This window comes from Humulus lupulus, chromosome 4 (assembly GCF_963169125.1).
Source record: "Humulus lupulus chromosome 4, drHumLupu1.1, whole genome shotgun sequence".
Lineage (NCBI taxonomy): Eukaryota > Viridiplantae > Streptophyta > Magnoliopsida > Rosales > Cannabaceae > Humulus > Humulus lupulus.
The window spans coordinates 37,595,431-37,667,519 of record NC_084796.1 but is presented as its reverse complement, the minus strand read 5'-3'; the positions used below and the strand labels follow the sequence as shown (position 1 = coordinate 37,667,519).

The window sequence follows — 72,089 nt, the reverse complement described above, 5'->3', positions numbered from 1 at the left end:
GTAGCATGCGTGAAAGGGGAGCAGAAGGAAGCGAGGGAATGCTATAACATGTCCCTCCGCGCAGCCACCAAACCATCTATGCCAATGACAATGGCTGTGTATGGAGAAGCGACCCACGCAAGTTAGATCCGCACAAGATTGAACCCGCGGGTCACAGAGCCTCTCGAGAAGTGCTACCAGCAAGGCTTCGGCTCTCAGTGCCAAAAGAACATATGTTTAGTTTGTCCTTCATTATTTTAAGCTTAAGCAAGTAAGAATCAAAGAGGTTACCTAGGTAACCTCCGTGTTAGATGTAACCCCCCTTTTTTATTTACAAAGTCGGCTGTAAACCGCGTGTTATAAATGAAACTGTTTGCAACTTCATGTGTTATGTTTCTTCGCTACGGGGACATCGGCCAAAGTGCCTGCTGAAATAAATTTCACCAAACACTTGAGGAGCAGGACAGGAGGCCATAACATGCGGCTAGCAAGGGGAACTTAAAAGGGCCCTCTAACGGAGGATCCTAAAAAGGACCCCTCGCCCTCCTAAAAAGGAGGCCCCTAAAAGGGATCCTCTACCAAAGAGGACCCCTTGCCCTCCTAAAGAGGAGGCCCCTAAAAGGAACCCTCTACCAAGAGGACCCTAAAAACGACCCTCCCTCAGGAGGACACAAAAGGGACCATGACCCTAAAAAGGACCCTTTAACGGGGATCCCAGAGGGACCCCCTATATGGCCTTAAGCGAATCCTTGCAAGGCATCTCCTGGGATCACAAGGACTAGCTACCCTTGTGAGCAGCAAGGAGGCCATAGGGACTTACGAAAAATATATGGTAACGACAGTAATAAGTCTAGAGCGGCCACCAAGCCGCCTAGCCAATAATAAGTCTAGCCAATATATGGTAACGAAAATAATAAGTCTAGAGCGGCCACCAAACCGTCTAGCCAAAAAGGGCCCCAAAAGAAACCCTTGCAAAAATAGTACTATGAATAACGACGAGAAGGACGCTTCTCGCAAAAAAACAATAAGCGCGCGCAAGAATATATAAAAGGATATCTAGGACCCCAGGGGGTCAAAATATCCTTATAAAAGCAATCAAGAGGCACCGAAAGAGGTCCCAGTGAACCCTTTCACATGGGCTCCAAAGGACCTCCAGCCTGGTAAATAAAAGAGGGGAACCAACCAAACCCCATCGTACAGGTTTAAAAGGGCCTCAAATGCAGTCGAATAAGAGATAAATAGCAACGCATGTATATATACATTGAAAAAGAAGGTCTTGAAGACAGTGCAAGAGTTACCAAAGGAAAATAGGTCAGTCATATTACAAAGGCCCGAAGTACAAAAAAAAAAAAAAAAGAAAGAGCATACACCCATGGTAGGCTAGCTAACAAAAGTTAGGACACGACTGCCTCAAGGCCTCCTACCATGAGCGCTCCACAGGGTTGTTCGAGCAACGGCATGTTCACCAAAAGAAGAGAAGTCGAAGTTAGGATCCTGCCTCCACACGTTGTAGAGGGCACAGTCTATGGGCCTACGCTCGGTGGTAACCCTCTCTGCCTCCAAGGAGGCACTCCTCTCCTGCGCTGACTGAAGTTCGGCCCTGAGGGCCTCGACTTCGGCCTCCAACAGGGTAACTCTCTGCTGCGAGGCGGCCGCGACGGCCTTGGCTTCCTGGAGTTCACGCTCCAAGCGAGTAACCTTGCCCTCTAGCCTCTTGGTTTTGGCCCTTACTTCCTTCCTCTTCGATGACAAATTGGAAAATTTGGTCTAGACCTCTAACAACTTAGCATTGGTTTCGTTAAGCTCTTCCTCAAGCTCCTACACTCGGGCTGTAAGACAGTTCCTCTCAGCAGCAGACGCGGAGAGGTTGTTAGACGAGTCGACAAACCGCATAGCCAACGTATAGGCCTGCACAAAAAAAAAAAGTTAGCAACAGCAGCAATAAGTGACAAAGAAAAAAAAAAGGAATATATGCATAAACACCTATACATAATAGGGCCGACGCGAGGAGCAAGGACTCACCCAAGCCATGGAGCGCCTTAGGTTCTCCCCAAGATCCGTCTGAGCCACGTTCCCAATGCCATTCCAGTCGAATACAGGGAGGCCCGAGGCAAGCTAGATGTATCGCTAGCCAAACGACGTTGCCATCCAAGTCACCCAGGGCTCCCCATCCGTACCAGGGACACCTGGCTGGATGGGGACAGACGACCCGCTCGCTGATACGGGAGGGGGCGCGGTGAAAGTGGAAGGGCGAGGCTCTGATAGACCAAAGGGGGGGTCCGCAAGGCCGACGTAATCAACCCCCGGCGATCCAGGGTTAAGAGGAGCCTGAGTGAAGGCGTCATGGCCCTCAGGGATAGGATAAATACTACACCCTGGAATGTCCTGCTGGTCTTGTGAGTGAGGGGCTATGTCCGGATCATAGGGAGCACGTGGAGGGCACCCCCCAGGAGATGGAGGTGGCTGGTGGAATCCCCCGCGGTCAAGGGGGGCTTCCTCCGGCCCCTCCTCATCCTCATTGTCATCCAGGCAAGGCTCAGCCAAGGTCTCCTTCACCTTTGTGGACCCAGAGATGGTCCACAACAACTTGGGGTCAAAGACGGGAGATAGCTTGTGGCGGTTCAGATTCTTTACAGTGAAAAGGTGCACCGCCTCTTTCCTGGCAGGTTCAGCATTGAGGAATCGTCTCATGTCTTTCGCTTCCAACACGACGATGGAGGGTTCGGCGAATTTCTCTGCACAATATGAGCCATAGTCAGTGTGAGCGTGAGGCACGAAACCATAAGTTGCAAAAAAAAAAAAAAAAGAGGAAGTGATGCTCAGAGTACTTACTGGGAGTGGTCCGGAAATCCTCACGGACAGAGAGTTGACCTTCCACGAAGAAAAAGTCCCGCTTCCAAGCCCCCGGGTTAGACACCGAACCCTCAATCAAAGAGGCCCCGTTGTTGGCTTTTTGTAAGTAGTAGAAGCCTTTTGAATTGTGGAGGGGCATGAGGTTATAGAGGAAATGTACCTCGGTGGCCGTAGGGGCGCGTTTCAACAGTTTCATGTATGTGATGAAAAGGCAACTCAAAGTCAGCCAGCCATTGGGTGCCAGCTAAAGTGGGGCAAGGTCGAAGTAGTTGAGGACTACAACAAAGAACGGATGCAGCGGAATGGTACCACCCGCTTTTAGAATGTGCTCGCTGAGGGCCACGAAGCCGAGCCTAGGGCGGTCAGCCCGGCATGCCTCCAAAGGGGCGTATAGAGCATAGTCTGGAGGGACGCAATAATGATTCATGATGTCCATCAGTTTGTTGTCAGACACGCGCGACACCAGCTCGGACGCTAATAAAGGGGCGTCGTCCTGCTCTTGGGTGGATACCTGTCGGTGTGCCTTCGGCATATCTGCAAAATCAAAAGAAAAATGTGAGGAAGAGACAGAACACTTGACCCTCCATTTCTTCTTCCTAACAAGAGTTTTCCATCGAGGGAGCGACCACGGAAGTGCTAAGCTAGGGAAAACTGAGACTAGGGGCTGAGGAGAAGCATAAGCAGCCCCCTGACAGTCATCAGACGAAGGTGGGCTGGAAGGCTCAGGCAGAAGGTGTCCCTCCATAAACTCTAACTCCCACTGCAATTCAAAAAGAGTCATCCTAAGGCTCGCTACATGGTCACTAAGGTCTGGGGGGAAGGTCCTCCGTCTCCTCTCGACACCGAGTCAATTTCGCTCTCCACCACCCAAATCTTATGCCTAAGTTCAGCCATGTACTCAAGGTGGCGGATGCGGGCCTGCCTTAAGGAGTCATAGTCCTGGTGAGGATTTCCCTCAGGGGACTCTGAGTCTGAGGACAGGTCAATAAACTTAGCCCCTGGGGGTATGTCGGACGGGCCGTCACTGGCCATGAGACCTCGTCCCAACAGCAAAAAGGGGTTCACGTATAAACGAGGGAAAGGCTACAAAACACAAAGGAATAGGCTTAATATCTCTAGATGCAAACGCCCTAAATGGCCCACTACAGGGTATATAAAAATAAAAATAAAAAAGGGAGGAGGGGCATGCATATGGTCAAACTCACTACAAGCTTAGGCCAAGGTACCCCATCCCGAGTAACGCTTATGTGAACCTAACAAAAACCAGGGAAAAAGATAACATACCTCGAGATGTAGAAATTGGAGGCTGTCGAAACCAAAAAAAGGAGGACGAGGGCCAAAAGCACCGAAGGGGCGAAAATGCACGTCTGCAAAAATGGGCAAAAAGGATGTGTTAGTCACTAAATAGACACACCGAAAAATTAGCCCATATGTAAAAAAAAAAAAAAATGAAGTGAAGTGAAGTGAAGTGAAGTGAAAAAATAAAACAAATGAAACTATGGCAAGAATGGGGTTGTGGGGGATTGAACCCCTACCTCTTGAAAAAGGAAGGGTTCTCCAAACCACTAAGCCAAGGAAGTAAGGTGGAAATATTAAGCCATGCATGAAGGCCTATTTATAAGAACTAAGGTGAATAGTCTACAAGAGCACCTAAAGGTACTCTCCTAGACTGGGGGGGAAGTGTTGATGCTCAAAATCTCACCAAGGGAAAATATGAGATCAATGCCATGAAGCCCCCATTTACACGACGTAGAAGCCATGGCCTCGCTAAGCCACGCTCGGCCACCCAGACGCGAGACGCCAACGGCCTCGCTAGGCCTCGCTCGGCCAGTCAGGTACGGACACCATTGGCCTCGCTCGGCCATGCGCGCACACCAGGTGGCCTCGCTCGGCCACACCCGCGCACACCAGGTGGCCTCGCTCGACCACGCCCATGCACCCCAGGTGGCCTCACTCGTCCACACCCACGCACACCAGGTGGCCTCGCTCGGCGACGCCCACACGCCTAGTGGCCTCGCGAATATGGGCAAGCGTAAGAGGAGCCTTAACACCAGGGGGCTCGCGTGGAATTCATCACACCGCGCGCCCATCTGTCAAGGACCCGAGAGCCTCACCTCGCGCCATCACCTTTACGCACGCCAAGCGCCCCGTTCCCTATGCCTTGGGGGCCCTGATGCTCAGCGGCCCGGGTGCAAGTTGAGTGGAATGTACCTGTACGATCTTATACTGGGTACGGCCCTTAAGACCTTGTACGTCGGAATATGGACGCCCGTACTAGTGGGGGAATGGGAGCACTGTAATAGGAGCGTGGCCCGTACGTCTACGGCCCGGGGTTAGAGTCGACACCACTACCACTTGCGCCACTATGCCTGCCACCACTCATCAGATATGGGTACGGACAAGTAGTGGAGACATCTTCCTGACACCTGCTCCTGTACTGGACGTGCGACCATAACCTCTGAAGCCACTCCCCTGACAAAGTACTTATGTACCACTTGGTCTCCTGGACCACCATGTTCCCAGGGCCATTAGAGCCTACTATAAAATGAACTCTAACACCACCTGAAAGGGGGTTGGAAGTTTGACTGTAGCAAAGGCTTGAGAGTGAATGAAAGATTGATTGATTTCTCCATTGCTATTCTGCCATTGTTCTTGAGTTATTACTTTGATTTCTATAGCTTTTTTATTGACGATCCTTACTTGATAATTTCTTCCAACTCAACTTAGTTGACGAGTTCTCACCGTCAACAATTGTTTCTTGACCAAACAAACGATGCTTTATTTTTAAAAGAGAAAATATGAGTTATTTTGAGTTTTAAATAATAAAGATAAGAGTGTCTTATAAACTGTCTGGAATTAACTTGACCAACCCTAAGGCGGCACTTTAATTGTCGAGTAGTTTTATCGTGGAATAGTAATTGTTAAGTTTATGTGTTTTAATTGTTGCATTCATGCATTGTGTTTAATTTTCGAATTTATTGATATTTATTTTTAAATCATAATATTTTTGTATTTAATTTCTTTCAGTAATGTCAAACGTGGGCAATCCTATTACTGCTTTACTATCACTTGAAAAACTTAATGGTGATAATTTTATAACATTGAAGTCAAATATAAATTTGATGTTGATCTATAAGATCCACAAATTTTTCCTAACTGAGGAATGTCTTGAAGAGCCCGCTGCCAGTGCCCCGAAAAATGTTCGAGCCAAATATGATGTCTGGATTCAATCCAACAACAAGGCTAAGTGTTACATGCTTGTGAGCATGAATGGTGTTTTGAGAACAAAGCATAAACCCATGGAGACTGCTTTTGAGATAATGGATTCTCTGAAGGCCATGTTTGGGTAGCTGATCAAAGTAGATATGAGGCTACTAGAACCTACATGAATACTAAGATGAAAAAGGTGTTTGTGTGCGTGAACATGTCTTGAGCATGATTAACGTGATGCATGAAGCATAAATACATGGGATTGTCATTGATGAGCGTACTCAAGTTAGCATCATACTTGAATTGCTCACTCTTGCTTTCTCTGCATTCACAACCAACTATATTATGAATAAGTTTGATTTCAACATGACCCAATTGTTAAATGAACTGTAGACATTTGAGTTTCTTAACAAAACAATAACTAAAGCGGCGAAGGCAAATGTCACAGAGGAGAAACCTTCATCCTCTAAGGATAAAACCAAGAAGAGGAAGAAAAACAACGACAAGGACAAGAGTAAGGTCAAGAAGGCACCAAAAGCCAAGGAGAACAAAAATGACAATAATTCCAAAAAGAAGGAACCAAAGAGAAAGTGTTTCCACTATGAAGTTGAAAGTTACTGGAAGAGAAACTGTAAAAAGTATCTGGATGATTTGAAAAAGAAAGGTAAATCTGATTTGCTTGTACTTGAAGCTTGTGTAGTGGAAGATGATATGGCATCCTGGGTTGTTGATTCAGAAGCCACTAACCATGTTTGTTCTTCTATGCAGATACTTGAGTCATCAAGGGATCTTGCTGATGGCGAGATGACTATGCGAGTTGGAAGTGGAGCACTTGTGTCAGCAAGAGCATTAGGAACATGCCGTTTATATTTTGGGAATAATTTTATTATTTTGAATAACGTTTATTTTATTCCTGGTTTTTCAAGAAACTTAGTTTCTTTATCTATGTTGCATAAGCAATCTTTTGACATTTCTTTTGATAATAATGTGATTGTTATTTCAAAGAATGGTTTCAAGATTTGTGAAGCGGAACAAACAAACAGATTGTATATGCTCAAGTCAAATGAACGATCGCTAAATAACTCTTAGTTATTCAAAGTAGCTAAACCAAAAGGGAACAAAAGACAAAAAGTTTCAAAAGAGGATGACACACATCTATGGCATCTAAGACTAGGTCATAGTAGTCTAGATTGAATAAATCGGTTAACAAAAAATGGACCATTGAGAGAACTAATTTTTGGAACTCTTCCAGTTTTTGAATCTTGTCTAGAAAGAAAAATGACCAAACTCCATTTCTCAGCGAAAGGAAATATAGCCAAAGAACCGTTAGAGCTTGTACACAGTGATGTGTGTGGTCCAATTAATGTACAGGCTAGAGGTGGTTATGAGTACTTCATCACTATTGTCAAACTTATCTAATGCTTGGGAAGTAAAAAACCTTTGGCATGTTTAAGGACTTCAAAGTTGAGGCTGAGAAACAGTTAGGTAAGACTTTTAAAACACGTCGATTAGATCGAGGTGGTGAATATTTGGATTTAGAATTCAAAGATTTCATGTTGGAGCACGGTATTCTATCCCAACTCACAACACCTAGAACACCACAATAAAATGGTGCTTCAAAGATAAGAAAACATGACATTGTTGGACATGGTCAGGTCTATGTTAAGCTACTCATCTCTTACTCTCTCATTCTGGGGATATGCATTTCAAACGACAAATTACATTTTGAATGTAGTCCCATCTAAGACCATAAGCAAGATGCCACTAGAGTTGTGGAATGGTAACAAACCTAGTTTGCACCATTTCTGCATTTGGGTTGTCCTGCTCATGTTCTTAGACCTAAGTCAGGGAAACTTGATTCTAGGTATGAAGTGTGCATTTTTCGTGGACTATGCTCCAGAGACATGAGATGGTTATTTCTGTAGTCACAAGGAGCAAAAGGTATTTATTTCCACAAATGCGACATTCATTGAGCATGACTATATGACTAACTATAAACCTTAGAGCAAGGAAGTTTTGGAGGAACTCATTGCAGATCAAATTCCTCACCATCATCATCATCATTAAATGATGAACAACAAACTGGAGAGATCACTGTACCTAAAAAGAAATCCCAAGTGTAACATTGTAGTGGGAGGAATGTGAGGCAACATGGTCGCTATGAGCATGAGGCACAAGTGCTTGTTTCTGACACAGACAAGGATGACCCATTGACCTTTAAGGAGGAAATGAAATATCCTAGAAAGAAAAAATGGCAAGAAGCCATGAACTAAGAAATGAAATCGATGTATTCCAATGTTGTCTAGGCACTTGTAGACCCACCTGAAGATGTCAGACCCATTGGGTGCAAATGGATCTTCAAGAATAAAAGAGGTGTATATGGGAAAGTAGAGACTTTCAAAGCAAGGCTTGTAGTTAAAGGTTACACTTAGAGAGAGTGTATTAGTTATGAAGAGACATTTTTTCCTGTTGTCATGCTAGATTCCATACGCATCCTCTTATCCATAGTTACCGCCTATGATTATGAGATATGGCAGATAGATGTCAAGACAGATTTTCTTAATGGCTATCTTGAATAGAGTATCTATATGGTACAACCAGAAGGGTTCGTGAAAAAAGGGGAAGATCATAAGAAGTGTAAGTTGCTAAAATCCATTTATGGATTGAAGCAAGCATCTAGATCTTGGAAGATTACCTTTGATGAGACAATTAAAACATATGGCTTTGAACAAAATGTCGACGAAACATGTCTATATAAATATGTCAAAGTTAAAATAGTGGTTCTTAGTTCTTTACATAGATAACATTCTTCTCATTAGAAATGATGTAGATGTTGGAAAACATTCAAAGTGTGCAGGGAAATTGCATGGTGGGCTCATTGATTAAAAACAAAAATTTGTCCACCGCTCATATAAACAGCTTATACATTCAAGAATACATGTAGGAACCATTAATATACAATATTATTAATCATGCAACATATATATATACATGCTCATACATGTATATATATACACGCAAACATAATACTTACTCACAACTACATATTACATGCACACGTATACAAATATTTAAGGACAGAAATATTTACCTCTTGAAGCCTATCAAGAGTCATTGGGTCTTTTCGTATAAATAATGATCTTCCTATCCAACGCTTTAAGTACTCAGGCCATGATCTTCTAGAGTGTTCTCTACACCTCAAGATGTGGGTAGGCACATAGAGAACAAATGTTTGTAATTTAGAAATCAAAAAGTTTTTCTCAACACATGATAACTTGGATTATGGCTTGAGAAAGGTTGGCATAATAAGAGAAGGAGATGAAGAATTTCTTGTCTAGCAAATTTCTGAATCACTCACTTTTCTCTTATTATCATATAATATATATGGGTTGTATATTACACCATTATTCATAATAATAATAATAATAATAATAATAATAATAATAATAATAATAATAATAATATAATGATGATAGGAATAGATTTAGGTAATATCTAACTTAACAAATTTGAAAATTATATTTTCAAATTATTAACTAAATAAATAAAAATATGAAAAAACCAATACTGATACTTTATCAGTACCACACGCACGAATGACACACTCATTCGACTGTGCTATGCGTGTAGCACTATTCTCATTCAGGGAATATTGCATTTTTTCTTTTTTTTATTTATTTATTTACTTAAATAAATCCATCCCATAATATATGGTATCATCTTTTTAAGGAAAAGATCACAACCATAATTCAAATTTAAATTTTAAATTCAAAATTCAAAATTCAAATTAATGATCATCCTTATCATCATCTTTTAAAAATTAATAAATCAAAACTATTTTGATTTACCATTTTTATTTTTTCTCACTCAAATAAAATAAATAATTTCAAATTTTAATTTATTTATTATTATATATATTTTGAATTTTTCATATTTAAATAAATAAATATATTTTAAAAAGTTAATAATTAATTCCAAATTAATTATTCAACATCAATTATCATATAATTGTATATTTTTTTCGAAGAATAAAATTCTTCTCAAATGTCCAAATTATAGTTATACCGTTGTATCAACTCTTACCTTGATATGTTGTTATTAGAGCCACCTTGGGGACCTATGGACCTAAGCTCCAATAAATATTGAATTATTAATCAAAGCTCTTTGATTAAATAATTATATTTATTAATCTAATGATTATTCAACTATAAATATGAGATTAAACTATTGATAATTATAGACATATATTTACAGAATACTTTATTAAAGAATAAAGTGTCTACTAATTTAATCATTACATACAATGGCAATCCTCTATTAATGGTTCATAATTAAAAAGGAATGAAATTACCATTTTACCATTTTAACTATATCTAGTTCCTAGTGTACCATTAACTTTACTAGCGAAGGTTGTGTCACAACAAGTTTCCGACGTGAGCGCTCATAACCTTTTCAGTTCCAAAAGTCAACCCAATAGGGAACCAATATTCAATCTATAAGAAGGTATATATTCCACATCTGTTAAATTATGTCCCCAGCCATATATATCATTGAGTCCCCAAAACAATTATTCTCAGCCTGATCATTCTGACAAACCTTAATGCATGAATCAAAGGATCAAATGACATATATAGGAGTTCATAATAACCTCAAGATTAAGAACATTGTGTATATGATCATCATTTGATGTGTTTGATTAAGACTACAAAACAGTGTTTAAATAAGTATTAAAAAATCACATCTAGGTCAGTTCTATATATCACTATATATAAAGTACCTTCACTAAAGTGTCCTACTACACTAGTGGCCCGGATCTAGGTCACTTGTATTCATAATACTAGAGAACCGTACTAGCAGTAATTAATCTAAGGATTCCATAACTTTATTTTACTGCGAACTATTTCAAGCTCATTGTCTCAATCTCGATCCTCTCATACCAATATGAGATTAAGACCACATAGATAAACTTTGGAATTTTTCTAATATTTACTTAATATTATCAACATAATATCGGACATAGTCTATATATATATAATAATTCAATTCAATTATTTACATCATTTAAAACATTTGTCAACTACAATTGCTTTAAGGGCACTATTCCCAACAATCTCCCACTTGCCCTAAAGCAAATTGAGGCATCTCTCTCAATGTTTCACTCACATTATCCTGAACAAATATGTCTAACAAAATCTTTATAAACAGTTTTGTAAGAAAACGTTTTGAAGCTATCTTCAAGATCGTTACATCAATTATGTAATATGTCTCAAATTATATGATACTTGCTTTTCTCTTCTTATGATTTCTCAACTCTTCTAGAATAGTTATATCTCCATTGCTTTCACAATAAGGTACTAGTAGCATATTCAAGTCTGAAACTCTTTCCATAATTATAAAGAACTCATCTAAATAAAATAGCCTATTTAACTGCTCAGTAACTGTTACATTTTGGCTTCTATGGTGGAATATACAATTCTGAAATGTCCAACACACTTCTAGATTAATGTGTTTCCTCCACAGTTATAGAAACTGATTCTGATATCAATCTTTGAAGATTTCTATGTGATTGAAATCAGTTCATCATTTGGGATTTTAGATCACTTCCTAATTACACAAACATATAATCTCTATTATATTCAAGAAACTCATAAAATTAAGTCATTATAATTATTGAATGACTCAATCAAACATTGGATTGACAACTGCTGACTATTCCCATTGTTTAACAAATGTCAATTGAACACATAACATTCGATACATAAAACAGTCCATCACTGAGTTGTAGGAATACTGTCTCATGTCCTTCTTTTCTTGTAAAATAATAAATGGACATTATTATTTAGATAATACTTCCTCCTGACCAGGAAGGCAAAATGCCTTTCTTGGAGTTTTGCAAACTAAATTATTTAAGCTTCTTATCTATATAAATTTCTTGAGACACTGCCAAAAGATTGTTCTTTCAATCTCTAAAGATTTTAATGTATCGAACATATTTGGTTTTCCAAATCTAATATTTAGAAATGTTCTGCTAACCATTTCTTTACTTTTGATAGTTTCTTTACATCATTCCCAGTGATCATAAAGTTATCAACATGAAGAATAAAAATCACAATAGAATCTTTGATTAAATCAAAGATATTTAAGATCTGATGACTCGTTAAAATCCAAAGGTGGATTTATGAAGCCTTGCAAAAAAACTTTGCTTTTGATCTTTCATTTTGAATCTTTCTGGTTAAGATCTTCAAATGGTTTTGTCATGTTAGCCATTCAAAAAAGACTATTTAGACATCCATTTTAATAAATCTCATAATCCATGCAAAAAGCAATGGATAAGAGTATGTAAATAGATTTAAGCATGGTTACAGTAGAAGGTATTTATTCGAGTAATAAATTTCTTCTTTCTGCTTATAACCTTCGGCTATTAACCTTACTTTGAACAGTCTATACTTTCCTCTGTTCTTCTCTTCATCTTTAATATCATGTTGCAAACTGAAGTATAATGAACTTTAGATAGATGTTCAAGAATCCAGATGTCATAGGTGTAACGACCCAAATTTACTAATAAGGCTTAAGGGCCTTGATTAGTGTGCCGGGAGGGCATAATTGGAATATATGTGATTTAATGATTAAAAGTATGTTATATGACTATTTGAATATCTGAGATGCATGATTATGTGTATTAGTATGCATGTAGGCCCTAACTAGGTTAGAAGGGCATAATCGTAATTTTGGCCCGCTGAGGGCATAATTGTATATATATGTGATAAATTGTCGAGACCACATTATTATGTGGATATATTTGCAATCTGTGATTCGAGACGATCCTAGTGAGCGGGTTAGCGAAAAAGTCACGGCGGGGATTTATACCCGGCTCGGGGTGAGCCTGGGGGTATAAATGGGAATTTAGAGAATATATTGGAGTCAATTTTGACATTGGGGAATATAATTGGTGATTAGTTAGGTGTCGAGAAGTAAGTGATAAATATTAGAGACACTCGAGGAATTAGCGGGAGTCGGGTGAAATGACCAAAATGCCCTAGGTTGATTTAAAGGCTTAGGGATAAAAAGGGAGGGTATCTTGGCCATTTGAGTTAAAAGTTGGGATAAGTATAACTCTTGCTTTATGCCTTAGTGGGAAAAGTCTAGAGTATGAAGGAAAGAAAAGAAGGAAAAGGAAGGAAAAGGAAAGGAAAAGGATTGGAAGTCTATTTTCTCTCATACGGTTTAGGGATTTCTTCACCATTTCTTGGGGTCTCTTGGAGCTGAGGTTCAGAGGAGAGCTAGGTCAAGCTTAGCAATTGGGTTCCTGAGTTAAGCTTGAGGATTAGCAGAGGTTACTCATCCATTTGAGGTAAGATTTCAAGGTTTTCTTCAGTTTCTGGTTTTGCTGTTGAGCTAGATTTCTAAGCTGAATTTGATGGGAACTCTAGGGAATTAAAGCTAAGGGTTTGAGGAGGAGGAAGCCAAGGAAGTGTATAGGATATCCTAACATCAAGCTTTCCAATTAAAGGTAAGAAGCTTTGGACTTGGTCACTTGAATTCTTAAGTTTTGTTGTTTGGCTGAGTTCTTGAGCTCTAAATTCAACTATGGTGAATTTTGGGATTTGGAGTGCATGTGCTTAGATTTTATGTGCTTGGGTCATTTGGGATGAGTTAGAAATGTTGATAAGCTTGTTTTTAAGTTTGGTTGAAGATTGGAAAAGTTTTGGTAAGGTTTGGCTCGGGAAAATCGGAGGGAAAATTTCAGGGTTGTTGTTCTGCGCCTAGCGCTACAGCGCTAGCCTTTAGGCGTTGTAGCGCTAGGTCAAGTGTTCTGAGGTGTTTTTGGTTCTGTTTGTAGCGCTGTAGTGCCCTCAAAAGAGCGCTGTAGCGCTACCCTATTTCCAGAAAAGGGTTTTTGGGTTATTCTCAAGGGTTTTTTCCCAAGGGTTCGGGGTTCGATTCCACCACCCCATTTGGTGGAATTAGAGCTTCCCGAGGGATCGGGATTGGTCCTGAGGCTAGGTTTTGGACTTGAGGTTGGGTGATGATTTTTATCTATGGTTGTGACTAGGTGCGCGCTAGGGCTCAAGAGGGATCGTGCTTGAGGATCAAATTGAACAAAGCTAGCAAATCCAAAGGTAAGAAAACGGCACCCGGTTATGTGTTTGTGATGGGACTAAGTGCTCCCGTTAACTGTATAATGTCATAGATGGTATTATGCCATGGGACATGTGATATACGGCCTAAGGGTGCCGTAAATTATATTTGCGCACAGGGCGCGGCTCAGCCACTAGTAGCCGAGGACAGCTTAATATTCACTGAGCTCGGTTTAAGCGGGCCAGAGTCAGTGGGATAAATAGAGGGTGCAGCCTAAGGGCGTTAACCCTTGTTATCATATGTGGATTGGTTATTGATATGAATTGATATACTTGGTATGATGAATACTTGATTATCATGAATGCTTGAACTGATTGAGTACATGCTGATGCAGTATGAGATATCCGATTGTTTGTTGATTAATTGTGTTTTGTTATTGTGTTTTCTTGCTGGGCCTTGGCTCACGGGTGCTTCGTGGTGCAGGTAAAGGCAAAGGCAAGTTGGACCAATCCTGAGATAGAGAGCTGCGGGGCTGAATGTACATAGCCAGCTGTTCGGCCGCCATGGCCGAGGAGTGGATCAGAACAAGGAATACCTAACAGTCTGTTTTGCCTTAGAATGGCTAATTACTGTATTTAAATCTTGAATCTTTTGTAAATGGTTTCAATCTTATTATTTTTTTCGGGATCCCGTGTAAACAGAAAATGTTTATTTATAAGAAATGCGGCTTTTGAGACCAAAATCTTTTAACCCTAGTTCCACTATAGTTTCAATAACACGTTTTCAATTAAATGACTTGATTAGCAAGTCTAGCACTTTTATAAACACACAGTGTAACGGTCTTGGCTATCCAAGGCGTTACAATAGGAATATTAAATTCCATTTCTAGATTCATGATGTTTCAACCATTGTTCTCAGTTAGAATCTTTCATTGCATACTAGTATGTGAATGAAACATAGTTAGATTGTGTTAGACACAACCAACTTAACTTTATGTTTGTAACGGAGTAGTTACTAACTAACGCTCCGACTCTAATACAGCTTTACAAAATTTGTGATATTCTTTGGTTTTATCATTGTTAATTATCAGTAACTCGCTTACTTGACTTATAGTCATTATTTCTATTACTAGTTAACTAGAAATATAGTGATTTTAATAATCTTACTTCATTAAAGTAGCATTTAAGAGATACAAACACTTTTGTAATCTCTTTATGATTATTAAATGACTTCATGGAAAACTTTCAATTTATTAACATAACTACTTGTGAATCCCAACATTTAAGTCTTTGATGATGTACAATCAAACATGTACAGAGTAAAATAAGTGTCAAAATTATAGAAATAATAAAGACGAAAATGACCACTTATCATTTATTTAATCTTATCTAATATGATTATATTCCATTTCCAAAATACTAATGTTGCTTAGCATTTCAGTTGTATGTGAGTTGGGTTTGAATTCCAAGTTCACATGCAAATTACGTGAATTCCAAATTCGAGTTTAGAATTCATTTTGATCATATCAAACATGTCTTAAGTGACTTTACTTTGAACGATGCATGAAAATTTCTAGAAATTTCTTTTGCATTCAACAAAGGCAAACATGTCTTAAATAAATGTCAATCAATATTGACTTAATATTCATTATCTATTTTAGCTTTGAACATTAAAAGGTTCAGCATACATCTCTATGTATTAGCTAAACGATCGTGTGATTTTTTAGCCTTTATTAGAGAAAAGTCCTTTTGGTTAACTTCAATTAATAGACTATATGAACAGGGAGAGAACCAATGAACGATTCTAATAAAAGACTGTCTTTTATTTGTTTTATGTGTCTATTTAATTATAAACCAATCTCAAAAATTAATTCACATATATGTTTCACTTAATTGTTGCTGGAATAATATGTCTTATTTATTAAATCTATGATTTGCACAATAATGAATAATTCATAATTTTCAATATACTCATTGATGAAATGGTAGAACAAATATATTTCAAAAATAACAAATTAATTTATTATTTAAAAGAAATATTAAACTTGTTCACTCATCAACAAAGGAATCTAAAATAAAGTTTCTAGAAAGAATTCTAGAACCAATTTAAAGAAACAGACTTAATAGAAAGTTGAAAATAAAAACTAAATTTCATGCCAGTCATTCCTTGGTCTAAATCTGCAATCATCTTCTTGTTTTTTTTTCCACATTTCTTTCTTTTCTTGAATAATGCATTCCTGAAAACAAGATGAAAAATATGGTTTGTGCATACAAATTTGAATCAACTATTCAAATATATTAAAAGGAGATAAGTAAATTATATCTACCATTTCTTCTTGCAAACTTCTAAAGTGATCAATAGAGTCTCTTTTGATCTTTTCCCATATCTAGTATGTGGAATCGAGGTTTACGTATCTCAATTTCATATCTTCAGACATAGTGTTCAGTACGCAATGACAAGCCAGATAATCAGATCTCATCCAATTTGCATATTTTTTATGATCATCATAATCAGATAAATATGATACCTCATCTAGAGGCACATTAATGATTACATCATACACTTTTAGTTTACTTAGAACTATATGTATGTCTCTGTACCAATCATCAAGATTGTTGAAGTCTAAATAAAAGGTACTTAGGTAGTCGTCATAAGGATTCACTGGTTCTTTCACGTTTTGAGGTCCTTGATTAGGATTAAGAGAATTAATCATTGTTGTTGGAAATAAATAAATAAAATATAATGAATTAAAACATATAATAAATACCAGATATTATTCGGAAAAGTAAACATGATGCATGAATGCAACATATAAAAAACACATAAAAAATAAATACTAATCCACAATAAATTAATTTGAAAATTAATGGACCAGCATTGGGGTAGGTCAGACTAACTTCAAATTAATTTTGAGACGAAACTCAATTTCATAAGTGAAAACTTAAAAACGCATTTTTCTCTTTTGACTTATGAACTACCACTAGTTTGGTCAAGATGTACTAGTCGTGCTCGAAAGCCTAGATACACCTTTGGAGTGTAACCCATTATTTTCAATTAATGACTTAACTCAAGAGTGTGTCTTAGGGTCAGTTAAACTTGAAATGCATCATTAATTTTATTTTCATAAGAGAAGTCAACCTCAAGATAAAATAAACATATTCGGAAACATTTCCTTAGGGAGGTTACAAACGGAGGCGACATGAGGTCCTTCCTATGCCTCTCGGTGTTCAACCAATAATAGAGACCATGGGACTTATTGTCATAACTCCCTCTCCCACTCGCTATTTTGGAAAAGTGTGTTTTTCACAAAATCAATATTTTTTAGTTGTAAAAATAAATTTAACTATTTTTACTAAATGATATTCTAATAATTACTAATCTAATTAAGAAAAAAATTAAAATGAATAAATTGTGCCCTTAATTCTAATTTTGCTTTAATTAAAAGAATATCATTTTTATTTTAATAAAATATTTTTCATTAAAATAATAAATTAAACAATTTTAATTTTACCATCTCAACTAATTATGATTAAATTTATTATTATATGAGTTATTATATATAAAGATATAATAAATCATAGGACATTCCTAATAGCATGTTTCTACACGAATGTAATGCATGCTAATTGCATATTGTGTAGGTATATGAATGGCATGTTATAATGCGTAACAAAACATTAAACACTTTAATCATATTCAAATATCTATAACAAATAAATAAATGCAGGTTGGTAATTTTTGGGTATTTCTAGAAAAAACTACAACACTTGCAAAATATACATGAAAATGTAACCTAGACTAGTTAAGGTCTGATGAAAAATGCCTTAATCTCAAACCTTGAGATGTAGTCTTGTTGAGCAAATGCCACCATTTTCTATATCCATTTTGAATTATATAAATTTTAATTATTTTAAACAACCTTTTCAAATAATTAAATGTGACAGTCAGAATCCCGTGATCCGCAAGGGGAAAGACCGGGTAAAAGTTGTGCAATCCCACACCGCATGGGGAAGGTCAAGTGTGATGATTCTAAGACTGTGTAGGTATGAGACTACACAGTTGAAGAAGGCTTAAATAGATTGATGGGTACTACCTATGCCAACAAGATGCATCTTCTTTTCGGTAGCCCATCACTTGAGAACTCCAAAGTTAAGTGTGCTTGACCTAGAGTAGTCTCAAGATGGGTGACCTCCTGGGAAGTTTTCCCAGGAAGCGTGCGAGTGAGGACAAAACACGCTGGAAAGACTCGTGTTGGTTTTCAGGGCCAGTCATCATTCCAGGAAGCAACTATAGTGATGTGGGGCGTTACATTAAACTTTGGGTATTAACACCCCAATAGTTACTAAGGCCCAATTTGAATTTGGGTTATTTAATTTAAAAAATAAAACTAAACAAATTAATTTTAATAAATTAAAATTAGATATTTTAATTAAAACAATTTTAATAATGAAAGAGAATAATTAAAACATTTTTAATTAAGGAAAATAATCAAAACTATGTTAATTAAAGAAATTACCAAATTAAAACGATTTTAATTGAATTTCAAATTTTTAATTAAATATATTTTAGGTAACAACACATTAGGGTTTGCATGACACAAACCCTAGGAGTGTCATCAAGAAGGGGTGCTGCCAAGGAGGTGCTTGGTCGGCCACAGTGGTGGCGAGCACACGAGCGGTGGCGGCGGCGGTGGCAGGACGGAGCCGTATGCTCAGGTCGTACGGATCCATACGCTATACAAACGATGACCGTATGGACAGGGGGGAAGGGGCACCTCGGGGTGCGTGCCATTGTGGTCACCGAAGGTGGTGATGCCGTCTTGATTTTTCGTGCCAAACTCCATTGATTCAAATTACAACAATTTTATAATATACATTTCGAAAAGTAAAATTACAAAATATCTATGCCCCAAAAATGGCTTACATTTTTCTTCTAGAAATTTTAAGAACAATTCCTAAACCCAAAAGCACCATTATAAAAACCCCTTAAGAATCTATCATCATCAATATAAACATACATCCATTCAAATATATATGACATATAATATAAAAATGCACATAGTCCCACATAGTAATTAACAATATGCAGGGATTAATGATTGCTCTTGATACCAATTGTTGGAAAAATATTCAAAGTGCGCAGGAATATTGCATGGTGGGCCCGTTGATTAACAACAACAAAATTTCCACCACTCAAATAAACAGTTTATACGTTCAAGAATACATGAAGGAACCATTAATATACAATATTATTAATCATGTAGCATATATATATACATGCGTATACATGTATATATAGACACATAGATATACATGCATACATATACATATATATACTCACAAATATATATTACATGCTCATGTATACAAATATTTAAGGACATAAATATTTACCTCTTGAAGCCTATCAAGTGTCCTTAAGTCTTTTCGTATAAATAACGATCTTCCTATCCAATGCTTTAAGTACTCATACCATAATCTTCTGAAGTGTTTTCTACACCTCAAAGTGTGGGTGGACACATAGAGAACAAAGGTTTGTAATTTAGAAATCACAAGTTTTTGTCAACATTTGATTACTTTGATTATGGCTTGAGAAATGTTGGAATAATAAAAGAAGAAGATGAAGAATGTCTTGTCTGACAAATTCTGAATTACTCACTTTTCTCTTATTATCATATAATATATATATGTGGGTTGTATATTACACCATTATTAATAATAATAATGATGATGATGATGATGATGATAGGAATAGATTTAAGTAATATCTAACTTACCAAATTTGAAAAATCTATTTTCAAATTATTAACTAAATAAATAAAAATATTAGAAAATCAATACTGATACTTTATCAGTACCACACGCACGCATGGCACAGTCATTGGACTGTGTTATGCGTGTAGCACTATTCCCATTCAGGGAATATTGTATTTTTCCTATTTTTTTATTTATTTATTCACTTAAATAAATTTATCTCATAAAATATGGTATTATCTTTTTAAGGAAAATATCACAACCATAATTCAAATTTAAATTTTAAATTTTAAATTCAAATTAATGATCATCATTATCATCATCTTTTAAAAATTAATAAATCAAAACTGTTTTGACTTACCATTTTTATTTTCTCCCACTCAAATAAAATAATTAATTTATTTATTATTATATATATTTCAAAATTTTAATATTTAAATAAATAAATATATTTTCAAAATTTAATGATTGATTCCAAATTAATTATTCAACCTCAATTATCATATAATTGTATATTTAACCCGAAGAATAAAATTCTACTCGAACTTTCAAATTACAGTTTTACCCTTGTATCAACTCTTACTTTGATATGGTGTTGATAGAGCCACCCTGGGGACCTATTGACCTATAATTTTAAGCTCCAATAAATATTAGATTATTAATCAAAGCTCATTGATTAAATAATTATATTTATTAATCGCATGATTATTCCACTATAAATATAAGATTGAACTCTTGATAATTATAAACATATATTTATAGAGTACTTTATTAAAGAATAAAATGTCCATTGATATAATCATTATATACAACGTCAATCCTCTATTAATGGTTCATAATTAAAAAGGAATAAATTATTGTTTTACCATTTTAACTATATCTAGTTACTAGTGTACCATTGACTTTACTAGTGAAGGTTGTGTCATAACAAGTACATGACGTGAGCGCTCATAACCTTTTATGTTCCAAAAGTCAACCCAATAGGGAACCATTATTCAATCTATAAGAAGGTATAGATTCCATATCTGTTAAACTATATCCCCAGCCATATATATCATTGAGTCCCCAAAATAATTGTTCTCAGCCTGATCATTCTGACAAACCTTAACGCATGAATCAAAAGATCAGATGACATATATAAGAGTTCATAGTAATCTCAGGATTAAGATCATCGTGTATATGTTCATTTTTTGATGTGTTTGATTAAGACTACGAAACGGTGTTTAAACAAGTATTAACAAATCACATCTGGTCCAGTTCTATATATCACTATGTAACAACCCAAATTTACTAATAAGGCTTAAGGGCCTTGATTAGTGTGCCGAGAGGGCATAATTGTAATATATGTGATTTAATGATTAAAAGTATGCTATATGACTATTTGAATATCTGAGATGAATGACTATGTGTATTAGTATGCATGTAGGCCCTAATTAGGTTAGAAAGGGCATAATTGTAATTTTGGCCCATTGAAGGCATAACTGTATATATATGTGATAATTGTTGAGACCACATTATTATGTGGATATATTTGTGATCTGTGATTCGAGACGATCCTAGTAAGCAGTTAAGCGAAAAAGTCACGACAGGGATTTATACCCGGCTCGGGGCGAGCCTGGGGTATAAATAGGAATTTAGAGAATATATTGGGGTTAATTTTGATATTGAGGAATATAACAAGTAATTAGTTAAGTATCGGGAAGTAAGCGGTAAATATTAGAGACACTTAAGGAATTAGCAGGAATTGGGTGAAATGACCAAAATGCCCCTAGGTGGATTACGAGATTTAGAATTAAAGGGGAGGGTATTGTGGTCATTTGGCATATAAGGATAGGCATAACTGAGGCTTTATGCTTAGTGGAGTTTATAGAATGAAATAGAAGTCTGAAGGAAAGAAAAGGAAAGAAAAGAAAGAGAAAGAAGGGAAAGAAAAGCAAGGTCGGTTTAGGCTCTTCTCCACCATTTCTTGGGGTCTTTTGGAGCTAAGGTTTAGAGGAGAGCTAGGTCAAGCTGAGCAATTAGATTTCTGAGTTAAGCTTGAGGAATTGGCAGGGCAATTCATTCAGTGGAGGTAAGACTTTGAGATTTTCTTCACTTTCTGGTTTTGGTGCTGAACTGTGATATCTAAGTAGAATTTGATGGGAATTCTAGGGAATTCAAGCCAAGGGTTTGAGGAGGAGGAAGCCAAGGAATAGTAGAGGATATCCTAACATCAAATTTCCAATTAAAGGTAAGAAACTTTGAGCTTGGACACTTGAATTCTGAAGTTTTGTTGTTTGGCTGAGTTTTTGAACTCTAGGTTCATCTATGGTGAATTCTATGTGTTAGGGATGCATGTGATTGGGTTTTGTGTATTTGGGATGCTTGGGATGAGTGGAGTGTGTTGATAAGCTTGTTTTTAAGTTTGGTTGAAGATTGGAAAATTTTTGGTAAGGGTTGGCTCGGGGAAATCGCAGGAAGGAAAAATGTAGGGTAGCTGCATCTGTGACTAGCGCTACAGCGCTAGCCTTTGGGCGTTGTAGCGCTAGGCTAGGTTGTCTGGGGGGTTTTTGGGTTCTTCTTGTAGCCCTGTAGCACGCTGTAGCACCCTCCAAAGAGCGTTGTAGCGTTACCCTGCTTCCATAAAAGGGTTTTTGAGTTATTTTCAAGGGTTTTTGCCCGGGGGTTCGATTCCACCACCCCGTTTGATGGAATTGGGAATTCTTGAGGGCTCGGGATTGGTCCCGAGGATAGGTTTTGGACTTAAGGTTTGGTGATGATTCTGATCTATGGCTATGACTAGGTGTGCGCTAGGGCTCAATAGGGATCGTGCTTAAGGATCAAGTGAACGAAGCTAGTGAAATTAAAGGTAAGGAAACTGCACCCAGTTACATGTTTGTGATGGGACTAAGTGCTCCCGATATCTGTATAATTTCATAGATGGTATTATGCCATGGGACATGTGATAAATGGCCTAAGGGTGTCGTATACAATATTTGCGCACAGGGCGCGGCTTGGCCACTGGTAGCCGAGGACAGCTTAATATTCACTAAGCTCGGTTTAAGCGGGCCGGAGTCAGTGGGATAAACAGAGGGTGCGGCCTAAGGGCGCTAACCCTAGTTATCATTTGTGATTAATTATTGATGTGAAATGATATGTTTGGTATGCTAAATAGTTAATTATCATGGATGTTTGGTCTAATCAGAACTTGCTTATGTGATATGAGATAGTGGATTGTTTATTGATTGATTATGCTCTGTTGTTGTGTTTTCTTACTGGGCCTTGGCTCACGGGTGCTATGTGGTGCAGGTAAAGGCAAAGGCAAGTTGGACCAATTCTGAGATGGAGAATTGCGGGGCTGAATGTACATAGTCAGTTGTTCGGTCGCCATGGCCGAGGAGTGGATCAGGACAGGAAATGCCTAACAGTCTGTTTTGCCTTAGAACGGCTAATTACTGTATTTAAATCTTGAATCTTTGTAAATGGTTTTAATCTTATTATTTTTGGGATCCCGTGTAAACAGAGAATGTTATTTTTAAGAAATGCAACTTTTGAGACCAAAATCTTTTAACCCTAGTTCCATTGTAGTTTCAGTAACATGTTTTTAATTAAATAACTTGATTAGCAAGTCTGGCACTTTTATAAACACACAGTGTAACAGTTTTGGCTATCCAGGGCGTAACACACTATATATAAAGCACCTTCACTAAAGTGTCCTACTACACTAGTGACCCAAATCTAGGTCACTTGTATTCATAATACTAGTGAACCGTACTAGTAGTAATTAATCTAAGGATTCCATAACATTATTTTACTGCAAACTGTTCAAGTTCATTATCTCAATCTAGATCCTCTCATACCAATATGAGATTAAGACCACATAGATGAACTTTGGAATTTTCTGATATTTACTTATTATTATCAACATAATATCGAACATAGTCTATATATATAATAATTCAATTCAATTATTTATTTCATTTAAAACATTTTTCAACTACAACTGCTTTAAGGGCACTATTCCCAACAGTAGAGACACTATCAAACGTGAATAAGTAATTAGTTGAAAAGTTACAAATAAAAGATTTGGGCGAAGCAAGCTATGTTCTAGGAATCCAAATCCTAAGGGGTGGGAAGAACAAGCTCTTGGCACATTCTCAAGCAAATTATATAGATAAAGTGCTTGAAAGGTTCTCAATGGAGAATTCTAAGAAAGGTCAATTACCGACAAGACATGGAATTACTCTTTCCAAGGAGCAATGTCCAAAGACACCTTAGGAAGAAGAGGACATGAGAAAGTATCCCTATGCTTCAACAGTTTGGAATCTTATGTATGTTATGCAGTCGGAATTATAAGTCATTATCAATCAAATCCTGGTTTGGAACACTAGATTGTAATAAAACACATTTTCAAGTATCTTTGGAGAATGAGATATTATATGCTTGTATATTCAAGGGGTGAGTTAAGCCCTACTGGATACACTAATTCTTATTTCCAATCAGACAAAGACAGTCGTAAATCGATGTTTAGGTCAGTATTCACTCTTAATGAAGGTGTTGTAGTATGGAGAAGTATCAAACAATCTAGTGTTGCATATTCAACCATGGAAGCTGAGTATATAGTGGCTTGCAAAGCAGCTAAGGAAACGGCTTGGCTCAGAAAGTTCTACACTGATTTGGAAGTAGTTCAAGATATGGAGAAGGCATTAATCTTGTACTGTGATAACAGTAGAGCGATAGCTAACTTAAATGAACCTAGGAGCCACAAGAAATGAAGCACCATCTGGTAAGAGAGATTGTACATTGAGGTGATGTGACGGTTATGAAGATAGCGTCGGAACAAAACCTGGCAGACCTGTTCACCAAGACACTTTCTACAAAGTCTTTTATGGGTCATGTACGTGATATGGGATAGGGATATATGCCTCACTTGCTTTAAGGGCAAGTGAGAAATTTTTAGGGTTTGTGCCCTGAAAGTATGTGAAAATACATTTTTGATTTAAATAAAAGTACATTTTTATTAGATTTGAATGTTATAATTATTGTTTGAATAATTTATATAAATATAAGAAAATTCCATATTCATTTATGAAAATATGATCTTGTATGTGTACGACAGAATTAATATCATATATAATGAATAAAATAGTCAACAACATATTAAAGTATAAAATCTTTTATGAATGGTTGCCAGTACGATTTACTAACCATATTGGATGCAAGTAATTTAGATTCAGATTACTGATGTGGATAAAAATCTTGGTAAATGTACTTTATATAATAGTGTTTATAAATGACAAGACCGATATCAATTAATTATCTTTATAAACTTACCAATTGCCATAAAGATTTAATTCATATCTTAATAGATGATCATTTGTAGATCAGTCTAAATCATGAGTTATCATGAACTCCTGTTTATGTTTATTGGATCTTTTGATTCATTCGTGAAAGTCTCTTGATATAATGAGGCTAGTGGTTTTTTTGGAGATTCAATATCATGAATGTTGGGAACATGATATTACATTAAAGGAATTCATGCTTTCCTAACAGATTGAATATTGGTTTCTTAAGGGTTAATTCTAGGACTGAATAGTTATTGACCTCAAATCTATAAGATGATTATAGATTAATTATTCACTAGTGAATTAATGGTACTTACGGAACAAGAGGTAATTAGAAGGGTAAAATGACAATTATTGACCAGCTCTAATTAGCGACCAATAAATGGAGGAGAAAACTACATTTATTGATTACAACAATGGACTACAAGAAAAACTCTGTAAATAAAATTATATAATTACTGAGACTATCATTCCATATTTATAGTGGAGTAATAATGGAATTAATAATTAAGATTATTGAATTAAAGAGTTTAATTAATATCTAGAGAGCTAAATAATCAACCTGTGAATCCTACATGGGCACACACGTCCTTGTGTGTTAGATGAACGACTTGGAACGCTAGGGTGTCAGCTTCATTGGATAGGAAAATCGTTGATTATATTAAAAGATTCAATGAATCTGATAGGCTCCACTTTGTGCAAAACAATTCTCATGATGTATTTAACCATTCCTAACAATATACACAATTGAAATCTTTTGATTTCTTTTTGTTAAGTTATAATCTTTGGAGCTTGGGTGAGTGGATTATGGAATACTAAACAATAAACAAAAACTCAAAACCCATGTTCTTTTTTTTAATATCTTATTAACCCAAATTTGTCATAACAATGACATTAGAACACCTAGAAAAAAGAAAGAAAAAAAAATACACACAGGAGCTCCTATTCCTAGTGCCACCACGAGCACCTCCGTCAACCACCATGCTTAGCCTAATTGTCACAAGCTCAGATCTACGTGCTCTTAGATCATAGCTTGTACAGATATGCTCCCCTCCTCTTGTCAACTCCATCATCCTCGGCCGGTCCTACTCCTCACCCAATGTGAGCCACCACTACGCCATTGACCCAAATATGTGAAGATGTACAAACCATATACGTGGATTTATTGGTCAAAAGAAGAATAAGAAGAGAAAATATATGTATTTCATATTTGTTAAATTGATTTTTTTATTTAAATAAAGCCTTTTGTTTTTAAATAAATCTTGGTTTCCAAATAAAATAGGTTTTGATTAATTTTTCTAGATTAAAATTTTTTTTTAATCAATGAAATAATTTTTAATTTAAAATAATTAATTAATTATGACGTGGACTGACAATAGACAGAGACATGTGTCCATGTTAGCAAATAACAACAATCCACCAAGAAAAAAAAGATATGGCCCCTTATTGAAGTGAGCGGCTAAGGGGCACTGAAGGCACCAAGTACGCGATAGAGTCAGAAGGTTATCACATGCCACCAAGAGGCCACATATTTGCAAGGCCCTAGGCCTCACAAAGTCACTTCATGCCAAATGAGAGACAAGAATTCCACACCGGTAAAAAGTCCAAAGCAATCAAGTCCAAACCCTCGTAAGGCCCACACGCATTGCAAGACCATCACACGAGACATCAAGTGCCTCACGCTAGGGTCTCGCAGAGGTCATCTCGGCCATGCCCAGCGCCTCACGCCTGGGCCTCGTGAAGGAGCCTCGGCCACGCCCAGCACCTCGCGCCTGGGCCTCGTGAAGGAGCCTCGGCCACGCCCAGCACCTCGCGCCTGGGCCTCATGAAGGAGCCTCGGCCATGCCCAGCGCCTCGCACCTAGGCCTTGTGAAGGAGCCCCGGCCATGCCCATGCCCAACGCCTCGTGCCTGGGCCTCGTGAAGGAGCCCCGACCATGCCCAGCACCTCGCGCCTGGGCCTCGTGAAGGTGCCCTAGCCACGCCCAGCGCCTCGCGCCTAGGCCTCATGAAGGAGTCTTGGCCATGCCCAACGCCTAGGCCTCGTGAAGGAATTTCGGCCATGCCCAGTGCCTTATGCCTGGGCCTCGTGAAGGAGTCTTGGCCATGCCCAGTGCCTTATGCCTGGACCTCGTGAAGGAGCCTCATCCACGCCCAGCGCCTCGTGCCTAGGCCTTGTGAAGGAGTCTCAGCCATGCCCAACGCCTCGCACCTGGGCCTCGTGAAGGAGCCTCGGCCACGCCCAGCCGAAGTCAATGCTTCGCATAGTGAGGCACACCATGCGTCGCCTCGCCTCGCCTAAGTGCCCAAGCGCCATGATGCCCCCCCCCCCCCCCGCGACCCTCGTCTCGCCAGTGCCTCGTGAGACACTCTTGCGCCCCAGGCCAGCACCTCGCGAGACGCCTTCACGCCACGGGACCATGTCATGCGCCAGCGCCTCGCACGCCCAACAAGTGCATCCCGTGCATGCCCAGTAGGCACGCCTCGTGTACCACATGGCTACACCTTCAGCGTGCACCAATCAACCACAAGGCACCTTGCACCACGCAAAATCACAACTCGTTGCTTTCCATGGAAGCCGCCACCAAAGGAGTGTTCATATGAGTAGTGAAGGAACATTCAAAGGATGAAAGAATAGGCGCCTTGTGAGGGTAAGAACCTGCACGCGACTCAAAAGAGATCGTACGGATATGAAGTATGTACTAATGTACGACCCTGAGGACCCCAGGCAATTGATCCTTACATACATGCCACACAAGTAGTGGTCATACAAGTAAGGTACCCGATGTGCTCCTTCTCAACTAATCTCTCACATCCGTCCCCGACAAGGGGTGGCAGTACGAAGAGTGGTGGCATGACCTGCGTGTCTCTGACCACAAACAAGCATTAACACCACGACCCTATGTTCCACCACGACCTATGCCACTACCTTGACAGTGTACCCAAGTACTTTCCTATTCCCTGGGACCAACTTATAACAGAGGCCATTAGAGCCAGGCTATAAATATACCTCCACCCCTCAAGCTAAGGGGTTGGAAAATTCATTGTAGGCTGAGACTATTAAGCAATATATGAATGTTTAATCCATTGTTGATATGCATATATTTTTCCTTAAGTTTATTCTAAGTTCTTATCGAGCCATCTTCTTACTAATCTTTGGGCTTTCCGACCTAACACCTTGTAGCAGGGTCTCGCAGAGGTCATCTCAGCCATGCCCAGCGCCTCGCGCCTGGGCCTCGTGAAGGTGCCTCGGCCACGCCCAGTGCCTCGCGCCTAGGCCATGCCCAACGCCTCGCGCCTGGGCCTCGTGAAGAAGCCTCAGCCACGCCCAGCACCTCGCGCCTGGGCCTCATGAAAGAGTCTCGGCCACACCCAGCACCTCATGCCTGGGCCTCGTGAAAGAATCTCGGCCATGCCCAGTGCCTCGCACTTGGGCCTCGTGAAGGAGCCTCGGCCACGCCCAGTGCCTCGCGCCTAGGACTCGTGAAGGAGTCTCAGCCAGCAGCAGCAGCAGTAGCGTGTTTATTTTTAATAAAAACGCCAACCCCTTGCAACGTCCAGGGTCTCGGTATTTATAGGGAGTGGATATCTGGGTGTTGATAAAGGGGGTCATCCCGTGACCTTCTTACCCATCTTGTCATATCTGTGACACTTATGATTAATTCCTAAAACCTGACAATGAGGTGTTGTCTAATCAATAGGTAAGGGGAGATAATGGGCCGCATGGCCCAAACCAGTCATGGGGTGCCTGAACACGCACGTTTATGCTGCGTGTCCGGTAGTAGTAGTAGTTAGTATTAGTTTGTAGTATGTTAGATTCCATGGATTTTGGTTCAAGTCGGGACTTAGTTGAAAACTCGTAGCAATAGTTATGGATTTTATAAGTTTAACCTATAGTTTAAGAATATTAATTATAACATAAGGTTTGATTAATATTGTTGGTCATAAATATGATATTTATTATAACCTAAGGAATAGATAGAGCCAATAAGAATATGACACTTGTCATAAGCATGATTATTAAGGAATTAAGTATTTTAATGATAAAATAAGGAAATATAAGTTTTAGTATTCACCAGATGCTGTTAGGGTCGTAGTTTGACTCAGTCAAAGCAGTTATCCAACTTCAATTATGTTGAAAAAGTGCAATTACATGTTTAAAATATTCACGTATGCCAATATATCGCAGCATTGGATCTGATATATTGCCTGACGAAGGATACAGAAAACACGTTGGCGTTGCACGAACGTACGAACGGAGGCTCGGGACTATGGCAGAGCCGATATATCGCCATATAGGGGCGATATATCGCCCTTAGTGGGTTATTTTTTTTAATTTTTGTTTTTAATTTTAAAAATAAGGCTTAACTACTTAGACCTACCTCTGAACGTTTTTGACCGAGTCTTAAGCCTCTGATTGACAAATATTCAATTATTATTCATTATTTTATTCAAATCAAAATAGGGTTAGTTCACTCCTTACCTCTATAAATAGGACCTAGTACCCAGCCCTTCCTCTCACTCTTCAAGTTGTGATCAGAGACTCCAAGGTGCTAGTGCTACCATAAGGTGATAAACACTTGGGTTGGGAAAAAGCTTTTCCATTCTTAAGCTTTATAAAATAATTGGGAAGTGAGGTTTAGTGTATTTCGGTATTGAAGATAGACCAATCCATAAGGTCAACTAAGGTGCTCTTATTCTTTAAGTCCAGTTCTCTAAAACTACTTTAGTTCCTTTTATTCAGATCCTAACTTTTGATATTGGTTTTTGATTAGGTTCTTAAAATCTAAAAGATATTTCTTGGTAAGTTTCTTCTTGAAGGTTTAGTTTCCACATTTATTCTTTACTTTTTAGAAATACTCAACATTCTTATTGTTGGTTTTAGGAGTGTTCCAAGTCCCGCATTTGTTCTCAAATATCCCAATTTTGGTAAGGAAAATAGGATATATTTTATGTGTTTATATGTTTATGTTATGATATGTTTTACGCTATAATATGTATATGTATAAATATGTTTTTGTAGTCCTTGGGCATATGACTTGCTTAGATAGCAAGCCCCAAGAATTTATGTTGTAGTCGCTTGGGCATATGACTTGCTTAGATAGCAAGCCCCAAGAATTTTTATCATTTTCATGGTTTAGAGTTATAATTTACCCTACCTCGATTAGTAGACAGAGGACCTAGATGGGTTATCATATACTACCATGTGATCTAACCTACCTCAATTAGTAGACAGAGGACCTAGATGGTTTTATCACATGCCATGTTAATGAGTTAATGGCCATTAATATTGTAGTTCTATATGATATACATTTTTATAGTCATATGTGTTGTAGTATATGTTTATGATTTATGTAGTATGTTGTTAGTAGATTTTTATAGTCATATGTGTTGTAGTATATGTTTATGATATAGTTTCATGTTTATGATTTATGTAGTATGTTGTTAGTAGATTTTCCTTGCTGTGAGTTAGGCTCATTTCTTTATTTTTAGTGTGATGCAGGAAACTAGATACGGAGGCGGAAGGATTCTTGGAAGCTTGGCATGTGTATTGAGGATGAACGGACTGAGTGGACTGCGTGTCAATCGAGGATGATGTTTATTTTAGTCTTTTATATTATGTTTTGATGTAATTCCGCAATTAGTATTTAAAGTTTATGTTTTATGTTTTATCAAACAATGTTTTATGTTTTAAACAATGGGTACCCATACCACATTTTATATTTTAAATATGTAATTTGCACAACATTTATTTTGGAGTTTTAATAAAGATATGATTATTTCTTATGAATGTTTCTTCAAAGTAGTAGCTATGTCTAGTAGTTTCTAATGGTCCAATATCTTAGAAATAGTTGGGTCATTACATCATACAAGTAAGGTACCCAATGTGGTCCTTCTCAACCAATCTCTGGCATCCGTCCCCGACAAGTGGTGGCAGTACGAAGAGTGGTGGCATGACCTGCGTGTCTCTGACCACAAACAAGCGTCGACACCACGACCCTCTGTTCCACCACGATCTATGCCACTACCTTGACAGTGTACCCAAGTACTAAACTGTCCTCTAGGACCATCTTGTATCAGAGGCCATTAGACCCAGGCTATAAATGGACCTCCACCCCTCAAGCTAAGGGGTTGGAAAATTCATTGTAGGCTGAGACTACTAAGCAATATATGAATGTTTACTCCATTTTTGATCTGCATATATTTTTCCTTAAGTTTATTCTAAGTTCTTATTGAGCCCTCTTCTTACTAATCCTTGGGTTTTCCAACCTAACATCGTTGACGAGTTTCTACCGTCAACACAAGTTATCAGCACGACTCTCTAACTATCATTATTTTTAGGTTCAAATTCTTATCATGAATCTCTAGTCATAATCATTTGTTGAATCTGAACTAGATGATTCAATCTTCAACCACCATCTTGTGTTGATAACAAAATTCATTATCAAGCCTCTAGTCGTCATAGTTTATTGAGGTAAAAATATTTTATTGCAAATGTATGTTTATATGATTACCATACTATATATATATATTGATCATAAAAAAAATGTATATGTGAGTTGTTATTTTACCATTGTGATAGTATTAGATGGTTTAATGTCTTGTTATCGTAAATATGATTATATTCATATGTATGTGTTCTTACTATCTCACATATTTAATATTGATTTCTCTATAGTATTTATTTTATAGTTATTTACAAATTATTACATTAGAATTTGTAAAGTTTCATGTCTATGGCATATTAAATAAAAAAAATTATAGATCATTGAGATAAGGTCTTCCATATATCCTGAAGATTATACAAAATTGATATTACTCATTAAGATATATAAAAGAAACATAATTACTAAAGAGTTGTGATATTTTAGCAAAATTCTCTGAAGTGAATATTTCACATATTTGTCAATTATATGAAATTTATGAACACAATTAAAAAAAACATTGAAATGTATTATGATTGATGCAGTTGGTGACTGATTTTTTCAAGTCTCAAAAGTTTTAAGAAAATTGCATCAAAACATTAAAATATGAAATAATGATAAACAAGATTGAAAAACAAATATGAAGAGAATAAACTAATTCAAGTGTAACTACCTTTGATGTTGATTTGGATGTGTGTTTATTGTATAATAAAGAAGTTAACATGTATATCAATTTTCATGTACATTTAAATACTATTCCCTAAAGAGAATGATAGAAAGTAAGTTTCATTTTAAAGAGTATTGATATTATTAGTCATGTTATTATATATGCAATATTTCTTGCCAGAAGCAAGTATGGTTTTTTCAATGTTATTCCTTGAAGTGAATGATTCATTACTTATGTCAATAATTTATTGCACATTCCTAGAAGTGAATATCTAATTATTAGTATTATAGTGAACTTTTTCATTAAACAAAATGTAATTTATAATTACATTCCTCAAAATGTTATAAAATCACAAAGATTATTTGAAAATGTTATTGATGAAACCTTAACACAATATATTGCTAGCTAAAGTTAAACATATTTTATGTACCAGTTGTACAATTTCTATATAATTGTGAATGTGGCAAAAAAATGACTTATAATATGTATCGATTGTACATTTAATTATATAATATATCAAGTCATAAGAATAAGGAATGATTTATTTCATTAATAAATTTGACCACTTATGAGAAAGAAAAATAAGTGATATATTCATATTATGATTATACCTATTTGGCTACAACAAACATGATTATTATCATTGTGTATTAACTTGAATGAATGATAAAATTGTTTATATTTGAAAAATAATTGTGCTTTTAAGCAAGCACACCATTTGATAGAGAAAATTGTTAAATATAATGTTGTTGAACATAAAATATTATAAAAATCAAATGGAGAAATCTGATTCTTGAAGAATCAATGCTATTATATGTTTTGAAAAACATGTTGATTATCACCCAATAAAGAAATACCAACAATTCTCTATAAAGATAATGATGCATGTATTACTCAACTAAAAGGATAATACCTTAAAGGAAATAGATTTGAATACATTTCACCGCAGTTCTTCTTCACACATGAGCGTCAAAAGAGTGGTGATTTGATGTTCATCATATTCGATCAAGCGACAATCTTGCAGACTTATTTACAAAGTCATTACCAACATCAACGTTCAAGAAGATGGTACATAAGATCATAATGCGTCGATTAAAGGATCTTCAAGAGCGTTGAAATGAGAGGGAGTAAATATACACGGCATTTTTTCCCCTTGGCCAAGTTTTTGTCCTACTGGGTTTTTCTAGCAAGGTTTTTAATGAGGCAGTTTTCATGGACATCCAAGGGGGAGTGTTATATAGATGTCCATAATAATGAAGAATCACTAGGTTGCCAAAGTATAATATCAACATTAATTATTGATTATATTCAGAGTAGTTACATGATTTTCTTAGGGCTTATGTATCTGTATAAATAGGGGTCATTCCTCTATTGAAATAACACACAAAAGTTTAACTCTCTCTTTTCATCTCTTTATTTCTCTATTAATTTATTTTTTTTATATTTTACATTTTAGTATTCTTAATAGTTTTATAACAATTTCAATATAAGAATATATTTTAATTGGTAATTAGAGATGACAATGAATAAAGTATGGATCTCCTTCTCATTGGGCCCATTTAAATTTTTAATATTCTTTTAAGTATTTTATATCTTTATTTACATGTTATTATAGTATATTAATAACTTTTTAATGATTTAAAATTTTATTTGTGATAATGTTTAGTATTTTAAATTATAAACATATTTAATTTTTATATAATTCTTCATTTTTATTTAAAATTAGTTTTTCAGAAATATGTGTTCTCCATGAGGATTCCTTACTCTATCTTCGATAGGGAATAAGTGGATAGAGACAAGGGGAGCTCTCCTTGCCCCGTGTGCATATTAGGAGAGAAAGAGAAGAAGACGCAAGAGAATAAGGCTAAACAAATTTAATTCATGTGATTAAAAAATAACAATAAAAATAGATAAAGAGGTTACATAGTATAGATTCATAAGATAAGATTTACTAACTTTTTCAATCGTAAGAATTTATATCAATTGATTTGATAAGTTATAGTGATACGAAAATTTATTACATATGTTTTTATTAAAAAGATGTACAAGGTGAATTTGGTAGAGTTGTAATTAATGATGGTGATTTTTTTTAAAAGTAAAATATGAAATAGTTGTGTTTTTAATAAATTATAATTTATAAATATATATATATATGTTTTAAGAAAGTAATATTATAATATTTAGTAATTTTTTATAGGTGAAGTAATGTATAAATATAAAAATAAATTCCTATGTAGTTCATTTTATTGCATTTAAATTCATCTGAAAAAAATTTGGCTGCAAAAATACATATTGTTACACATTTGGTGTGGACGTTGGTCTTTCAATTGTTAATTATGTCAAGCAGTACCCGATTGGTGGAAAAATTCGTTTTTGATAAATTTGTTGCATAAACACTTATGTAGTTCCTTTTGTTACACTTTAATGCCTAAGTAAAAAATTTATTGGAAAAAATTAAATAAAATAATATATTCACCTAAAAAAATTACTAAAATCTAACAGACAAGTTATTGAAATAATTAAAATAAAAATAATAAAAAATTAATCTTAAAACACTAAGAGAGGCATACAAAGAGAGAAATAATTAAGGAAGATGGAGAGAATGAGTTTGTAGGTTTTAGATTTAGGTTTAGGAAGATGAAGACTTAAGTTTTTAGGATTTAAATCTGCATTTTAGATTTAGGTTTTTTTTTTAAAAAAATATATGTTCTTATATTTAATTTTTCGATAAATTATATTTTTACTTTGAATTTCATGATATATATTCTTAATTCTTTTTTTAAAATTTATTTATTTATTTTTAAATAATTAATTAAACGTTTAACATGTGGCCTAATAGAGTGTTGCCATGTTTGTCATCGCTGGTAGGTAATGAATATAGTTGGCACTTAACAGCCAAAAGTTATCAGTTGCAACGAAAAGGTAACATTCAGGGGTTGTGCCACCAATTTTTTTTTATTGGGAGTATTTGTGCAATAAATCTAAAAGAATGGGGGTTTATGTCACCAATAACCCAAAAGTCATCTTAGTTTTATTTTAATTCATCTTAAAAAAAAATTAAATTCATCTTAAAAAATTATTAAATTCTTAGTTTTTTTAAGATGAATTTTTATTGTTTTTGTTTTAATTAACATTTCAATAATTTGTTAATTAGATTTTAGTACTTTTTTGAGGTATTTAATTTTTGGTAACAAAAATTTTACTTAGGCATTTAAGTGCAACAAAGTGAACTACATAGGTATTTATGCCGCAAATTTCCCTAAGACCTACCGTTACACATTTGGTGCAGACATTGGTCCTTGAGGTGTTAATTGTGTTCAAGACCTACTTGGCAACCACCTAGCTACTTCTATCTGGTTCAATCATTTTTTATTTTAAATATATTAAAAATTTATAAAATATAATTGTAATAAAACAAAAAAATAGAAAATAAAAATAATTTTTAATTTTTAATTTTTTTTTCTATTCTTCTCCCTCCCTCCCATTCTTTTCATTCTTCTTCCTGTCGACTTCCTCCCTTCTTCGTCTTCGTCTTCTTCTTCTTCTTCTTCTTCTTCTTCTTTCGAATACCAGTCGAACCCATCTCCATCGACGATTATTCAGATCTGCCCTTAAGGAAGAAAAAAAACCCAGATCTAGTGAAGAAGAAAAGTCATTGGCACCGTCGTTGGGGAGCAGTGAAGAAGGTCAGATATGTGATTTGGGTGAGGCTGGCATCGTCATCGTCTTGGGCTCATGACGAGCTTGTGAAGATGGCCGATTGGGCCGTGGCTGGAATGGGTAAACAGAGTTGGTTTTGAACTTCCATTTTCTGTTGGTATTGAATGATCAAATCAAAGGTATGCAACATAATATATGGACCCATTTTAATAAATATTAATACCACCCAGGATCATACACATATATAAATATTAAATCACATGCAAATAGATCATGGATTACCTCTTGTAGCCTATCGAGTGTCATTGAGTCTTTTTATTTAAATCAACGATCTTCCTATCCAGTGTTCTGAGATCTCACACCCTGATCTTCTAAACTAATCCTCAAACACACAAGGACATGTGTGGGCACGTAGGATTCAAAATGTTGATTTATGTGACTCCCTAGATGTACTTAACACATGAGATCTAGAGAGCTTTGACAAAGAGAAGGTTTAGAATATTTTTCATGTTTAGAGAAAACTATCGCGTTAGAGAGAGAGTCTGATTATTCTTACTTTTTTTTTAATATCACGTATATCAGATTTATAAAGATATTTAATCTAATTAAATAATATTTATTTAATTAAAATTTAATTCAAATTCAAATTTATTAGATATTTTCATTTAATTATCTATTTAAAAAAGAATAATTAAATAACTGATTAAACAAATTTATTTGAAATTCAAAATTCAAATCCCAAGGATAAAAATTCCTAATGCGAGGCGCCACACACTATACTATACAATGTGTATTGCCCAACCCTATTAGGGTTGTCCTATATTTCTCATATGTTTATTTAATTAACTTTTAATACAAGATATTTATTCCAACAAAAATATCAGTTAATTCAAAATTAACTTTATCTTAAAATATTAGTTTAAAATTAAATAAATAAATATCATATTATAAATAAGATATTTATTATTATCTCTCTTTATATTTTTTGTCTGTATTTTCACCCAATGACGCGTGCCTCTTTTTCATGAGGCAACGCCTAATAATATGTCCTCGAGGGATCGGTCCAACAGTTGGAGGTCGACCTCCTCGAATAGTGAGAAGGCGTCGACATTTTTCCTGGGCCATGTCCCGAGAGCTATGAATGTCTTCAAAAGGTTACCTCCTGGGGATGCTTGGTAGTCCACGTCTTTTCCTTGCCCCCAGCTATATTCCAAGTCGAGGACCTAGTCCTCAGAATCTTAGGGATAGGCCAGGTGTCAGCCAATGCGGATTAGCTGCCTCAGAGGAAGATCTGACAATCTTTTTGGGCAATCTGCCTACATGTTATCGATGGTACAACTTGACAACTCGCACTCCCACTACGCCACCTGACACAGAAATACGTACAGCATTCCCTGATAGTCCCAAGGGCATGTGTCCCCGTAAAGTGGTTACCTTTCTGCAGTGGGCCCCGCAAATCTCGCTTGGGCTGTGGTCTCTATTCAATGCAGCCCAATGCATTGAAGTGTACTAATCCCCCATTTAGGGGGAGAATGTCCCAGCCTCTATAAATAGGGCTAGGATCCTCATTGTAAGGGGTTAGGTATTTTAGAGAAAACTACTTGTACTTAGAGCAATCTAAATGCTGCCTGAGAAGACACTATAAAAGCTTGCAATCTCACTAATACTAGAGACTCGTGGACTAGGGTTTCTTTTACAACTTGAACCACGTAAAAATCTTTGTGTTCTTAGAGTTATTTATTTAACCTCTCTTATAAAAGTTGACAGCGAAAAAAGGCAGTCAATAATATTAATCCAAACAAGATTAATATTAATTTTAACCTATAGTTTTTCAAAATAAAAACTATATAGTTAAATAATTAATTAATCTATAATTAAACAATTAACCATAATTATCAAATAATTATTTTCTTGCTATGGAAAATTAATTCATTTGCAATTTAGTCATTTCTCTTAACAAATCTTTCTTTTGACATCCTTACCCTTGATAGTGTAGGACAGAGGTGATCTGGGGACCATGAACCTATATACGAAGCTCCAATAAACCAGATTATTAATTAAACTCTTTAATCTAATAATCTTATTTATTAATTCCATGATTACTCCACTATAAATATGGAATTTCACTATAGGTATTTATAGAATTATATTTACAGAGTTTTCTCTAGTAGTCTATCGATATAATCAATATATGTAGTTATGTCATCCATTATTGGTTCGTTAATTAGAGCTGGTCAAAATTACCATTTTACCCTTCTAATTATCTATTGATCCTTAAGTACCATTAATTCACCAGCGAATAATTAATCTATAATCTAATTATAGATTTGAGCTCAATAACTATTCAGTTCCAGAATCAACCCTTAAAGGAACCAATATTCGATCTGTTAGGAAAGCATGGATTCCAATATTGTAATTCATGTTCCCAGCCATCCATGGTATTTTATCTCCAAAACAAAAATCATTAGCCTCATTATTCTAAGAGATGGTAACGAGTGAATCAAAATATCCAATAAACATAAATAGGAGTTCATGAATACTCATGATTTAGACTGATCTCCAAATGATCATCTATTATGACAAGAATTAAATTTTTACATCAAACGGCAAGTTTATAAAGATAATTAATTCTCATCGGTCCTATCATATATAATCTCTATTATATGCAACACATTTACTAAGATGTCTATCCACATCAGTAATCTGAATCTAGATTACTTGCATCTCGTATGCTTAGCAAACCGTACTAGTAATCATTCATTAAAGATTTCTTACTTTAATATGTTACTGACTATTTTATTCATTATATATGATCTTAATTCTCTCGTACCAATACAAGATCATATTCTCATGAATGAATGGAATTTTCTTGATATTATTATATAATTAATTCAAACAATAATTATAACATTCAAATATAATAAAATTGTACTTTTATTTAAAACCAATAAAATGTCTTTACATATTTTTAGGGCATTAATCCTAACAATCTCCCACTTGCCCTCAAAGCAAGTGAGGAATTTCCCTTAATCCCATATTGCGCACGTGACCCATGAATGACTTTGCAGGAAGTGTCTTGGTTAATGGGTCTACCAGGTTCTGTTTCGACGCTATCTTCATAACAGTCACATCACCTCGGTGTACAATATCTCTTACCATATGGTATTTCCTTTCTATATGCTTCCCTCTCTTGTGGATTCTTGGTTCTTCGGAATTAACTATTGTTAGGAAAATATATATTGCCTTAATGGAAATGGTAAGAAAATGTTACAACTCTATGCAAAATATTACAATAGACAAGGATTGATTAAATAAAGTGTTACAACTCTATAACTGAAAATACAAATAAAAGGAGAAGGAGATGTAAGATGATAGAAATAGAAAATACAACTTTATTACAAAAAGATACAAGTAAACTAGAAGTGTTTGAACAAAGGAAATAAAAGGATTACAACTCTTAAACCAAAGTACAAGTAAATAGAATAAGAAGAAAAGAAGAAAGAGCAATAAAAGAAAAATAAGAACAAGAACCAAAACAATAAACTCTCACTCACACAACCAAAGTGAAGAGTGTTGGGGATCACCAACTTGAACAAGGTTTGAAACCTTTGTCCAAAAGCTTATTTCCCCCTAACTCAAGCACTAAGGGATCTCTCACAGATTATAGGAAATGCTTTCTGGAATAATCAAGCCTCAATGTGTTTCTAGCCAAGTGCTCTAATGGATAGAAAATATTGTGTCTTACAAGTGAGCTATAGACTCCTATTTATAGAGTTTAGAGACACCCTTTGAATTTCAAATTCCACCAACCCCCATGGCTGTTACCAATGTTTAATTTGATTAATATAGAATTAAAAATGATATTTGGGAGTTATTTGGGTTTTTTGAGCCGTTCAACAAAGATTGAAAAAACTGAAAAAATTGTCAGTTTTTAGCCTGTGGCCGTGGCCAGAGACATTAGTGGCCGCGACCACTAGCCTCTGTCCCACAGGCCGCGGCCACCGACCATTTTCAGCACTAAAAAATGTGTTGTTTTTCCAAACGGTTCCAAACCCTCCCAAATGATTTTGTAACTCCCAAAACACATTATTGGGGTTAAAATCATATCTCTAACAGCCATATCACATATGACTTTATGAAATTCATCTCAATATTGTGTAACAACAAATTTACACAATAAAGGGTAATATTTGGAAGTAACAAATTTGTAACACCAAATATGTTACATTATTTGGATATATCTCATATATCTAAATATTGTAACTCTCTACTATATGTTACAATATGTGACACACTTTGTCACATTTATTTAATCTAATACATTATATTATAAAATAATATAACATTCCCCCACTAGATTAAATAGTTATCTATTGTAACACTTATTTAATCAATCATTATATTTTGAAATATAACATATCCCCCACTTGATTAAATAAGAACTCTCTCTTATAGGAGTCATTGCATTAGTGCATAAAGCAAAGTGTTTTTCAACTTGAACTTTACTATAGTGTAATTATCACAAAATTTGTCGAAAATTTGATTGCACTGGGCATTGAACCATCTTTTCATGTTAACAAATCGGTGATAACACACACACCTTTGCGATGTTCACTTGAGACCTCTATGTCTCGTTTTGCACCGTTAATGGCCATGTGCACTTTCCATTCATGGACGTTCTTGAGAATACTCCCAATTCTCATGAGAGGCGGTACCACCCCTAGGTCCATATAGGTAGAATTCTTATAGTATTTTGTTACCAAAAATACTTGTCTTCACAAGACTTAATTCTATTAAAAAACCTTTCGGTTTTAACCCTCAACTTGGTAACTCACAAGTACTCAATATCTCAGATGGGACTTGTTTTGAGTACAACTAATATTCACTTAATTGACTTGTCGTTACCTATTGAACCTAACATTAGTTAAATAACTAGTGTTAAGATAGGTTACCATCAATCGTCAATCTCTTTAGGGAGTTTAAGTCCCATCCTTCAAGATGATGCAGCCACTAAATCCCCGTTAGTGGCTTAGTGAAAGGATCCGCCAGATTTTCACTTGTTCTCACATAGGATATTGAGATGACTCCTCTTTGAATCAATTCTCTTACATATCCATGTATTAGACTAATGTGTCTAGACTTCCCATTATACACTCTGCTATATGCTCTAGCCAATGTCGCTGGGCTATAACAATGTATCGATATAGTAGATACATTCTCTTTGATTAGGGAAATCTCTATCAACAGATCCCTTAACCATTCGGCCTCTTTGCCGGTAGCAGCTAGAGCTATGAACTCTGCTTCCATAGTGGAATGAGATATACATGTTTGTTTCTTGGAAGCCCAAGAAATTGCACCTCCACCAAGTGTAAATACCCAACCAGTTGTGGACAAGTTGTCCCCAAGATTGGATATCCAACTTGCATCTGTATATCCTTCTAATATCGAAGGAAATTTTGAGTAGTGAAGGCTTAGTCCTTTGGTTTTCTTGAGATAACCTAAGACTCTTCCAATTGCCTTCCAGTGATCCATACTTGGATTACTTGTAAACCTACTAAGTTTACTTACCGCAAATGCTATATCAGGTCTAGTACACTGAGCAACGTACATTAGACTCCCTATAGCACTAGCGTACTCCAATTGAGACACCTCTCTTCCTTCATTCTTCTATAGTTTTACACTATGATCGAATGGAGTATTGGCATCTTTAACCTTGAGATGGTTAAATTTGTTCAATACTTTCTCAACATAGTGGGCTTGCCCTAACGCAAAACCCCCACTATGTTTCTTTACTTTGATACCGAGTATGGTATCAACTTCTCCAAGATCTTTCATCTTGAAGGTTGATGATAGAAACCTCTTCATTTCTTCTATCCCTTTCATGCTATTACTTAGAATAAGCATGTCATCCACATATAAGCAAACAATGATTACATATCCCTTACAAGTTTTGGAATACAAACACTTGTCTCCATTATTATGTCTAAACCCATTAGACATAATGGCTTGATCAAATTTCTCATACCATTGCTTAGGAGCTTGTTTCAATCCATATAAGGATTTTACAAGTCTACAAACTTTATGTTCATATTTTGGTAGGACAAACCCTTCGGGTTGTTCCATATAGACCTCCTCATTGAGGTCACCATTAAGGAATGTCGTTTTGACATCCATTTGATGAACATACAAGTTGTGTTTAGAAGCTAAAGCGAACAAAATTCTTATAGAAGTTGTTCTTGCAACAGGCGCATAGGTATCGAAATAATCGATACCCTCTTTTTGCCTAAACCCTTTAGCTACTAGTCTAGCTTTAAAGGTTTGGATAGTGCCGTCAGTGTGGTATTTTCTCCTAAATACCCACTTACACCCAATTGGCTTAGACCCCGGTGGGAGGTCTACCAATTCCCAAGTGTTATTGGAAAGAATGGAATCAATCTCATCATTGATGGCTTCTTTCCAAAATGCACTATCTCTTGATTGCATAGCTTCTCTATAAGTCTTAGGATCATCCTCAACGAGAAGTACAATAGGAATTTTCCTAATGACTTCCTCTCTATTTCCTTCTACCATGTAGAATGAAATTCGTTGAGAATTTATCTCATCCACTACTAGACTTTTATGATTTTTAAGCCTTTGACTTCTTCTAGGTTCAAAGGGTTGCTTTACATCCTTTTGGGAATTCTTCTCTTGAGAATCAACTTTGGATGTAGAAGCTTGAGAATTGTTCTCATATAACAAATTCTCCTTTAGAGATGTTGAAGCTTGAGAATTGTTGTCACATAACATATTCTCAAAAAATTCAACTTCTCTAGATTCAATCACAACATTAGACTTTAAGTCTAATAGCCTATAAGCTTTACTATTGTTGGCATAACCAACAAAAGCACACTTTATGGCTCTTGAACCTAACTTTGTTCTATTAGGTTCATTTTTCTTGCAATATGCAAGACGCCCCCACAATTTGAAGTACCCTATGTTGGGTTTTCTTCATTTCCATAACTCATATGGAGATATCTCATTTTTCTTCATCGGTATTCGATTAAGAATGTGACAAGCGGTTAAAAGCGCTTCACCCCATAAGTTGAAGTTCAACTTAGAAAACACCAACATAGAATTTATCATTTCTAGATAAGTCCTATTTTTCCTTTCGGCAACACCATTGTGTTGTGGTGTATAAGGTACATTGCACTCATGAATTATACCATTTTCTTCACAAAATGTATTGAATTCATTAGAGAAGTACTCTCACCCTCTATCACTTCTTAGCACCTTAATCTTTTTATTTAGTTGATTTTCAACTTCTAATTTATACAATTTAAAAGCATAAAAAGTCTCATCTTTATGCTTTACAAGAAAAACATAGGTATATCTACTAAAATCATCTATAAAAGTAAGAAAATACCTTTTACCACCTCTAGTTAAAATACCATTTAATTCACAAAGATCACTATGGATTAAATCTAGTAAATTAGATGATCTTTCTACACTAGGAAATGATTTCTTAATCATTTTCGCCTTAACACATGTTTCACATTTACCATAGTTTTTAATATTGCATGCAATCATACCACATTTTACTACTCTTTTAATGGTTGAAAAACATATATGCGATAGTCTAAGATGCCACAAAAATAAAGAATCATACTCAACAATATAGGCGGAATTAGCATTTTTATTGATAACATTGAAAGTTACATCATTGGTGCACAATTTAACCATACCCTCACAAGAGTACCCCTTTCCCAAAAATACATTTGATTTGGTAAATATAAGTTTACCGGACTCAAAAATGGCTTTAATGTCGGGCTTGCCAAGAAAATCACCACTTACCAAATTTCTACTCATTTCGGGAACATAAAGTACATTCACTAATGTAACTTTCTTGCCGGAGGTGAAAAAGACTTCAATGGTACCTTTGCCAAGTACCTTGGATTTTCCCTCATTGCCCATTTGAATCTCATGGTTGCCCTTTGACTCTTCAAAGGTCTTGAACAATGATATGTCATAGGTGACATGGACGGTGGCACATGTATCATACCACCACCCTTTCACCTTGCCTTGGACCGCACTCACCTCACTAAGGGTAGCAACTATGTTTTCCTCTTGAGTTGCGTTCACCTTAGGTCCTTGTTGGTCTTTTCTATGCCTACACTCTCTAGCATAGTGACCCTTTTTCCCACACACAAAGCAAGGGCCTTTCTCGCCCTTAAACTTGTTTGGGTTGGTTTTTGGACCAAAAGGTTTCTCATTACCCTTTTTCCCTTTGTTTTTGCGATGTTTTGGTTGTGACACTGCATTTGCTTTGGAAGTCTCTCCATTAGACCCCTCCACAAGTTTAGGAAAATATATATTGCCTCAATGGAAATGGTAAGAAAATGTTACAACTCTATGCAAAATATTACAATAGACAAAGATTGATTAAATAAAGTGTTACAACTCTATAACTGAAAATACAAATAAAAGGAGAAGGAGATGTAAGATGATAGAAATAGAAATAGAAAATACAACTCTATTACAAAAAGATACAAGTAAACTAGAAGTGTTTGAACAAAGGAAATAAAATGATTACAACTCTTAAACCAAAGTACAAGTAAATAGAATAAGAAGAAAAGAAGAAAGAGCAATAGAAGAAAAATAAGAACAAGAACCAAAACAATAAACTCTCACTCACACAACCAAAGTGAAGAGTGTTGGGGATCACCAACTTGAACAAGGTTTGAAACTTTTGTCCAAAAGCTTATTTCCCCCTAACTCAAGCACTAAAGGATCTCTCACAAATTATAGGAAATGCTTTCTGGAATAATCAAGCCTCAATGTGTTTCTAGCCAAGTGCTCTAATGGATAGAAAATATTGTGTCTTACAAGTGAACTATAGGCTCCTATTTATAGAGTTTAGAGACACCCTTTGAATTTCAAATTCCACCAACCCACATGGCTGTTACCAATGTTTAATTGGATTAATATGGAATTAAAAATGAGATTTGGGAGTTATTTGGGTTTTTTGAGCCGTTCAACAAAGATTGAAAAAACTGAAAAAATTGTCAGTTTTTAGCCTGTGGCCGTGGCCACTAGCCTCTGTCCCACAGACCGCGGCCACCAACATTCAGTGGCCGCGACCACCAACCATTTTCAGCACTAAAAAATGTGCTGTTTTTCCAAACCCTCCCAAATGATTTTGTAACTCCCAAAATACATTATTGGGGTTAAAAGCATATCTCTAACAGCCATATCACATATGGCTTTATGAAATTCATCTCAATATTGTGTAACAACAAATTTACACAATAAAGGGTAATATTTGGAAGTTACAAATTTGTAACACCAAATATGTTACATTATTTGGATATATCTCATATATCTAAATATTGTAACTCTCTATTATATGTTACAATATGTGACACACTTTGTCACATTTATTTAATCTTAAACATTATATTATAATATAATATAATATAATATTACATTATATTATAAAATAATATAACAACTATTGCTCCACTGTTGTCACAGTACAGGATTAGTGGCTTATCCATATCTTGAACAACTTCCAGATCAGTGTAGAACTTCCTCAACTGTAAGAACGCCCTAAGCTAATACTTATAAAACATTCGCATAACATAGTTTATAAAAGAATACCACTCATTATCAAAGTCTTAGTGGGGACTTGCTTAAAACCATGCAAGTTGGCGCCATTAGTCTTAAAAGAAAACATAATTTTTTATACAAAGTTTAAAAGAAACAAAATTAAATAACTGAGTCCCACTGATAATTTAGGAAAGTCTCTTAAAACAAAACATAATTTAAATGGCATTCTACGATGATCGTTTTTCCGTCCATAGGATTACCCCACGCCATACACCCCATGATGATAGAACTCCTCACGTCACCACGCGTGCCATAAAGAAATCCTATTTGCTACCTGGAAGGAAAGTAAGGGGGGTGAGCTAAAAGCCCAGTAAGGAAGTACAAACAAATAAGCAAGTAAGAATACAACAAATACAAACACTAACGTTCATCTAAAACATCATGGTATATCAAAACATAATCGTAACATATCATCATTGCATATCATAACGTAATCGTAACATATCATCATTGCATATCATAACGTAATCGTAACATATCATCATATCACAATCATACAGCATACATGATGAGCATGGCTCGCTAGTTGTCCATGTCACCCTATGAGGTAAACAGGAGTCTCTGGTCCTTAAATAACCTCAGCGCGTCCGCCCTAGGAGTTACGTTTTTAGCTATAGTAACTCGTTCGATGTATCTAACATCGTAATCTGTTTGATGTATCTAACATCGTAACTTGTTTGATGTATCTAACATCCATACACATATCATATTCAACATATCATCACATTATGGCATTCATATTTCATAATAGTTCATTCATACAACAGTCTTACCATTCATAGCATAAAATCATAAAATCTATCTAACTTCCTTACCTCAGGTCCAAGCTAAGAAATTTTCACAATCTTTCAACGAGCCTATATCATAATCAAAACGACATTTTTTAGGTTTATAAAATTACTATTTTGCCCTTCCATACAACTCATGTGTGCATGGGCCATGCACACATAATAACAGTTACACATAACATGCAATTATTCTTAACTACACATAAAGCCATAAAAGAATAATGCTCATTTTACCTATTTTACATGCATGATCCTTTTATAAAAACTATATAGTTGGATAATAAACATAATTTTGGACGTAAAAGTGGAGTTGCATGTAACATGCATACGTGGGAACATTACGTAATTGTGACGTTTTTAAAAACAATAATTCTACATTTCTTACTTTTATTGTTTAAAAATAATAGACATATAACATGCTTTATTTTTCATAAAATTTCTTAAGTCAATTAAATTTCTCAAAACATTATTTTATTTTATAAAATAATTTGATTTAGCTTAAAAATAAAATATGTGACAATTTCATTCGTTAATCTCAAATTACAAAGAATTAACCAAAAACTTGGAATTAATTAAAATACCTATTTTTAATATGTCTCTTTAGAAAAAATAAATTTTATCATTGTGTTACATAAATGATGTGAGAAAATATATTTTTAAGTGTGGAAAATATATTTTTATTTAAATTATTTAAGACTTAGTTTTATATAACATAAATCCATATGTGACAATTAAATAACCATTTTTAACATTTTTAAAACAAACTTTCAGCCACTATTTATTTTCTTCAAAAATCACAAATAAAAATAATCTAAATATTTTTCTCAATTAAAATAAAGAAAAATCATAACTTATCAAAATATGCTTTCCTACCATTTTAAAATACAATTTTTCAATATTACCATAACTTAGGAAAATAATTTGTTCCAAAAACTCATCAAATTTATTTTAGTGAAACTCACTTCACATTTTCTTACAAAAATTCCAGCAACTATTTTTATCTTTAAAAATCACCATATTCAATTTAAAAACTCATATTTTCTCAAAAATTCAATAAAAATTCTGTAGGTAATTATTTGAGTAAAATATCATTTTAATGGGACTTAAAATACCCATTTTAATTTCATAAAATTAACATAACATCAAGGACATTACTTATGCATGCAAATCATTTTTTTTATCAAACTTTTACCCAATTATTTACAAAAATCAGAAAGTTTAATTTCTCATGAGATTCATCTTTTATCCCAAAAATTTCACATAAAATCATACATGTCCAAAATCTCATCATACTCTTATTATATACGTAATTCTAAGAATATTACTAACATATTCACATGAAATCTTATAGAACCAATTTTTCTATTCCATTGAATCTACACATGAAATCCAACAACAATAACAATGGCAATAACATACATAAATTCATAAACACCATATCTCATAAACATGCCTTTATAATAACCCTAACATATTTCTTATCATATTTCTAAAATCATCATTTGCCATTTTACATAAATCAAAGATTAAAAAAATAACCATAGCAATATAAACATAAAATATAACCTCATTATAAACCCTATCAAATCCATTTTCTCAATCATACCCATGAGCCCTTTCTAAACAAATCATATTCTCTTAAAAATACAAATCATAATCATCAATCCTACAATAATCAACCATTAGCATCACCATAAAAAACCTCAAAGATAAACCCATCAAAACCAATATATAGGCTAAGAAAGACCATTACCTCTCTTGATTGTAAAATCAAGAACACAATATGATCAACACCCAAACTTCACACCCCTTGTTCAAGCCTAGGGTTTTATTTGAAAACCACCATGAGGAGGAGAAAGAATCCAATCACACACAACAAATAAACAAAGTCAATAACATATAATCAAGAAAAGAGATTTGACAAACAAAAATACAAGAAAACATACTCTAAAATGGGTTCCTCTTCACCTTCTTCTTCTTTCTTCCTTTCTTCCTTCTTCTCCCTCTCTCTCTCTACACGCCACCCTCTCTCTCTCTCTCTCTCTCTCTCTCTAGGTCATGGCAGCCACAAGGAAAAAATGTCCTCCTCTTCCTTTCCTTTCCCCTTTATTCAACTCTCTCAATAAAGCCTCACAAACACAAAATGGTAAGTTTCCTTTTTCTATTTTATTTTCTCATAATTCCTTTTATTTTTCTTTTATTATAAAAGATTGGAGTCAATTGGTAGTTTCCCAAAATGTCTATCCTCATCCAATTAACTTTTATTCTCCTTAGAAAATAATGGAAAAAAAAAAGATATCACTCCATTTCCTACACTACACGTCCACCACTTGCCATAACCTTTATTTGTTTTTTTTATTTATTTAATTTCCTACTTATTAAAATAAAACTACCCAAAAATATCAAATAAATGGCAATTATAAAATGTGTAGAAAATCCACACATGTGCACCTTATTACCATATACTAGCACACACTAAACACTAGGGTGCATCACTATCTACCATGCACCTTAGTGCATTCAACCATAACTCACATAATTACCTCAATTATCACACTTATTTAAAATGTAACACTAATAGAAAAATAAACATGTTACACAATTATTCACTTATTAAATTAATTAACCAAACAAACAATTAACAATTTTAAATTCAAAAGATTATACCAAAAAATTCTAACAATTAAACAAACAATCAAATAAAATAAACAACAACTAAATAAAATAAACAACATTTAAATAAAACAATTCATCACACTTAACATTTAAATAAAATAAATCACAAAATTTAAATAATCTAAAAAAAAAATTTGGTGCACTACATCAACCAAACCGCTTCCTTAGCTGCTTCACAAGCCGCTATGTATTCGGCTGCCATGGTTGAATCAGCTATGCTGGATTGCTTAATGCTTCTCCAGACAACAGCTCCTCCACCAAGAGTGAATACTGACCCAGATGTCGATTTTTTACTGTCTTTGTCTGATTGGAAATCAGAATCAGTGTATCCAATAGGGTTTAGCTCACCCCCTGAATATACCAGCATATAGTCTATCATTCTCCTAAGATACTTGAGAATGTGCTTTACTGCAATCCAGTGTTCCAAACTAGGATTCGATTGATAACGACTTACAATCCCAACTGCATAACATACGTACACAACATAGCATACATCAAACTCCCAACTGCTGAATCATAGGGATACTTTCTCATATCCTCTTCCTCATGAGGTGTCTTGGGACATTGTTCCTTGGAGAGAGCAATTCCATGTCTAGTCGATATGACCTTTCTTGGAATTCTCCATAAAGAATCTTTCAAGCACCTTATCTATATAATTAGCCTGAGAAAGTGCCAAGAGCTTGTTCTTCCTATCCCTTAGGATTTGGATTCCTAGAACATAACTCGCCTCGCCCAAATTTTTCAGTTGGAACTTTTCAGCTAACCACATCTTTACGTTTGACAATGTCTCTACATTGTTCCCAATGAGCAAAATGTCATCAACATAAAGAACTAAGAAAACCACTACTTTTCCTTTGATGTATTTATACACGCATGCTTCATCAACATTCTATTCAAAGCCATATGTTTTAATTGTTTCATCAAAAGTGATATTCCAAGATCTAGATGCTTGCTTTGATCCATAAATGGATATCAACAACTTGCACACCTTTTGATCTTCCTTTTTCTTTATGAACCATTCTGATTGTACCATATAGATACTTTCATGAAGATAGACATTCAGAAATGTTGTCTTGACGTCCATTTGCCATATCTCATAATTATTGGCAGTCGCTATGGATAAGAGGATACGAATGGATTTGAGCATGTCCATAGGAGAAAATGTTTCTTCATAATCAACACCTTCTCTCTGAGTGTAAACTTTGGCTACAAGCCTCGCTTTGAAAGTCTCAACTTTCCCATCTACGCGCTCTTTTCTTCTTGTATATCCACTTACACCCTATGGGCCTGACATCTTCAGGTGGATCCACAAGTTCCCAGACAGAATTGGAATACATCGATTCCATTTCTTGGTTCATCGCTTCCTGCCATTTCTCCGTTTTAGGATCATCCATTTCCTCTTTAAAGGTTAATGGATCATCCTTGTCTGTATCAGAAACAAGGACATGTGCCTCGTGTTCTTAGTGAATAGGGTGTCTCATAATCCTCCCACTACGACATTGCACTGAGGTTTCTTTTCCAGGAATCATGGTTTCCTCGATTTTTCGTTTATCATTTAATGATGAAGATAACTATGAGTTCCTCCAATACGACCTTGCTCCGAGGTTTATAGTTATTCATATAGTCATGTTCAAGGAAGGTTGCATTTGTGGAAACAAATACCTTTTGATCATTGGGACTATAGAAATAACCACCTCTTGTTTCTGGAGCGTAGCCAACAAAAATGCACACTTCTGACCTTGATTCAAGTTTCCCTAATTTAGGTCTAAGAACATGAGCAGGACAACCCCCAAATTTGGAAATGGTGCAAACTAGGTTTGTTTCCATTCCACTTTTCTAGTGGTGTTTTGCTAATGGTCTTAGATGGGACTACATTCAAAATGTATGTCGTCGTTTTAAGTGCATATCCCCATAATGAGAGAGGAAGTGAAGAGTAGCTTAACATAGACCTGGCCATGTCCAATAAGGTCTTGTTTCTTCTTTCAGAAACACCATTTTTTCGTGGCGTTCCTGGTGCTATGAATTGGGATAGAATACTATGCTCCAGCAAGAATTCATTGAATTCTAAATCCAAATATTCTCCACCTCGATCAGATCAAAGTGCCTTTAGAGTCTTACCTAATTGCTTCTCAGCCTCAGCTTTGAATTTTTTAAACTTACCAAAGGTTTTAGATTTCCTAAGAATTAGGTAAGTATGACCATATCTTGAGTAATCGTCAATAAAAGTGACGAAATACTCATACCCAGCTTTTGCTTGTACATTGATTGGACCACAGACATCGCTGTGTACAAGCTCCAAAGGTTCTTTGCCTCTATTGCCTTTCGCTGAGAAATGACGTTTGGTCATTTTTCCTTCTAGACAAGATTCACAAACCGGAAGAGTTCCAACTCTTAGTTCTCTTAAAGGTCCATATTTTGTTAACTGGTTTATCCTATCTAGACCTATATGACCAAGTCTAAGATGCCAAAGATATGTGTCATTCTCGTTTGAAACTTTTTGTCTTTTGTTACCCTGCAGTTTTGCTACTTTAAATAATTCTGAATTATTGAGCATTCGTTCATTTGGTTTGAGCATATACAGTTTGTTATTATGTTCCACTTGACATATTTTGAAATCATTCTTTGAAATAACTATGGCATTATTACTAAAAGAAATATAAAAAAATTGTTCATGCAACATAGATAAAGAAACTAAGTTTCTAGAAAATCTAGGAATAAAATAAACATTGTTCAAAACTAAATAATTGTTCCCAAAATTTAAACGAGTTGTTCCCTTTGCTCTTGTTGAAACGAGCGCTCCACTTCCAATTCGCATGGTCACCTTTCCATTTGCCAGCACCCTTGATGACTCAAGTATCTGCATGGAAGAACAAACATGGTTAGTGGCTCCTGAATCTAAGACCTAGGATGGCATATTGTCTTTCACTACATAAGCTTCAAGTACAAGTAAATCATATTTACTTTTCTTTTTCAGCTCAGAGAGATACTTCTGCAGTTTCTCTTCCAGTGACCTTCAACTCCACAGTGGAAACATTTTCTTTTTGGTTCTTTCTTCTTATAGTTGTTGTCAATTTTGTTCTCCTTGCCTTTTGGTGCCTTCTTTCCTTTATTGGACCTTTTTCCCTTTCCTTTGTCCTTATTATTGTTCTTCTTTCTCTTCTTGGATTTCTCATCAGAGTTTGAAGGTTTCTCCTCTACCACGTTTGCTTCAGTCTCTTTTGTAATGGATTTGTTAAGAGACTCAAATGTATGCAATTCATTCAACAGCTGAGTCATGTTGAATTCCAACTTATTCATAATATAGATGGCGGTGAAGGCAGAAAAGGTAGGAGTGAGCGATTCCAGTATAATGCTTACTTGTGTACGCTCATCAATGATGGCCCCATGTATTTCTGCTTCATGCATTACATTAATGGTAACGTCCCAAAATTTCCTAATAAGGCTTAGGGCCTTGATTAGGGGGCCAGGATGGAAATATATGGAATTATGTGCTTATTTGTTATATTTAATTGTAATTATGTGATTATATGACTAGTTGTGCATGTTTAAAGGTATTAAATATGCATGTGGGCCCGCTTCTTATTCGAAGAGCAATTCTGATAATTTGGCATGTTGCAGGCATAATTATATATCTATGTGAATATATGTGAGAGACCACATTATTATGTGGGTTACTCAGCACGAGGCGATCCTAGGGAACAAGTTAGTGGGAAAGTCACAACTGGGCTCAATACCCGACTCGGGGTGAGTCGCGGGGTATTTTAGGTATTAGACGTTTAATTGGGTTATTGGGTTATAAAAATGAATAATTGGAGATATATTTGAAGTTGGTGAGTTTAGGAAGGGATATTGGGAAATTTGACCATTTTGCCCTCGGGGACGTTTTTGGTACCCCAAGCCTCGGGGTTAGCTTAAGTCATTTAAGCCTAAGAAAACAAAAAGGAAACACTTAGAAGCTGCCACTAAACTGACTCTCTCTCCTTCTCTTTCACTTTTGTTCTCTCAAAGCTTTCCCAAGCAAACCATTGAGGAACTAAGGAAATTTTGGGCTAGAAATCAGAGAATTGAAGCTTAAACTTGGGGGATTAATTCTGTTGCAGTTTGCAGGATTAATCATCAGTGGAGGTAAGCTCTAGACCATGTTTTTACCATTGAAATTTTGTGTTTCCATGGCTGTTTTAGTGTGTTCTTGAGGTGTTCTTGAACCATCTAGCTTATGAATTGAATTGGTGAATTAATGAGTTTTAGGACTGAATTTTTATTGGGTTTTGTTGCTGGGAACATGTTAGAACTATTGTGGTAATTGAATTATAGCTTTGGAGTGAATTTGGGTTAGTATGGAGTGGATTTGGCTGCTGAAAATGGATGAATTCCTGGGTTCAAGGGGCCAAGTCGCGGTTGTGTTCTTGTGAAGTCGCGACTTAGCTTGAGCCAAGGGCCTTGGGGAAGCCTCTGTCTAGGGGGTGCGCTGCGACCCGTTAAGGCAAGTCGCGGCCCGTGCCCCTTGACAGAAGGGAGGAGGTTGCTTATAGGAGGGGCGCGCCGCAACCCATAGGGCTAGGTCACGGCCCGCCTGGGCATTTTGACCTTGGGGAGTTTGTTTTAAAAGGGAACCTTTTTCTTAGGGCTCGAGATCGATTCCACTACCTAGTTTAGTGGAACTCGAGGCCCCAGAGGCTAGGACTAAGTCTGTAAGCCTTTATTCGATCATTGTTGATGGAATTCTATTTTATGGTTGGGACTAGGTTACCACTAGGGGCTCGGAACCGGGATCATGCTCGAGGGTCGTTCTTATTTACGCTTAGTCGGACCTGAGGTAAGAAAACTGCACCCAATATGTGTTATATGTGATTAGGGCTTGGCCCGATTGTTATCAATTATCATGAATAGAGCTTGGGCCCCAAGAACATTTATATTTAAGTTAATGCTTCGTACGTTGGTTGATACTTGCTTAAGTGTTCCATAGTTGTTGTATGCATTCTGTGGTTAGGGCATGAGGCCCCGTTAAATAAGTATAACCAATATCACAAGAATGGTTATTCGATGATGTTATGTGATTAACATGCATACATGCTTATTCTGTTGGGATATGCTTATCCATATCTGTTTCTGTATTGAGGTTTGTATTCCTGGATCAGGGCTTGACTTATTAGTCAAGGACGGCAATAGCGCACTGCGCGTTAATTGAAAGGCTTAGGCCTGAACTAGCAATGTATTATTACGTTGGCCGACCCTATGGTCGATGAAATATTAAAGCGCCAGGTACGCTTGACTAGCTATATGGCTAGTTACTCAAGGCTAAGGCAAAGGCCCCAGTGACTCTATGGTCACGTAGCTTGGGCATAGGGCCCCGGGATTGACTCTATGGTCAATTGTTTAGGGCAGCGGCCCCAAATTGGTCCAATGACCACTTGTTCGTAACTTAATGACTATTTATGTAGGTTATTATTATTGCTGGGCAAGCTAGACAAGTATCTAGAAGTTTATATTTTCTATTTATGCACATGTTGAGTTTTCTTGCTGAGCCTTGGCTTACGGGTGCTTTGTGGTACAGGTAAGGGAAAGGGAAAGCTTGACCAGCCATGAGTTGGAGAGCTTCGGTGGCAGCATGTACATATGCGGTTGGTCGACCACCACGGCCGGGGTTATCTCAGAAGAACTAGGGTTATAGCCCTATTTTTGCTGGTTAGGCCGGCTGAATGTAATTTTTAATGAATATTCACCTTTTTAAAAGCTTGGTTGTAATACTTTGGGATCCCATGTTTGTATGAAACTTTTTATATAAAAGTCAACGGTTCATTTGACCAAAAATTTTAACCTTAACCCTTGACATTAACCTTAGTTACACATTTTAAACCAAATGACTTGGTTAGCAAGTCTGACACAATTTTAAGTGCACAGTGTAATGATCCTCGATTAGGAGGACGTTACATTAATCATGTGTAAAATATGTTCACATACAGAAACACCTTTCTTTATCTTAGTAGTCATGTAGGTTCTAGTAGCCTCATGTCTACTTTGATCAGATTGCTGCCCAAACATGGCCTGCAGAGAATCCATTATCTCAAATGCAATTTCCATGGTTTCATACTTTGTTCTTAGAACATCATTCATGCTCACAAGCATGTACCACTTTGCCTTATTATTGGATTGAATCCAAGCATCATACTTGTCCCAAACATTCTTCGAGGCAGTGGTTGCGAGCTCTTCAGGACATTCCTCAATCAAGACAAATTTGTGGTTTTCACAAATTAACATAAGATTTAGATTTGATTTCCATCTTATAAAATTATCACCATTAAGTTTTTCAAGTGATATTAAAGCGGTTATTGGATTGCCACCGTTTGACATTACTGAAATAAATAAAAAATAATAATATTATCATTTGAAAAAATATCAATGTTTTGGAAAGTAAACTTGATGCATGAATGCAACAATTAAAACACATAAATTAACATTTACTTTTCCACGATAAAACTACCCAACAAATAAAGTGTCGCCTTAGGGTCGGTCAAGTTAAATCCAGATAGCTAATAAGACAATCTTATCTTTATAATTTAAAACTTAAAATAACTATTTATTTTCTATTTTAAATATAAAGTACCGCTAGTTTGGTCAAGATGTAATTATCCATCGCAAAAGCTTAATTACATCTTTGTAAGTGTAACCCATTATTTTAGAATTCATGACTTAACTTAGAGAGTGTCGCCTTAGGGTCGGTCAAGCCTAAAATACACCACTTCCTCCTATCTTCGTAAGAAGCCAACTTTGGTATTGATATGTCTAGAAACCTTCCTTAGGGGGACGAAAACAAAGCCGCCTTAAGGCCCTATTCATATCTTACGATATTGTACTAATAATGGAGACCATAGGTCACATTGAGATGTTCACCTTCTCCCACTTACTATTTTAGATTAAATGTATTTTATTAAACTAATCAATTAATTCCAAATTAATAACTAGTTTATTAATAACCCTATGAATGTAGTTAATTACAAAAATCATAATTATAAAAGAGTTTGTTTCTATGATTAATGTGATCTGAATAATTACCCATTACATTCATCTAACTTTACTGAAACACTTATTACATAAAGTTCGTTATCTTAAAGGCCTATAAAAACTATTGCCTTTATTATTGTGTGAGTTACCAAGTTTTAACTAATTTAATACTTAGTAGTTTACATACAATTGATTTCACCAAAAATAATTCATATAAACAAATAGGACAATCCTAGATAATCATGTTTCTAAAAAATATGCATGATTAATGAGAAACTGTGTGGGGTTTCATGAATGTCATGTAATTGAGTAACGCATGATCATGTTATCAATCAAACATCAACGAACATTTATTTAAATAGTACAATAAATAAACAATAAATGATGAACCAAATACTAATGAGTATTTCTAAGATTTACAACCCTTTGAAAAAATTAGTAATAAAATTGCAATCCAAGTCTATGTAGCTTTCAAGACTCTCCAAGAATGTTCATCCTCCCCTTTAGACTTTCTTGCTAATCTTTAGGAACTTTGTTTTTTTTTCCCAACTTATTAACTAGAAACAAATTTTCTAATTAATTTATTTAATTAAAACTAGTTTTTAATTAAATAACTATTTTGTCATCTTTTTAATTTAGTTGAATTTAAATAATTAAAGAATCAAATTCAAATAATTGTTTAAAGTTAAGATATTAAAATATCTTAATCAACTAAAAGATATTTTATTTTCTAATAAAATAAGATAATTAAACTTTTAAATTCAAATAATTTAAAAATTAATTAAATAAAATATATTTTTCAACAACTTAGGAATTAGGGTTTTGGGCACCACAATGGTGCCCTAGGAAACTCTAGGGCTGGCGGCATGGTGAGCTTAGAGCTCGGGTTGGATGGTTGTCATGGGCTAGGGCACTAGGGACCTAGAGGCTTGTTCGCACATGAGCTAGGCGAAGGCATCGGCGCGCGACACTAGGGTGAGTAGGGGTGCGCGCAGGGCAGGGAGCCATGAGGCTCACACGCATGCGCAGGGGGCACCTTCGGCTAGTGCGTGCGGCTCAGCCTTGCAGCCGAGGGGCTCGGGCTGCTGCCATGGTGGCTAGTGGCTCAAGTCCCTCCAATCTTCTTTGTGTACAGATCTTAAAATACATATTTCTCAAATAAATTTACAAAAAAATCCTATGCCCTTTATGGCTTACACAAGATCTAGAAAAACAATAAAATTCCTAACCCATCAGCACCATATAAATAGTGATCCATCATTCAACCATACATTCAAAAAACATATCCATCCATTCAATATACATATCAACATATAACAAATGCAAGAAACTCACAGAGTGTTGAATGATCAAATCAAAGGTACGCAACGGAATATATGGACCCATTTTAATAAATATTATTACCAGCCAGGATCATATACATATATAAATATTAAATCACTTGCAAATAGATCAAGGATTACCTCTTGTAGCCTATCAAGTGTCCTTGAGTCTTTTTGTATAAATCAACGATCTTCCTATCCAATGTTCTGAGATCTTACACCCTGATCTTCCAGATCAATCCTCAAACACACAAGGACGTGTGTGGGTACGTATGATTCAAAATGTTAATTTATGTGACTCTCTAGATGTACTCAATACATGAGATCTAGAGAGTTTTGACAGAAAGAAGGTTTAGAATCGTTTTCAGGTTTAGAGAAAACTATTGCTTTAGAGAGAGAGAGAGTTTGATTATTCTTACTTTTTTTTAATATCACGTATATCAGATTTATAAAGATATTTAATCTAATTAAATAATCTTTATTTAATCAAAATATAATTCAAATTAAAATTGATTAGATATTTTTATTTAATTATCTATTTAAATCACATTTAAAAAGAATAATTAAATAACAGATTAAACAAATTTATTTGAAATTCAAAATTCAAATCACAGGGATAAAAATCCCTCATGTTAGGCGCTACACACTATACTGTACAGTGTGTGTCGCCCAACCCTATTAGGGTTGCCCTAATTTTCTCATTTGTTTATTTAATCTACTTTTAAGACAAGATATTTATTCAAACATAAATATCAGTTAATTCAAAATTAACTTTATCTTAAAATATCAGTTTTAAATTAAATAAATAAATATCATATTATAAATAAGATATTTATTATTATCACTCTTTATATTAATCCAAACAAGATTAATATTAATTTTAACATATAGTTTTTCAAAATAAAAACTATATAGTTAAATAATTAATTAATTCACAATTAATCAACTACCCATAAGTATCAAATAATTATTGCCTTGCCCTGGAAAATTAATTCCTTTGCAATTTAGTAATTTCTCTTAAAAAATATTTCTTTTGACATCCTTACCCTTGACAGAGGTGATCTGGGGACCATGGACCTATAATACGAAGCTCTAATAAACCAGATTATTAATTAAACTATTTAATCTAATAATCTTATTTATTAATTCCATGATTACTCCACTATAAATATGGAATTGCGCTCTAAGTATTTATTATATTTGCAGAGTTTTCTCTAGTAGTCCATTGATATAATCAATATATGTAGTTATGTCCTCCATTATTGGTTCGTTAATTAGAGTTGGACAAAATTACCGTTTTACCCTTCTAAGTACCTCTTGATCCTTAAGTACCATTAATTCACTAGCGAATAATTAATCTATACTCTAATTATAGATTTGAGCTCAATAACTATTTAGTTCCAGAATCAACCCTTAAAGGAACCAATATTCGATCCATTAGGAAAGCATGGATTTCAATATTGTAATTCATGCTCCCAGTCATCCATGATATTGAATCTCCAAAACAAAAGTCATTAGCCTCATTTTTCTAAGAGACCTTCACGAGTGAATCAAAAGATCCAATAAACATAAATAGGAGTTCATGAATACTCAGGATTTAGACTGATCTACAAATGATCATCTATTATGACAAGAATTAAATATTTACGTCAAACGACAAGTTTATAAAGATAATTAATTCTCATCGGTCATATCATATATAATCTCTATTATATATAACATATTTACTAAGATGCTTATCCACATCAGTAATCTGAATCTAGATTACTTGCATCTCGTATGCTTAGCAAACCGTACTAGTAACCATTCATTAAAGATTTATTACCTTAATATGTTACTTACTATTTAATTACTAGTAACCATTCATTAAAGATTCATTACCTTAATATGCTATTGACTATTTAATTTATTATATATGATCTTAATTCTCTCGTACTAATACAAGATCATATTCTCATGAATGAATATGGAAATTTCTTGATATTATTATATAGTTAATTCAAACAATAATTATAACATTTAAATATAATAAAATTGTATTTTTATTTAAAACCAATAAAATATCTTTACATGCTTTTAGGACATTAATCCTAACATTTTCAACATTGATATGGGTTCTTAAGAAGAAGAAGAAGAAGAGCCATTTGGTTAATTTATTTTGTTGATACTTTTATGACTAGTTTTGATTTTAGATTGATGAATCTGGATTTTTAATATGATTATATTAGTAATTTTATATCTGGGTTTGATTTTGGAATGATGAACAAAGATATAAATTTGAGGTTTTTACTTTTTTGAGTCAGCTTTGATGAATAAATATGGATTTATGCATAAAAGAATAGAGTTAAGTACGAATGATTGCTGACAATCTTCACTAATCCAGTTGATGGTCACATGATCTTGTATTTTAGTTTTTAGGTTTAAAATTTTCAATTAGTTAATTTTAAGATTTTATTTTTTTAATTGATTTATTTTGATTTTATTGAAATTTTATTATTTTAAATTAATTATATTTTTAAAAATAATCTTTTTAATGATTTTTAAAATATTTAATAAATTAAAAACAATTTAACCCAAGGTGACGTCACGTGTACCCCTCAACACACTTAATAGATAATGGACCAACATTTGCACTAAATGTGTAACGGTAGATATTTTTTAAGTAAAATTTTTTACTTAAACATTTAAGTGCAACAAATTGAACTACATAAGTATTTATGCTGCAAATTTTTCAATTTCTTAAAAGCGAATTTTACTGCTAATCGGGTGTTGCCACATGTACCGTTTGACACACTTAACAGTTGAGGAACCAACTTCTGTACTAAATGTGTAACGGTAAGGATTTTTGTCCCCAAAATTTTTACATAAGGATTTAAGTGCAACAAAATAAACTACATAGAAATTTATGCCACAAATTTCTCAAACGTTTAATAAATAAAATTACACTGATATTTATTTTTTAATATTTTGTATAATTTAAGTTTTATATTTCTTTATTTTAAATTAAATAGCATACTAATATGTTTTCTTCTAAGAATAACTAATTAATATATTTGCCAATCACCCCTAGAAAGGGCGGTTGAGACATTTGGCTTTGGTAACCTAAGGTTGGATGTTCATAAACTCCATCCTCATTTGTAAGTATATTTATATTTATATATATGTATTTAATATTGTGTATGTATATTAATGTATTATATGGTACTTGTGTCTAGGTTGAGTTATATTTGTTGTTCCAGTTTGTGGGTGTTTCTAGTCCCTTATTTAGGAGTTGCTCAATATTACTCTCCTTAGAAATGTGCTAAAAGATGTACTATTAGCAATAGTAGAGCAAAGATGAAATATACAGTCACCTGAAGTCCCTTAATCATTGGATAATGTTTGTTATTGTAAAATTATAATTATAATGTATATGATTTAATATCTTTCATATATTATTTTAGATATTGTATTTTGTCTTTTTACGTGTTTAAATTATGTATTTTAATAAATTATTTTTTAAATTATTTATTTTATAAAATAATTCAAATAGACTCATAAATCCAATTTAGTCAGTTCGCCAAAATTAACACTTTAGAATAAAAACACAATCATTCTATCTAATAATCATATTATCATATTATTTTTTTCATCAAAATTAATTTTAAGAATTTATTTAAATTATTTTACAAAATACATCGTCAAAAAATAAATTTGTAATTTTTTTTTTAAAAGTTAATAATTTTTTTCAATTTGTGTACAAAATTTAGTGTAATAATGGCATGTAATTTGATTTGATTTAAATAAAGGGTGGGTAATTTGGTAAATATAAAAGAAGAAGAAAAGGTTGGGGGGGGGGGGCAAAAGTGGGAGGTGAAAAAGGAAAGGAGTCATAATCAAATAAATGACCCATTATGTCTCCTCAGAAGTGGATCTTCGCACGTTATTTCCGAAAATAAAAATAAAAATAAAATGTATTTTGATGTGAAGAATGACACTATTACTATACTACTACTCTCTCTCTCTCTCTGTCTCTCACTCTCAAAGAAAATAAAACACCAGTTGCTTTTAGAGAGAGAAAAAACCGCCAGCTCTCTCTCTCTCCGTTGCCATATGCTTCCACTTGCACTACCAGAAAACAGCAAAACCATACACTACCAAACATCATAACCCAACCGCCTCTCTCTCTCTCTCTCTCTCTCTCTCTCTGTTCCAAAAGAAATAAAAATAAAATCTTTCCTTTCTCTCTCTCAATCTTTTTTCATATCTTTTTCCCACAGATTATGCATTAGCTTTGAGGATTTTCTTCATTTTTAATGATGTAGTTTTTTCCTGCTTTTTGGAAGACCTAAAGCTTTCATCTTCATCTTCGCCTTCTTCTTTCCTTTTTTTAGGTTCCTTGTGCTGATTTCGAGCTCGTATAGATTTCAGATTTGATGTTTTTGTAAAAAAAGTTTCTGCTATAGAAACTATGTATTTCACTTGGGTTTTATTCCATATTTGGAAACATTAATTTTTTTATTGGGTTTCTTCGTAGAGAGGTGATTAAGCGTGCTCTGTTTCGATTCGACCTTTTTCAGTATCTGGGTGTGCATGAAATGAGTGAATATATTTTTTAAGTTTTTGCAAGTTCGAGGTTTTTTTTTCCTTACTGCAGTGGGTTTTTTTTATCCCGAAATTTGAGAATTTTTTTTTGCTTTTGGGATAATAAGCATTGGGTTGAGGAGGGTAAAGGGTGTTAAGATTTGATGGTTTTGGTTAGTTTTAGCTTAACCCATGAAGAATTTGTACTGGTTTAAGCAGATTTCCAACAATGGCAAACTCAGCAGGAGGCTCTCACTTGGAGAGTACAAGCGGGCTGAGTCTTGGTCCAAGTACTTGGTCTCCTCTGGTGCTAAGATCAAAGGAGAAGGCGAAGAAGAATGGAGTGCTGATCTATCTCAATTGTACATTGGATATAAATTTGCTCAGGGTCGCCATAGTAGGATCTACAGAGGTGTATATAAGCAGATGGATGTGGCTATTAAGCTCATCAGCCAACCCGAGGAGGACGAGAATTTGGCTGTCATGGTAGAGAACCAGTTCATCTCCGAGGTTGCTTTGCTCTTTCGTTTATCCCATCCAAATATCATCACAGTAAGAGCTTGTGTTTCCTTGCTTGTCTTTTCTTTTGTTGGGATTATCTGTGTTTTTGCTTGAACTTAAAACCTTAATGGTGAACATAAAATGTAATAATCCTCAGATTTTTTCCTTTCACGAATTAATGTACATAGTCTTTCATTGTTGTGTTCTGCAGTTGAAAACTTCTTAATCATTATAATATCTTTAATGGAAGGTTGGTAAGACAAGGTTGAATTTGATGTTTCGTATGGAGTCGGTTCTATATTTAAGGGACGTATATAAATAGTTGATGATACCCTTATAAAATGATCATCTTCTCAATCAAAATTTTGAGTTATGTCTTCGGAAGCTTGATGCCCTTACAATCCTGAAATCTATGATGAGCCAATACGGACACAGATACATTGCCATTTAAGATTTGCTTTGAATTTTTTTCTTGTATATTCATTGTGCCCAATTGCATCGTGGTCCATGTGTACCAAAATTGAACATTTGTTGATTGTTTTTCTAAAAGACTTAGAGTGACTACTCCTTGGTCTCGGTTGTTTGGTTAACCATATCACGACTTAAGTGTGTATTTTCTCAATTGTGTTATGCAGTTTTTTGGAGCTTGTAAGAAGCCTCCTGTGTTCTGCATCATCACAGAGTATTTGCCAGGAGGCTCATTAAGGAAATACCTTCATCACCAGGAGCCTCATTCTGTGCCACTCGATCTAGTTTTGAAATTAGCCCTTGACATTGCACGCGGGATGAAATATCTTCATTCACAGGGGATACTTCATAGAGATCTCAAATCAGAAAATTTGCTGCTTGATGAGGATATGTGTGTCAAAGTAGCAGATTTCGGTATTTCATGTTTAGAAACGCAGTGTGGTAGTGCAAAAGGCTTCACGGGGACATATCGATGGATGGCACCTGAAATGATCCAAGAAAAACATCATACAAAAAAAGTTGATGTTTACAGTTTTGGTATTGTTCTTTGGGAGCTTTTAACAGCATTGACACCATTCGAGAACATGACGCCTGAACAGGCTGCATTTGCGGTGTCTCAGAAGGTAATATTTCTATTCCATAATATCTCCAATTTTAATGGCTCATATGAATCCCTTGTATTCGTAGATCTATTAATGGGCCTATTATATTTCATCACAAATTCCACATATTAACATTGCAAGAGTTTCTTAGTAGAAGATTTCCTTTCGAAGAGGAATTATATGTGGCTGAGAGTGAATTATGTCAAAGAAACAAAATGCTCCGAATCACCCCTTCTGACACATGCATCAAGTACAGATAACTACTTGTTTAATTTGTTGACAAGTAATATGTACTACATTGGGTAAGAGTAAGATTGATTGACTACCTGTTTAAGATTATATCCTGTACTAAGTTACTAGGTAGTATGTATCTCTCTCCAAGGATGAAGCACCTTAGTAACTTTGACTTTGACCAAACAGAAATTAAATTTCCTTGTTAATAAATAATTCTAGTTGACTACACAGAAATTATATTTGTATCTAACACGTGATTTAAGAATAGGAAGAAAATATGTAGAGTTCAAATTCCAATTCTTAAGAAACGTCTAAACTCTTATATCTAGTAAATTTATCGTGGGCATGTTGACTACTGCGTAATGAAAAGAGTTCTGAAGGATAAGGGGTCTGAACAGAAATAAAAGTAAATTAAAAATTGAGTTGTTGAAAAAATTTGCCAAAACTTGTGTCTTAATTGTGCAAGTAAACACTTAAATGGGTGCAAAAGAAAAACACTATACTACTTCTTGTCCTTTTATAGTCCAGGTGGGAATTGATACTACGGACATTTTAATCAGGTGAGGATGTGTCATATTTTTCATACATATACATATACATATACATAAATATGTTTTAGACTTCCAAAGTGAAAGAAAAGTCAGATAAGCTTGATGGGGCACACTCTGAAGTACATCATATATAGTTGCTATGCTACTTCTCGAGTTTTCAGTAATTTTATACCAAGACAAAGGGACAGATAACAATATATTTCTGTACCAATTTTTGCGGTCCCTCATCTCTAAGTAATAATAGTCTAATAATGGTCACTAACTGCGTCAACTGCTGCTAATTCATTACGCCATTTCAGGGTGATTTAATTTCGTGTAGATTTCGATACCTTCATGGTCTGCAAAATCAATACACTAGCTGAGTTTCTGTGCATTGATTACTTCTTGAATGTTTTACTATCGTTTGCTGTCACTTTTTGTAGAATGCAAGACCTCCCTTGCCATCTGCTTGCCCCATGGCATTCAGTCATCTAGTTAACAGATGCTGGTCAAGTAATCCGGATAAACGACCCCATTTTGATGAGATTGTTTCGATCCTCGAAGGTTATGCAGAGGCGCATGAGCAGGATCCGGATTTTTTTTCAACTTATGTACCCTCGTCGAGTTATACGTTTCTCAAATGTTTGCCAAAGTTTGTATTGTGCAATAGATCATCATCTTCTTCTTCTTCCATGTCTAGGAACTTGAATTAAGTACGAGTGTAAAATTGTAACATATGAAATCTTGTCTGGTTCTATAGTTTGCTCAGTGATGATGTTCACGAACATTTGTTTTTATTATCTTTTCTTCTTTTGAATATAGTGGAACTAAACCAAGTTCCTTTTATATGCTTGTAATTTGATCCTTACCTTGCTACATATCCGTTCTCCTTTTGTTTTGATCCAAATTTGTTATGAGATAGTTGAGATGTGAAGCTTTTTGGCCAACAAAAGCAACAATAACATATAGGAAAGAATATGCTTATCTTTCTACACATTATATTGCAAGACCAGAAGTCTTTTATGTAAAAATAAACGGGTTTATTTAGATGCAGACTTGGGTGTCAATTTTTTTAAAACATATCATTTAGGTCTCAAATTTTTATTTTTATTTTTTTTAAAATACATCAAAAAAATATAAAAAATAGTGAATCAATCCTAAAAAAAAATTAGACTATGACAATAACAAGTATGACATTGAAAAAAATATATTTTCATGACATTTTAAAACTATTTAATAGTTTTATACATTAGATTAATTTTTCATTAAAAAAATTCTTACCTATATTTTTTTAATAAATTCTTACTTATATATTTTTAATATTAATAACTTAATTATTACAAAATTATCATTATTTATTATGTACATATTTATTTTTATTTTGTAAATTATTTCAATGCAATTTATAACTAATCATATATATGCACATAAATAATTTTATAGACTATTAAGTTGCATTATTTAAAAAAAAGAGAGTATGAAATAGACAAGTATAAATATTATAAAAATTGATAATATCTAGATAATCAAAGTAATATAGTTATTAATATTAATTATAAAACAATAATGTCGGTAAGAATTTTTTTTAATGAAACATTAATTAATTTATAAAAAGATTAAATAGTTTTAAAAAATCTATGAAAATATTTTTTTTCTTCTGTCGTGTTTGTTATTGTCATAAATTAAGTTTACAAATATTTTAAGAATGATTCACTATTTATTTTATATTTTTTTAAAAAATTAATAAAATTAGCATTTAGGATCTAAATGATAGAATTTGAAAATATTTGGGACTTAACTGATATAAAATTAACTTTTAGGACTTAAGTGTTACAAAGTGTAAAGAATGCGGATTACAGCTTAAAACAATTCAAAATAAAATAAAGACAAGTCTCTTATTGACTGTACTCTTTTTTCTTGTGCAATTACAATCTCATGTTATATATATTATATAAAATATGATAATATTATCTTGGATTAGAAAAATAAAAAAGAATGATTATGAAAAAGTAAATTATCTTTCTCTTACTAATAATATAAAAATTATAATTCTCTAATAATATACTGAATATGATAAGAAATTGAAAATTTTAATGTGGTTAAATAATCTCATGCTAATTAATTACATGATTAACTCAATGTAATTATATAATCCAATTATATTTTAAACAAGGTACAGATAAATTCTTAAATACTTTATATACAATTTTAATTGAATTAAAAAAAAAAAGTGGTAAAGGAGCTAGAGGAATTTTTCTTTAACTAGTTCAAATAATTTATGTTATATAAATTCTTATTCCAATTAAATAATAGTTGACAGTTTGGCCGAGTGGTCTAAGGCGCCAGATTTAGGCTCTGGTCCGAAAGGGCGTGGGTTCAAATCCCACAGCTGTCATTTATATTTTTTTTTAATTTTATTTTAAAAAATAAAAATGGTAAAAAATTATAGGAATTTATTTATTATTGCTATAGTGTTCTCTATATCCTATTTATTACTAATTTTTTTTTTTACTTCTCATCCTTTCATATTTCAAATTAATAACAAAAATTTTAAAAATAAATAGAATATTTAAATAAATAAGCTCTTGTATGGTGCATTGTAAAAAATTAAATGTAAAATTTTAAAAATAAATTTGGGTGATTTGGATAAAAATAATTTTGTTTACTTCTCATCCTTTCATATTTCTATATCCTAGACATTCTAATCATTTAAAAAAATGTCAAATATTTTGATAATACCCAAAATACTCCCATAATTTTTCTCATCGACTTCCTCTTCTCTCTTCCCTCTTCCTCAACCAATTCCTCTCAACTTTCTTTCTAGAAAAAAAAAATCCATGGGTAAGGTAAAATATAAGAGAACTCAATGCCAATTATTCTTTACTTAGCATACTAAAATACTGCATTTATTTTATTTTTTATTTTTATTTTTAAAACATAAATAAAAATGGTAAAAAATTATAGGACTTTATATCCTATTTGTTAACCGAGATTTTCGGTAACTATCGTAAAGAAGGATATTTACTGATTATAATAAAGAGAATAGAGGATCGACACAAGGTTTTTACGTGGTTGGGGCGTTAACTAGCCTTAGTCCACGAGTCTGTATATAAGTCTGTATTAGAGCTAGAATAAGCTTTTACAATGGAGTTGTTTAACTATATTTCAGCAGAGTTTCTGCCTTCTCCCCCTTTCCTATGGAGCATTACAACTTATATTTATAGAATGAGGGGGACACCAGGTTTGGGCCGGGCCTGACCCGGGCCCATTTGGAATATGTGTATAGGGGGCCTTCCTAGTAGAGGTCCGAGCTAAAAAGATATATAGTACATCAAACCCAAACCAGCTCAGGCCCAATTAGTTACCCTGAGATGCAAGCATTCTCCCGACAAAACGGCACTTTGGCTCTGACCACTTCGAATCACGAGGCAGATTCAGGGGACAAGACCGGTCAGAGTACTTGGCTGCGCAGTCCTGACACGCCAGCAGACAATCCCAAGGAGACCCTTTCTGCAGGTGAAAAGTGGGGGGACAAGACCCACGCGAAATGAGGCGGCTTCAGTGTCCTGGACGCCTGGCCCATAGCCTGGGGATGAAGCGGTCCAGGTTAGTTTACCTTGGGCCCGCTGCGTTTACTTCGGGCCCGGACCATTCTGGGCCCGGGAGCGGGACGCGATGGCCGCGATGATCCGGGGCACTCCGGACAGTGCCGGGACCGTTCGAGCCGAATCATGAACCCGGAGGTACTTCCCGGACCTTTCTACACAGGCCCAGTCCGTAGTGCGCGGGTTGGGCCCAAATACCGAACCGGCCCCTCTGACCGTGGGCCGGGGCGAGGGCCCAAAACCCTGAGAGGAAATGGGGATAACATTTACCCCCCAAGCCTTCATCCCGGTTATCCGGATGGAGGGTTGCACCACCCTCGCGGTTCTTGCCAAGTTGCCTCCACAATTTCTGCCAGGGCCAGGAGGCTCGCGGGAAGGCAGTGGCTGGGCCAGGTTACCCAGCCCAGACCATTCGATGTATCCCGGGGACGTTTACCCTTGGCCTGCTTCAAGAATAGCGGCACGTGTCGCCATGTGATTGTTGCGAGGGCCTCGAAGAGTCGCCTAGGCCTCTTAAAGTTTGCTAGGCCTGGGCTAGGGTGTCAGCGCACGTCACGAGGCGTCTCATCCGCACGGGGAGAGTCATCATTGATTTCCTTGGAAAGGGGCGGACCGTTGGATGGGGCGTCCTTTGAAATCCACCACTCCTGGACCGTCGGATCGGAGGTGCTGAGGATCCCGACCACAAAAGAGCTCATAAATGTCCTCTGCGCGATCCTCGGCCGTCGGATGAAGAGGCAATCTGACCGTTGGATCGGGGGCCAGCATTTGAGGGCTGATATAAAGACTCAGACTACAGGCATTCGGCATTTTTCCATTTCCGACCCAACTTAAGAGAAAGAAAAACCAGAACGCTCGCAGAGCTTTGCATGTCCAGCCTCGCCGACGAAATACTTCGCCGTTTACTAGTTCTGCGCCACCGCCTGTTTCCCAGGGCCTCAACTTTCGTTCTGCAACCCGACGGCGCTTCTCGGACTTGCCCCGCCGACGAACTGCTCTACCGGCTGTGCCACTTCAAGAATGAGGTTTTGCAGTCCTTACGATCGGACAACCGCTAGCTTAAGCCGTCGACACCACACAGTAAGTATTTTCTGATTCTGTTGTCAATTTTGTGAACCTAGGCTCTCTAGACGCATGCACCTAGGCTCCGTGCTTTAGAATTTGCTAGGAAGGCTGCCCAGTTTGGGCGGCACCGTTTCGGATGATCCCTGGATAAGGGATGGACCGTAGTAGCCTTTCCTCCCGATCAGGGACCCGGGGCTTTTCGGGGTCCCGGGCCTGATCTGTCGGGACTCCGAGCAGTCCTTAGGAGACTCCCTGTACCTCGACCGACTCTATTGGGTTCAGGTACTGACTGCTTGGCCTTTCTTTCTTTGTTCCCAGATCGTCACTCATGGCCACGGGCGTCACACTTCACTCCGAAGAGGAGGTTAATAGGGCCCCTGTAGTCGTTCCCAGCTCCAAGACGCCCAAAGGCAACAGGTGGGAGATGGACGTAACGCCCAACCTGTTCCGGAACTACCGGATGATGCTGCTCCTAGAGACGAGGCTGGGCATCGAATCGACTCCGGGCCTGTTTCACAATCGTATGGCCAGGTTAGAGGAGCGGGCGCATACGTCCGTGGATGGATTCGGGGCCTGGAGTGCCGGCCATATCAGCGCGGGAGCTACGCTTCCGCTTCATGATTACTTCGTGCGGTTCCTGACGTATGTGGGGATCGCACCATTCCAACTGCTGCCACAAGCATACGGTCTGCTTGCTGGGTGGAAGGTGTTCTGTGTCGCGAAAGAGATCGCGGATCCTACCCCGGCGGAAGTCCTGTACTTCTACAAGCTGGTGCCGCAGGTCAACGTCAAAGACAAGAGCCAGGACGGCTTTTACAGGCTGCAGCCGCGGAGTGGCTATCCGGCTCCTACCAGTACCTGGAAGCACCCCCCGGATGTCAGGCATTACTGGTTTATGACATCCGAGTTCCTTATTGACGAGAATCCCACGCTGCTGCTAGACTTCCAGCGAGTGGGTAAGTACTTCCCCGGACCCTCTATTTCACTCCCCTTTCGTTTTTCATCTCTCGTCGTATCTTCCTGGTCGCAGGTCCCTTCATCCAAACCCCCCTCACCGCCTTTCTCCTGGAAAGGAGGAGGTTCTACGCCAAGCTGACCGCGGAGGATCTGGACGTAGGGGGCTATGTCAACGACAAAAACCTCCGGCTAGTAGGGTTACTCGCGGCCACCCAGACCATTGTAGTCCCTAGCTTCCGGGGCATCCCGTTTGAGAAGAACGTCGAGGTCCGGGAGCAGCTAGCCCTTGACCACATCGCCGGGGTGGTGAGAGCGGCGCGGGCCACCGCAGCCCAGCGTAAGAAGAATCAGCCCCCGGTGGAAGAGGCCACCTCGGAAGAGCTGGAAGAGCTTTTCGAAGATGCCCTACCAAACGTTGGGACTCCCGGGGCTAGCGTATCGGGGCGAGGTAACTCCCCTTTAGTCTTAATTTATGCCCCTCAAGTTGGGGATTTGGCTAGGGATAGGCTAGAGCCGCCGGGCCCCGCGTTTGGGGCTGATGGGGAGATGAGGCCCTCGTCTCCCATCCCTGTAGGATCAGAAACCCTAATGTTCCTGTCCGGGTTCCTCCAGTATGGGGGGTTTCTAATCCCGGACGACGTAGGAGACCGGATACACTCATTTGCTTTAAGGGAATTGAGTCTCGCCCGGGGCCTAGACGAGGATTTGTCCCGGGCTTATACTTTCTTCTTACTGTTGCGCTTTCCCGTTTGGCTTATCATACTAACTTTGTTTTTCTGTATTTTTGCAGAGGATTCCAACATGTCTGACCCGGCCAGCGAGATGAGGAGGCTTATTAAGGAAAGATCAGCCTTGAAGGCGGCCAGGAGGTCAAATGTCGCGGCCGGCGCGGAGCTCCCCCCAACCAGTGAAAAACCCGGCACAATGCCCGGCCGAGACGAGGCACTGGCCGTTGTACCACTCCGGGCCATGGAGCCGGCCGCAGACGGTCTCCCGGACCAGCCCCCGGTAATCGATTTGGAAGCGGACGAAGCCACAAGCCGGAGCTCTGGGAAGAGGGGCCCCGTAGATGATGCCCGGGAGGGCAACCTCGGGAAGAGGCCTCGGACGACGTTGTCAGAGACAGCCAAGGAGTCTCACAGGGAGAGCAGGCTAACCGCGAAGGAGATCCCTGCTCCGCCTGTCCTTCCACTCCGCCCAACCCTTCTCGAGGAGGGGGAGTCCGCCCTGCGGGACGAGCAGTCCCGGTTGGTCAACTGGACCTGGGAGAGCGGCCGATGCTGGAGAGACGACGCTTACAAGGCCCTGATGATCCGTCGCCAGGTCGAGTTTTCAGATCGTCCCGCCGAGTTCAACGCTCCTCAGCCGATCGTGGATCGGCTAGCTGCTGAGGTGGGCTTCCGCCCCAAGCTGGGCCAGGACATTGCCCCCATGGCCGCTGATCTGCTCGATCAGGTCGGGAGCACTATGTCTAACCTCCAGCTGAAGAGGTACGCCACGATAGCCAATTCGGACGGGCTGTTCATTTCTCAGGCTCTCCGCCACCAGGCTACCGCGGTAATTTTCAACTCATGTTCTTCAGTCATTCGTTGGTGGTGACTCTTTTTTCTAACTTTCGTTTGTTCCAGGTTGCCTTGTTATCTCAAAGGAGTGCCGATTTGATGGCCGAGCTTGCCCTCAAGATGGAGACGGCCAGGCTGGAATTAGAGGCGGCCGAGAACCAGAGGGAGATCGTCAAGGAAAATCTCAGCAAGGAAACGGCCCGCCTCCTAGAAGAGCTGGCCCGCGCGAAGGCGGAGCGCGAGGAAATTTGCCGTGCCAAGACCGGGGTGGAAGAGGAGTTGTCCCGGACGACGAAGGTGGCTGACGAAAGGGCGACTCTCTTGGAGACGGCTGCGGCACAGTTCATCCAGGACAAGGAGGAGATCCGGGTCTTGAAAGCCCGTGTTCTTGAGCTGGGTGACTCCCTTCTTCAGGAGAAAGCGGCACACGACACCACCCGTCGGGAGAAGGAGGAGGCCGACAACTTAGTGGATGTCACCTTTAACGAGGCCATTTATATGGCCTGGTGCAAGGACAAGAACATGAACCTCCTTATCTTCCCCGATCCCGACTCGAAGCATGCCGAGTACGAGGGCAAGGAGAGGGAGGATGCGGATCTCCGGGCGGACGCGATGTAGGC

At 36.1% G+C, this 72,089-nt stretch overlaps 1 protein-coding gene, 1 long non-coding RNA gene and 1 other non-coding gene across 3 annotated transcripts; 2 read left to right on the top strand and 1 right to left on the bottom strand.

Moving 5' to 3' along the window:
- Nucleotides 1-45,540: 45,540 nt before the first annotated feature.
- On the bottom strand, nucleotides 45,541-46,453 carry LOC133828930 (uncharacterized). The gene is made up of 2 exons (XR_009891396.1): nucleotides 46,410-46,453; nucleotides 45,541-45,868 (listed from the first exon to the last, which is right to left on the bottom strand). It is a non-coding gene; the product is annotated as an uncharacterized LOC133828930 (long non-coding RNA).
- Nucleotides 46,454-61,384: 14,931 nt separating this feature from the next.
- LOC133830339 (serine/threonine/tyrosine-protein kinase HT1-like) lies at nucleotides 61,385-65,128 on the top strand. Its single transcript, XM_062260312.1, has 3 exons — nucleotides 61,385-62,497; nucleotides 63,082-63,537; nucleotides 64,724-65,128. The coding sequence occupies exons 1-3, from the start codon at nucleotides 62,138-62,140 to the stop codon at nucleotides 64,991-64,993; spliced, it is 1,086 nt and encodes a 361-aa protein (XP_062116296.1). The 5' UTR covers nucleotides 61,385-62,137; the 3' UTR covers nucleotides 64,994-65,128.
- Nucleotides 65,129-66,595: 1,467 nt separating this feature from the next.
- Nucleotides 66,596-66,675, top strand: TRNAL-UAG (transfer RNA leucine (anticodon UAG)). Its single transcript has one exon. It is a non-coding gene; the product is annotated as a tRNA-Leu (tRNA).
- Nucleotides 66,676-72,089: the final 5,414 nt, after the last annotated feature.

Bases quoted from the DNA above. Each gene is read 5' to 3' on its own strand.
- LOC133830339 (XM_062260312.1), top strand. From the start codon at position 62,138: ATGAAGAATTTGTACTGGTTTAAGCAGATTTCCAACAATGGCAAACTC. The intron at 62,498-63,081 runs GTAAGAGCTTGT...TGTGTTATGCAG, and splicing joins CCCATCCAAATATCATCACA to TTTTTTGGAGCTTGTAAGAA. The intron at 63,538-64,723 runs GTAATATTTCTA...CACTTTTTGTAG, and splicing joins CATTTGCGGTGTCTCAGAAG to AATGCAAGACCTCCCTTGCC.